Source organism: Aedes aegypti, chromosome 1 (genome assembly GCF_002204515.2).
Source record: "Aedes aegypti strain LVP_AGWG chromosome 1, AaegL5.0 Primary Assembly, whole genome shotgun sequence".
NCBI lineage: Eukaryota > Metazoa > Arthropoda > Insecta > Diptera > Culicidae > Aedes > Aedes aegypti.
In genome coordinates, this window is record NC_035107.1 from 145519570 (window position 1) to 145591658 (window position 72089).

The 72089-nt window shown below is 36.6% G+C and overlaps 2 protein-coding genes across 3 annotated transcripts; both read left to right on the top strand.

The window, feature by feature from the left end:
• Window positions 1-24034: 24034 nt before the first annotated feature.
• LOC5565262 (doublesex- and mab-3-related transcription factor A2) lies at window positions 24035-53867 on the top strand. The gene is made up of 4 exons (XM_001649562.2): window positions 24035-24438; window positions 46530-46764; window positions 53388-53593; window positions 53647-53867. Exons 1-4 carry the CDS (start codon window positions 24127-24129, stop codon window positions 53809-53811), a joined length of 918 nt encoding a protein of 305 aa, XP_001649612.2. The 5' UTR covers window positions 24035-24126; the 3' UTR covers window positions 53812-53867.
• A 3650-nt stretch (window positions 53868-57517) lies between these two features.
• LOC110677927 lies at window positions 57518-59188 on the top strand. 2 transcript variants are annotated; one of them, XM_021849957.1, is made up of 3 exons: window positions 57518-57968; window positions 58026-58524; window positions 58599-59188. In XM_021849957.1, exons 1-3 carry the CDS (start codon window positions 57963-57965, stop codon window positions 58949-58951), a joined length of 858 nt encoding a protein of 285 aa, XP_021705649.1. In that variant the 5' UTR covers window positions 57518-57962; the 3' UTR covers window positions 58952-59188. The 2 variants fall into 2 exon arrangements, with proteins under 2 accessions (XP_021705649.1, XP_021705639.1); XM_021849947.1 differs by having other exon boundaries at window positions 57518-58524.
• Window positions 59189-72089: the final 12901 nt, after the last annotated feature.

Sequence of the window (72089 nt, forward strand, 5' to 3'; positions counted from 1 at the left end):
AATTTTAAAAGTTAAAAACAACTAAAATAATTAACCAGAGGACGTTTGATAAAAGTTTAACAATTATCGTTTAAAACAAAAATTCGAAAAAATAACTTTTTTTTCGTTTTTATTTTTTTGTTCCTTATTTATTTTTATCCCCCCCCCCCTCGTACCTTCCAAGTGGTCTCGGACATAAAAGAAATTTAATATATGTATCAGCCTTATTTTAAAATTAAAAACACCTCAAACAGCGGAATACACCTAAACGTAGGCAATTTCCTATGGAAATTCTACATTCTTAACAGTAATTCGTTAAGGGGGCAGGATCCGTAATTGATTTCAAAATTTGCAAGAGCAGTTTCTTCGTTCAAAATCAAGAAAATTAACAGGAAAATGTGTTCACTGTGTTCGATTCTCCAACCTAAAAACAGTGAACACATTTTCATAGAATAATTTTCAGTTTTGAACAGAAAAACTGCTTTTCAAGTTTCGATGATGACGATGATTACGATGACGGAGCGTTGAACGTTAATGTTGCCTAATTGAACATACTTCACGGTGTGTTTCGTAGAACAACTTTATTACAAAAAAATAGGTAAGTCTGAAACTTCGCCACAATAAAATTTAGGTCTCTCGCGTTCATTTGCTGCAAAAACCAAAATAATCGGTCGGGGGGTCTAGAGTAATTTTTTTTGTTTGATTTCGAGAGACTTGCACATATGTTTGTATTTGCGTATCCGTGTGTTTATGTACATTAGGGTGGTTCAAAATTTAAAAATGTTTGATAATCCAATCTTTCATATGTTCCTTGTCATCTTTACTATATAAATAGTGTTCTGTGAAATTTTCAGCTTTCTAAGTGGTGATTGAAAGGTGGCCCAAAGACAATGCAGGTTTACACTAAAGTCTTTTTTTACACGGTTTTTTTTGCACGCTTTATTTTTACACGGCTTTTTTTACACGCCTTGCGGAATTAACACGGTACTGTTTTTGCACAAAATTCGGAAATAACACGGTTTTTTTACTTATTTACACGGATTTCGGAATTAACACGGCCTTTTTTCCTATTCACACGGATTTCAGAATTAACACGGTACTTTTTCCACGGATTCTAGAATTACCACGGTTTATTTTAACACAAATTCCAGAATTAGCACGGTTTTTTTTTTGCACGGATTTTTTTTGCACGGTACGGGGGACCGTGTAAAAAAAAACCTTAGTGTATATGGAAATTACTATGAAGAAATTTTGAGATATGTTCCAAACACGCTTGTACTGTAATATAAGTACAAACTTATTATCCCATTATATTATAAAACTCATTCTTCTACCATAACAAAGAAATTTGCTCAAGAGAGAAATTCAATCCAACGGATAGCAGAAGAGATATTCATGAGTTTGTTTGCTATTATTTAGCTTAATATGGGATTAGAGCCCTGCAAACATGTACAAAAATCCCAAACAAAATTAGCCCAAAAGGGATTTGTTTGGGCCCAGATAGCCGTAGCGGTAAACGCGCAGCTATTCAGCAAGACTAAGCTGAGGGTCGTGGGTTCGAATCCCACCGGTCGAGGATCTTTTCGGGTTGGAAATTTTCTCGACTTCCCAGGGCATAGAGTATCTTCGTACCTGCCACACGATATACACATGCAAAAATGGTCAATTGGCATAGAAAGCTCTCAGTTAATAACTGTGGAAGTGCTCATAAGAACACTAAGCTGAGAAGCAGGCTTTGTCCCAGTTGGGACGTACCGCCAGAAAGAAGAAGGATTTGTTTCTTCAGCAACATCCTTCGTTAAGATTTGAAGAATGAGTTTTCAATATGGGATGATAGGTTTTTCCTTACATTACAATAATAGCGTGTTGAAATGTTTCTCTCAAAAAATCTCCATAGTAATTTCCATATAGACCTACATTGTCTTTGGGCCACCTTTAAATCATCACCCAGAAAGCTGAAAATTTCACAGAACACTATTTTTATGGTAACGATGCTAAGGAGCATATGGGAGATTGGATTTTCAAACAGTTTTCAAATTTGTAGATGTATATTAAAATGAATGTACGAATGTATATATGTAAGTAAATATTCACGTATACTAGGATTACTAGAAAATGGGTATTAGTAAAGATTTTAGCGCTTTTTTTCGAATACGACCGGTCATTTTATAAAACTGTTATCCATCTATAAGTATTCACCTATTAGAATAACAAATAAAGCAACTATTTTCAATAAAAAAAATTAAATTATCAAGATTTGAAATTTATGTGCAAGTATGTAATACATTTAAAAAGATTCCGGTATTTCACTTTTGTATGTACGAGTAAAAAGAGAAAATTCGCATAATGTATGAACTCGTCCTAAAAGCCATAGGTGACCAAATGTGTAGCTTGTTATTACTGAGCAAACGAATGGATTTACACTTTATTTCACAATGCTACGATGAAGAGAAGATCCTCCTCTGTCTCCCAGCGGTGACAGTTTTTATTTTGGTCCGTTTATCTGCTTAATAACAACGAGCTACATACTCAGTTACCAATGGTTTTAAGAGTGAAGATACATAGAGGCCAAACCTCGAATTTTCAAAACCACAAGTCTAGAGAAGCAGACAACCGGTAACTCACTGGTCACTCGCTGGTGACGACCAATCAATAAAATGTTCGACGTAAAAGGTTGTCTGCTTCTCTAGATTTGTGCTCTTGAAAATTCGAGGTTTGACTTCGATGCATCTTCACTAGGGCGATTCAAGTTTTGAAAATGTTTGAAAATCCAATCTCCCATATGCTCCTTACCATGCTTACCATAAAAATAGTGTTCTGTGAAATTTTCAGCTTTCTGAGTGGTGATTTAAAGGTGGCCCAAAGACAATGTAGGTCTATATGGAAATTGCTATGGAGAATTTTTGAGAAATGTTCCAAACACGCTATTACTGTAATGTAAGAAAAAACCTATCATCCCATATTGAAAACTCATTCTTCAAATCCTAATGAAGGATGTTGCTGAAGAAACAAATTCCTTTTGAGCTAATTTTGTTTGGGATTTTTGTACATGTTTGCAGGGCTATAATCCCATATTAAAAGAAATAATAGCAAACAAACTCATGAATATCTCTTCTGCTCTCCGCCAGATTGAATTTCTCTCTTCAGCAAGTCTCTTTATTAAGGTTTGAAGAATGAGTTTTTACTATGGGATAACAAGTTTGTACAAACATTACAGTATTAGCGTGTTTGGCTCAAAATTTCTTCGTAGTAATTTCCATATAAACCTACATTTTCTTTGGGCCACCTAGAAAGCTGAAAATTTCACAGAACACTATTTTTATGGTAAAGATGGTAAGGATCATATGGGAGATTGGATTCTCAAACATTTTTAAATGTTGAACTGCCCTAATCTTCACCTTAAGACGAGATAATAAGTTATGCGAGAAATATTTCCTAATAAATTCTTACATCATTATGATCAATTGAGGTACGATTTTCAAGGGTTTTCGTGGAAAATAATTAAAATGATGCTTGAGACAGTTTTGCGATTATGCGTATATCATATGTCATTTGTGCTTATTACAGCTCTTTTGACCAAGAACAACTTTAATTTCCATGCCAAGGTATTCAAATGGTTTGATCTTGCAGTTTGTCCCGTACCTCCATACGTTCCACGCAATGTGCGTCGGTACAACAACACATATCCATAAACACTTTACACAAAATTTAAAAAAATGTTCTGGACCCCCCGACATATTATTTTGATTTTGGTCGCAAATGAAAGAGAAAAATCTAATTGTTTTTAGTATGAAATTTCAGACTTACCTATTTTTTTGTAATAAAGTTGCTCCACAAAGACACCGTGATAGGGTTTACGCAATTTTTGCAAAAATCTTAATTTTTATTAGCTTATAAATATAAGAAAGAGAAGCAACATTCATGCTTTGGAAATGTTTCATCAATAAATGATGATACGAGATGATAACGAGATGAGTCATTCTGATCAATGTTACCCCGCTGATCAATGATACCCCGGATTACGGTACTTGTTACTCAAAAACGGTTGTACTCTTATCAAAGTGTTGTTTTGAAAAACGAACATGAGAAAAATTCTGTTGCTTGAGATTTTTACGATGATTATGATTACGCGTCGGTTCCCCAAGGAAGTTCGGAATAACTCCTAATCTAGGTAACTATAGATTGAAATTGACAAATATTTTAAAAATAGCAGAGTTTTTTGAAAACTTGTGGAAAAAATGGTGCAACAATATCTAAAAATAAGAGAAGAAATATTTCGCTACAGAAACTCGCCCAGTTCTAGCACCAAAACTCGGAAAATTGTTGAACCAAAGCAATTTTCCACGCAATTATCCAAGAATTTTTCAAAACATTTCACCAAAATTCCACCAAAATCCAAATTTTACCAAAATCAACACATACAGGGGATAGGCAAAATGATTGAGATAGGCAAAATTTTGCCCAAATTCAAATGCTTATAACTTTATGAAAAATGAATGAAATTGGATGCATCTGGAAGCAGTCGACGGCAAATTTGGTCCAGTTTTAGGAACTTCCTTGGCCATGCATATTGGCCACTGGACACCGGAGATGTTCCGGATTTTCTGAGGTCATGTCCAAATGTCATTTTTTCTGTCGCTTGTATTTTTGTGCGGTGTAAAGTTAGATAGATGTTTGCAATTTTCCTAGAAACTAGAACTAATAGGAAGTTGAATGCCACTGGACGCATTAAGATTGGTTGGAAATCTTCAGAAATATGACCATTTCCGTAAAACTGGTTCCGGAAAGCATGGTCAGTCATGTTTGTATTTCCAATCATGTAAATATTATCCGGAGCTATATCCAAGTGGACATCAACCATAAAAATGATGTTTCCTGCAGCGTATTCAGAACCATTAGATGCACAGACCACTCTATAGAAGGTTCCAGGTGCCCTGGGGGAAGTGGTCAATTAGGAACATATCTGGAACCATATCAATATGGGCATCAAACTTCATGATTTTCAAAGGTTATGCTTTCCGAAGCATTTCCAGCACCACCGGCTGCCATGACCACTTTATAGTAGATTCCAGGTGCCCCGGGGATGTGGCTATTTCAAAACATGTCCGGCATGTCCTGTGTTGGCATGTTTTTTATTGAAGAAAAAATACTTTTGCACGATGACTTGAATGACTGTTTCATTGATTTTGAATAGTTTTCAGATTTTCCCGCCAAAATTTCATGCTCTTCAAAGAATATGAGATATTCAAATGACACAACTGTGTGAGTCTATTATCACTGGTGGCAAAAACCTTATTTTGAGTAAATCAACTTTGATTTTTTTTTTAGCAATCTAAGATTAATTTGCTACACATTTTTGGTTTTCTTAAGCGTTTTATTTTATTTTGCGAGATTCTTGAAAAATTCCTGGGGAGTTTCTGGCTAAAAAAAGCAAGTTGAAAAGATGACACTTATCGGATGCTCAACAAGTCTTTGAAAACTTTCCTGGAATTTTTTTGTTCGTAGATTTTTCTAAACTTTAAGCTAGTTCCTTGATAGATTTGTTTTCAATGTCTGATAAAATCATCATTGGCGTAGGAACAGCCCCCTCCCCCCCAGATTTATTTTTTAAGATAATAATAAAAAAATAACATGAAACAAAATCTTCGCTTTCAAAGTACATGACCCTTGCGGGATTTTTTTAATGAAATATAAGCTTAACTGTCAAGGAATTTCGGCATGGCCGAAATGATGAATGGCACAAATTTAACCTGATGTAAAGTAGGGTAAAAGCACCGGTTTTTATCCAGCCTAAGAAAACATGTCAATAAAAATTAAATGGGAAGCCGTATTCATACTACAAATATGTGAAATGCAAGCTTTCAATCCATATTATGTATATAAAATATCAAAACTGAGCTAAAACCATGTTTTCGCTTTGAAAATCCCGTTGGTCAATATAGGCAATCGGAACCAGTTTCGGCCAGAGATTTAACTTCGGTTCCTAAATTGGCCAATTGCATTGATTTCTCATGAGAGTGGCCAAATTATGAGTGCTCTGGCCAAATTAGGTGTATGGGAGTTAAAATTATAAGGAAATGAATTGTTTTCTTGTGTTTTGAATCAATTTGGATGAGTAAATGAATGTAGCTCTATCATGTGAATGTGATCTGTTGAACACAAAAGGTTTCATGCTGATTGGCTATGTAAAACGGTGTATAATCCACTATGGCTACAACTGGCGTATGGCCAAAACCGGTGCTTCTACCCTAATGGAACAAAATCGATCGTAATGTTTTATTCCAGCAAAAAATTCTCTCTTGTTTTTTTTTTAGTATTTTCGCATGAATAAATTTAATGCTTAGACTTTATTTTTCCAAGAAAATTTATCATTTCATAAATTATTTGATTAATTTCCAACAGATTTGTAGCAGTTTTGTTCAAAAAACATTTTAATATTCCTTAAAGAATTTTGTTTTAATCAAATTCCTCATGGAATATTTAAGAAGGCTTCCGAAATTTTGCAAACCTCTTGAAAATTGGTCAAACAATATTGTGGAGCTTGTTCATACTTTCGAAGCCATTCCTTCTATGTCTACTTTTTATAAGTAAATTGAATCCGTAAAATGTTCCCAGATTTATCTAAAAAATGTTACTTAACCATTCAAAAGTTAAATTTTCCCTCGCAATTCCTTCAAAAAAATCATTGATACTGTCAAATCTAATAACTAATACATAGAATACGGAGAACAGTTTTCCAGAACACTTCATCAAAAGCCTTCAAGAAATATTTCCAAAATACTTTATAAATTGCGTCAAAAATTCTTCCATGCTTTTTTAGAAATTTTGCTTCAAATCCCCGATTCAATTCTTGAATAAGAATTGGGAAGAAATTTGTTTTTGCAATGTTTCTTTGATTATAACCCCCAGGAAAACTTGTGTTTCCGATATTATCATAGTGATAAACAAATTTGTAGAGAAATATGTAGTAAAATAACTGGGAAGAGGGAAAACATTTATTAGAATGTTCATAAATAAATTTTTATCGATTTTCCTTCAAACGCTTCTTTAGAAATAATTTTTACTCTTGGTTTGAAATTTTCTCATACGTATGGTTCTTGATTCCTGAAAGTCTATCAAAAATTATTCAACAAATTTTCAAAGTAATGCAAAAGTTTCCCCTAAGATTTAAATTTCTTACATTACGAATTTTATCACAATACATCTTCGGTAATGTTCTTAAAAATACCGGCATTATTTTCGCGTTAAACTTCTACAATACTACAAAATAGTTGATGATAGACCCTTCAAAAAGTTTGTTTGGAATTTCTGAAAGTGGGAAAAAATGGGTTTTATATCAAAATGTTAACCATAGTATCATGAAAGATTGGAGTACATATACCCAAGTAACACAATTGGTCATAAATATGTTCAAAATACACCTTTCATACATAACCGCTGTTTTTGTTCGAATGTCCAATACCAGATTTCATGCACATTTATAACCGAAAAAGCGCAAATCTGAAGGCTTTTAAAACATCTTCCTCGTCTCAATAGATGTTTTACAATACATATTTCATACTTTTGGAAGCATTCTGATTAGTTATATCAAAGTTACGTAATACATAATAGACATCAGTATGTTATAACCAAGTTATCTAGACGTAATCTAGAATGAGGGAATACAAGCACACATTGTGTTTTGCTTGAAATATTTTGACAGCTCAATTAATCGAAAACAAAACAAAAATAAACAGTGATTTCAATTGCAAGTACCTTGATCAAATGAAATCATGAAACATATTATTTTTTCTAACTAGTTTCAAATAAGCAAATATAAGACGACTTTTGTGTACATAGTGTATGATATTTCATGTGCCGGCTTAGATTTGGAGTGAAACCGAGTGTTGTACTCATTGATAATTAACGCGCCGTTCATTAGATGCGCAATTGCAATTCGTGTTCCGTGAAATCAATCAAATAGTGTTAAATTTTTGTCTCAAATGCAGGCGAGAAGCATGGTGACTTCTACCAGAAGTGTACAGTGCAGGTGAAAAGTGTTTGTAATGGTTAGTTATAATATACCTATGGCAATTCGATGTGTTTTCTTATTAATACAAATGTGATGCTAAAAGTATACTAAACTTAAGGATGGTGTCGAACGAATACTTGGTTTCCGTGCTGGAAATCGTCATTGTATTGGGGTTAATTTGTGAATTGCTTGGTTTTAAAATTGTACATTTATTATTATTTTGAACGGCAATGTATAACGTTATTGCTATGGAGAGATAGAAAAAAAAATGTTGTGTTCTGAATAATGTTTTAATTACGTATAAAATACGTGTTCACAGCAGCAAATTCACAAGCTCGAAGCATGCTGTTTCATTCATCTATGATGTCAAATATCGTCGTTGAAACTGTTCATTCACCATTGATAGCACCTGGCGGGTTTTATTGGATCAACTATTTTTGTGAGTATTTTCTGTAATTACATTTTTCGCTTTCGTGAATTATAATTTTGTTTGAATGTTCGCAACAGATTTTCATTGGCTTCAAAATACAATTAACTGCAAATTTGAAGAGCTACTGTTGACATTCAACCAATGCTAAATATGTTCTACAACTGACAGAAAAAATCATCATTATAACATCTTCATCAAAACAGATCAATACGGGATGTGCTAAATATGTTTTATATTTGTTGAATCAAATTATCATGCTTTCGGGAGCATCTTTATAACTTAAATTACTTCGATGGATTTTTGGTTGGCTGGAAAGATTTAGTCAAGTGATTTTTACATTAACTGGCCGGGAATATAACACGAATGGCATTTCTAGTTTGCCAGATTAATATGTTTTGCGTAAACATTGCCTGGACGGGATTAAAACCTAAGATGTATTGGATTCCAACTTTAAGACCTGAATAGAACTTCATCTTCAGATATCTGCTCAATATGATGTTTTCTGTGTTGCTTGGGTACAAAATATTAAATAAGATTTTAATTACAAATACTTTCAATAAAATTACCATCTAATTTAACACCATTAGTTTTCTATTATTGGAAGATTATGGACGAGAACGGTTTTTCCGGGAAACTGACTAGACTGATCAAAGCAACGATGGATAGTGTACAGTGCTGTGTGAAGATATCGGGTGCTTTATCGGACCCGTTTGAAACACGCAAAGGACTTCGACAAGGCGATGGTCTTTCCTGCCTCCTGTTCAATATTGCGCTAGCAGGTGTTATGAAACGGGCGGGCTTCAACATGCGGGGCACGATCTTCAATAAATCCAGCCAGTTCATTTGTTTCGCTGACGACGTGGACATTGTCGGAAGAACGTTCCAGGTGGTTGCTGAACAGTATACCAGGCTGAAACGTGAAGCAGATCGGGTTGGATTGAAGGAAAATACGTCGAAGACGCAATATCTGCTGGCTGGAGGAACCGAGCGCGATAGAGCTCGCATAGGCAGACGCGTGACGATCGACGGGGATGAGTTCGCCGGAAGTCGTGCTTACTATGGACTCCACAAGACCTTGCGGTCTGGTAAACTTCACTTCCGTACTAAGTGTACCATGTACAAGACGCTAATAAGACCGGTAGTCCTCTACGGGCATGAGACGTGGACAATGCTCGAAGAGGACCTGCAAGCGCTAGGAGTTTTTGAACGACGTGTGCTTAGGACGATCTTCGGCGGAGTATGTGAGAACGGCGTATGGAGGAGAAGAATGAACCACGAGCTTGCGCAACTCTACGGTGAACCCAGTATCACGAAAGTCGCCAAAGCTGGAAGGGTACGATGGGCGGGACACGTTGTGAGAATGCCGGACAACAATCCCGCAAAAATGGTGTTCAACTCAAATCCGGCCGGTACAAGACGAAGGGGAGCGCAACGAGCTAGGTGGTTTGACCAAGTGGAGCAGGATCTTGGAAGTGTGGGGCGATCGAGGAATTGGAGGTTAGCAGCCATGGACCGAGTTAGTTGGCGTAACATTGTGGCTCAGGTCATGTCTTGAAGGACGTAGAGCCAGCAAAAGTAAAGTAAGTAAGTTTTCTATTATAAATGACGAAGAAGAAAGAAAATAAATAAATGTAGTAAATTGAGCGAGATGGATCAACTAGGTCCGAGCTCTAAAGACAGCAAAGAAAAAAAAATTCTACGGTTTAATTCTTGAATATTACGACATTTATTTAGTAAATTTTTCTTAATCATATTTAAGCGCTGCAATTATTCAAAAGATTTTAAAACATAGTTCTATCAACCCTTTTTTGGTATGTGTTTTGCTAGAAATCTGATATGGAGTGATTCGGAGTTGTGTTTGATCCTTCGACCTTGACGCTTGCTCCTGCGGGGGCGGGCGATGAGGGCAAGATCAAACATGTCGCGCGTCGGTCGAGTGAAAGTTAAAAAGTGCCGCGTTCGATTAGTTCTTTTGATCTTTCGACGTTGACGCTTGCTCCTGCGCAGTGCGTCAAGAAAGCCCGAGCAGTCGTCAGTTGTTTTCCCTCTCGGGTTGCGCGCCTATTTTCTCCGAGTGCTTTTATATTGCCGAGCAAACGAGTGAAGCTGAAAGTGGATTGTTGCTGCTCAAGGATGACGGATCAATAGGGTAACGACTGTTTATTTTGTTCTCAAACGCTAACAGTTGGCGCCAGCGGCAAAAATTACAGACAACAACCTTTCGAACAATCAGTTTCTATTACCGGCCGCCGAGCGGCGACAATGATGTTTGTATTCCGCTCACCGATCACGCTACGCTGGATTCTCAAATTTTCAACACAAGCGCATGGAAGAATGGTGGTCGGAGAACTGTCAAAACGTATGGAAAATAATTAAAATCGTAAATTGCTTGCAATTATTAAACTGAATCAAAAAAGCAGTGATTAGAAATCAAGTGTAAAGTGAATACATAACTGTTTGTGTTTAGTTCATCTTCCGTGGTGCTTTCTTTGCTTCAGGATTTCGTTTTTACTACCATTGAAAAAGAGCCATCTATTGCCTTTTGAGTTTTGAATATCGCCCTATTGGTGAGTTCGCTTCATGCTACTATTTCTAATCAATAAAATATGTATGACTGCACCTTTAATCGTTACAACGGTGAGACGTAAATATGATTTTTCAACAAACTTTGAAAGGTTCGTCACTGTGAGTGTCGACATAAATTCTGATTCATAAATTATTTATGTCTATTTTTTTTCAAAGCTCCTCTTTTTACCTTTTTTGTAATTTAAAAAAAAAAGTGTAGACTTGTGAAAGGTTCACTTTATTCAACAAATTTTGAAAGGTTCGTCACCTCAAGTGTCGGCATAATTTTTCTCTACATAGATATTGTTCATATCATATGAAAATATTATATTTACATATAAGCATGTTTATATCTCACAAATAATTATTTATCATGGTCTAATCGCTTATCAATGTGAATCCTGGGACCCAACGATCCTCCTCATTAACAAACATCCCTCCCAGTAACCTTTGTGGAGATGCAGAGGCAAAGACGGTCTCCAAATAGCAAAGGTTACACACTAACATTCCTTCCCCCAATCCCACCTGACTGCAAGGACGTGGCCAGCGCCGTTATTGAACATGTAAAAATAGAGGCACTGAATTATGCACACTGAAGAAGATTATGGCAAATTCCAGTCAAACTTCTAGTTGATTCTTTGTGCATTTTCACTGACTTTGGTCAATCACGGAATAGCAACCATTGATATGTGTAGTCAGTCTAAGATAAGCTAAGCTAAGCTAAATCTGATATGGAGTGATTCGAAGAGGAATTTGTAAAGCAATCCTTAAAAAATATTGAGATATATCTGGAGAAGTTTTAAGCCAAAAAATGGAGAGTGGATATTTTTTTTTGTTATTTATGGAAGAATCCTGAGATTACCATTACCAAAAAAAATGGAGTTATTTCTAGAGCCTGAAAGTATACTTGATGGAAGTTCTAGAGAACTTGTTTGAGAAGTTCGAGAATAAATTACAAAATCTTAGTAAATCTGGTAAAACATTTCTAAAATAAATCCCTGAATAATTGTAAGTAAGATTTAAAGCAACAAATCTCTGGTATTTTTTCCTAAAAAATCTTAGAGAAACAATTATATAATACTCTAAGAGTCTAAGAAATCTTTGAACATATTACTCAGGAAATCTTTGAGCATTTTCGCGGAAGAGTTTTTGAAAGAACAGTTGAACGCATTCCGCTAGGAAATTTATTCTTTAAACATTTCTTAGTTGAGCATTTATGAAAAAAAAATAAAAAAAAAACTAAGAGAGTTTTGAAGGAATGTGAGATGTTACTCCAAGATTATAGATAAATCTTAAATATAATTTTCTGTGAACAACTATAGATAAATCTGCGGAGAACTTCTGTGAGAAACCATGAATAACATTTTACAAATTGAATTATTTTTAATTGCTCATGAAATTCTTGTGGAATATTACGAGGAATCCTTACAGTTTATGCAGGAATTCTGGATATTTTTGCTGCGATTTTTTTAAACAATACTGTAGAGAAACTTTAGGAACAACTTCAAAAACAAAGTTTAAAAAACTGATGGTGAACTCTCTGAAAAAATCGTGAAATCAATCCTTGCTTGGTGATATTGAAGACTTGGTGAGACTCCTAGAATTTGTTGTACTATTTTTTGGAGAAATCCTCAGTAATTCCTAAAATCCTAAACATATTATTAAAGGACAACTGGAAAATACTTGACACTAACAATTGGAATTTATATGTATTAAGTTCGTAGATAACCTTCCAGGAAAAATAATTGAAACAATTGCCAACGCGTTTTCTGGCAGAATTCTTGAAGAGGTTTTTTAAGCAATTTGATAGAGATTCTTCGAGAAATTTTCTGGTGAGATCATAATACCTGGGAATGATTTTCCGTGGGAATCCCAGGACGAACTCAGTGAAAACTGGAAAAGGAGTTCTTGGAGAAAGCACTTGAATGCACGAAAAAAAAAATCATGGAGAAATTCCCGTATGAATATCACTGATGTGCCGCAATATGAGACAAAATTTAAAAAAAAAAATGAAATCAATACAAATCTATTGAAACTACGAAATTTGTGAAAATCATGATTATTGCGACCAACATTACTTATGTAAAACAAGTATATGCTAGGCCCCCTCCAGAAAAAAAAATCCTAGCTACGCCAATGAAAATCATTGGCAAATCCTACAATAGATCCTTTTGAAAGATTTAATGAATTTGAAAAATATCTTTTAAGATTGTGTAGCAATTGCAGTTATATAATATTTTTGTATCTTTTGCACCAGTATACATTGATTTTTCACAAACCACATCGATCATGGTATCAAACACGCAATAAATATAAGAAGAAACAACCTTCAGAACAACATCGTAAAATGTGTTATTTATCAACATATATGAAAAAAATTTTTGATGGACATCTTGCAAACTAAGTAAAACTCAAATTGTTCTTCTTGGCTTTGCTTTGTAGCCGTTGATTTTACAGCTATTCTAAGTAAGGCCCTAAACTTTCTGTAACTGTTGCTGTCAAAAAATAAAAAAGTGTCGCAAAAAAATTAAAAAAGTGTGTCAAAAATTTCAATAAATGTGACAATAACAAAATCTGGCAGGTTTTTTCTTCCACATTGTTCAATCTATAAGACCACCAACGTGGAAAACCGATATGATATCTCATGACACCTTTTTTGTTGACACAGTGTCCCTCCAGTTACGCAGCAGAGCTACACACATATAATATTCTCAATGCACATGTTGCGCTGGCTGCTGGGACTTCGTTTCCAACTGGATCGGTTGCTTTATGTTGAGCAAGTATCCGGTCTCCGCACGACATAAGTTAATCAATTGTCGGTTCGCTGCAAAGTGCCTGACTAAAGAAAACAAACCGAAAGCGACCACAAGTTAATAAATATCGAATTTCATAAATACATTATCCCTCACGTATAGATACCACCGGAGTATCACTGCTGTAGCGTTCGTAAATGTAGCGATAAATGTACAATGCGAGACTTCATTCGGTGGCACCAAATAGCAATCTGATCAAACATAATCAATCTGCTGTGGAAATATTTAGATAAACCAAATCACACATTTTATCTTTCGAGTGGAATATTGAACTGCTGGTGTGTGACACCAGGCAGATAATATCATATAAACTCAATACATGGGTATCTATCAGGGCCAGATCAAGTCACATTCATGATATTATCTACCTTCTTGTTTTTGGATGTCTTTTTTAAATAATTTTATGTTACAATCTGTCATGACATAACAATCAGAAGACGACATTGCAGGGTTTGTATTTCCCCTCATATTATCTGCCAGCATCTTTCCGTGAAATCAGAACCGGCCCTGATTGCAACGAGCCGTTTATGATCCATGATGATGTGTATCGACTCCCGACCGGGAAACACAAAATCTCCGTCCGTGTTTCTCTTTCTCGTGTCTTGCCACACTCGCTGCTGTGATTGGTCGTTGAGTGGTACCAATCGTGGCGCTTGTCCACGCCCATTTACATCCGCACCATATGTATACAACGAGCGAATCGCCTACTGCGATGCGATGCGAAGATGGTGATTGCCCAAGCACTTGACTCGAGTCGATTGTTCGAGCAGTATCGAAGCACTCTTATCAGCAAATTTCGGCGAATCAGATGAATGCGCCGTTTCTCCTCCATCAGTTTTGCTTGATAACGCTGTTTGCTAGCCAACGACTGTATAAATCGATGCTCGGTTACGGTGTGTGTGAATCATTCGTTCGTTCCATAAATAATCCGCTAATCCATCGAGCTATGACGAAATTGCATGAGTCCGAAAATAACCCAAAATGGGATTAAAAAGTGCTTTAGCCAAACTCAGGTTGAATCACGTGTTGTAATGATTGATCAGAGCGATGAGTGAGGCAGTTTTCAAAATATAACAGTATATAACACTTGAAAAGTACCTTTATCCGGGGTAACATTGGTCAGTTTTTCAGATATTACATTTTTACATTTGAAAATGTGAATGTTTATATTTTTCAAACAGGTATTATAAAACGGTGTACCGTAATCCGGGGTAACATTGATCATTTTTATGAACATTTCCTAAAAAAACATTTGAAAATGCATATGTTACAAGTTTCATATTTTTAAAACAAGAACCAACACCCATTGCTCGTGTCTATATATATTTTGTTTCTGTTTTCTGATAGTTTAAAGCATGTTTAAAAAATATTTCAAGTGATGTTTTTATTAAGCTGATATGGGGTAACATTGATCACCTATGAAATCAACGTTCGGTAATATTAAAAATGTAATTACTTACTAAAACCATGGTCCCTGAAGCCGAATATGAAGGCCAAATTCTTACAAGTCATATACTTTTTGATTTATCTTATCTTATAATTAAAAACACCTTGAAATGTGAAATATGCCTAAAGGTAGGCAATTTGCTAAGAAAATTTTGCAATATTTATAGAAATTTGTGAATTATACTGAATTATACTGAAACTGGAAGTTTCGACAGCGGTATCGTTTTCAGCGATGTCAATTTTAGGAACAATTGCATTTATCTTGTTTTCAGAACTCACGTGAGACATGGTTCTTTGATAGTGTCAAGCTCAATCATAAAAAGCAATGTTTCCAAAGTTGAAAAATTCCTGCAGGAACACAACTTGATTTTTGCAAAACCCAAATTGTTTATTAGCTCATGAAAAGAAGAAAGATAATCACCATTCATGCATTGAAAATATTTCATCGATAAATGTTGATACGAGCTTTTTACGAAGAGGGTCATTGTGATCAATTTTATCCCGCTGATCAGTGTTACCTCGGATTACGGTATCTTTGATAATGCGGGTAACACAACATATTAAGTTAAAAAACATAGTTTCTGTTAATCAGGTAAGCAAAATAAAGGCAAAAGTAAAAAGTGATAGTATCACATTTCATGTTGGAGCTAATTTTGTTCGAATTGAAAACATAAAATATATATGAGAATTAAGTATGTTTAAAACGTTTACAAACAATTTGTTCTACGCTCACTAGTTAATAATGCTTTAAAGAGTTCGTCATTTATCCTTGACAGCCTATTATACCGAAAAGTGTTTTACAAGTTGAGGCCATTTATGTATTCAATATCAGAAATTTCAAAATAACGTTCAACGTCTAAAAGTATGCAACTCCCTACATACTTTATGATTGATTTATGTTGAATTGAATGTCGAAATTTTTATTTCTTTTAGTACAAAGTCACGGCCTGCACGGCCTTCCTGATAATTGCGATGTCCTTATCGATATCATTATCGTTGACCTCAATATGAACCCATTTCCTCATAATTTGAGGAGAACAAACCGAATTAAAAGGAACATTTGATACTTGTAATCCATTAATATATGTTACAGAAAATCTATCATGTGGCAAAACTAGCAATTATTTTAATATTCGATATTTTTTTAGAGCCCACCTACTAATTCTCGGATTTGTACAAGAGCAATACAATCGGTATTTTTTTTTATTGAATTCCCGCCAAATAAACATGAACTCTTTCAATAACATAAACAATGTTTAATGTCTAATGTTTCTGATTCAAAATTATGAAGTTTCGATTCAAGCTCATCTATTTTCAAATTGAAGAAACTGATTGGAGTAAGTTTATTTATTTTGAAGTAACCTGGCTCCAATCCCATATGAGCTGGCATCACAATGGAACTAAGTTTCAGCATGTGGATTTAAAATTACTGAAAAAGGAAAAGCTACTAGTTTCTGTTTTAGAAGATAGACAGATCCATTTTGCTCTTTATCAAAATAAAATACCGCATTTTTTTTTTTTTTTTTTTGATAAACTATTCAGAAGTCTAGCCAAAAATTGCAAAATTTTCGATAAACTTTCTAAAATAACTTGTTAAGCCAAGAGAACGTTGTGCATCTTAGCAATATAAAGGTTCAGGAAAATGATTCCTCAATGACTTTTGTTCGGTCAACTCCTCTACTAGCAGCTTAAATTATTTTACCGCAAATCCTGATTACTTTTTTGTTTCTTGATATTTTAACACCATTTTTTCACAAGTTCTCAAAAAAGTTTTCTAGTTTTAGAGTCTGTGTCGATATTGACCATTTGTCTTCTTGACGATATTCCGGAATTCTTTGAGTGACCGACGCGTTGCCATAACCCACGTATATATCTCAGGCTTCATAATCCTTCGAGCCGGATCAATGATCGAGCGTGGAGCTCAAGATTGCCGGCCACCGGAGGTTTTTCTATCCGCTATCGCTAATAGCGATGCACCAAATCACGGGAACGTGAACTTCACTATCACAGCACTTCACCGCGTAGTAAAAGTGGTGGTTATTCACCGAAATCGGTTCCACAATTTGCACTTGAACTTGATTTTAAAACTATTTATAAATATTTACAATTATATACATTTGATCAGCAAACTGATCAGTTGAATGTTTAACGTTAAACTTGCGACGATCGACGCGCCACCATATTTCATACAACGGAGGTTATTAGAACTAACTTGGAGGTGATGTTTTGGAGGTTATTTGGCAATTTGGAGGTTAAAATCACCTCCAAACACTAGCGATTTTGCGGTGAGATGTTGACGTTTGATCTCGAATAAGAATAAAATAAAATATCTCTTAAGCACCGAGGAGCAAAACTTCAGGCTGTAGGATTGACTTGAAATTCCATTATTCATAAATCTTTGGAAATTATTGTCGCATTGGAAAGAACCATATGTTCGCCACGCAAAAAAAAAAATGATTTTCAATACTAAACTGCAGCGTTTCTATAATAAATTGTACAAGGATTTGTGTTAAAATTGGAAATAATACTAGGTTGAGAGCTATGTTATCAAAAGGATGAAAACTCCAGTCGTCCATCACAACACCAAACTGTTTGACGTTTTTCGCGATGCTGTACCATACAAACGCAAGCGTCTAAATCTAGCACCCAAACTGCCGTGGTGGTCACCTGAGCTCCGGTATCTCCGAAACGTTTTGCGTAAGGCCCGAAAGCGCTTTTTCCGTTCAAGATCCAACGAAGATCGTGAAAATCTCAAGTCTCTTGAAGCGCACTATAACGAGTGTCAAATCTTGTCTTTTCAAAACTACATAAATCGAGTGGAATCAAATTTGAAACACAACCCATCCAATCGCGCAATCATCTATCCGAACAAATGTGTTACTGTGGATCGTCGCTGCAAATGGCAATGAATCGGCTGACCTTTTCGCGAACTTTTTCAGCAGCGTATACAGTACCAATTCCCCAACACTCTCTGCAGCGACTCGACAATGTATTCGTACACATGATGTGAACTTACCTCTCCATAGTGTAACGGAACAAGATGTCAAGGCTGAGCTCATAAAGCTTGATGCTGACAAAGGCGCTGGGACAGACCGTCTACCTTCTAAAGTCTCGAAAGAATGTGCAGAGTCTCTGAAAACACCCATCAGCATAATCTTCAATCGATCTCTCGATGAGAAGAAATTCCCTACTGTTTGGAAAACTTCATCGATAACTCCCATCCACAAATCTGGAAACTACAGCTCCTTGGAAAACTATCGCGGTATCTCCATATTATGCTGTGTCACCAAGGTATTTGAGAAGATAATACATTCCGTTCTGTACAACGCTACATCAAGTACCGGTTTCGGACCGACAACACGGGTTCATGAAGAAGCGTGCAACAGTGTCCAACTTGATGTGTTACACCAACTTCCTTTCAAGAGAAATCGAAAACCGCAATACGTGTCAATACGATTAACGACTTGGGTGTCATCATTGATAGTAAGCTGAAATTCTACGAACATATCAACATCATAACAGCCAAAGCGTTCTCAGTTCTTGGGTTTGTACGACGTAATACCAGGCATCACAATCTCATCTGATCACTTTGATCATCTTCGGATGGTGAAAGATATTATCAGCAATCCAAGAGCGCTCTGATATGATTCCATCTCTCTATCAGATGATGATCTTGAAGCTTGTTTGGTGACATATGTAGGTATGGGTATATTTCTGATTTAAATTTGATTACACTGATATGCTGCCATAGCTATTGTATGGATATATTACTCCGTTGAGATGTCTTAAATTAGTAAATCCTACATGGTGAGCATTTTCTGAATAAGTTAGATCCGTAGATGAACCGCTGAGTTTGGAAATGAAAAAATATGAAAAATAGTGCTTAAACTGATTGAACATTGATTTAGTTCTGATTTCAAACACTTCCAATGAGCCCTTGCGTGTCGCAAATTCAGGATTTTTCTACCAATGAGGTGTGTTTGGAACAAAATAGTAAAAAATCGTTTGCATGTTATGATTGAGACAGCCGATAAACAAAAAATTATGTTTAAGCTTCCAGTCGCAACCTTCAGTAAAATAAATTGTATTACGGAACAATTAGTAACTCTGAAATATTATGAATGTATCACAAAGGGAACTTTTATTCAATTTTATATGATGGATATTATTTTGCACGATCCAAAGTCGTCCTATTCTATGTTTCATTATTTAAGAAGGATTTCCGCTCAAGCGCTCCATTTCCTAATCTTAATGCTTGAGATTTACGTTTGTGGTCTTCGAGTTTTGTAAAAGAAAATACACATTATATGCGTGGCCGCAATAGAATGCATCCAAACCTATAAACATATAAAATGTTAAATTTTATTTCTTCAAGGAACGAATCATCTACTGACTTCCATTGATTGGTGTCTAGCAGATAATGTTCAATTAGGTCAGAGAGTACCCGGACCCGGACGTGACAGCTGGACTGATTAGAATCTCTCTGTTATGGCTTTTTGATACAAGGATTGCTCAGATGATGAGATTTCATCTTGAAACAAGAGAGTCAAAGATGAAGTTCAAAAATCGATCAAAGAGCTCCAAGATAATATTTTAATATTTGATCCGTATCTAGCTCAGAAGATCGAAAGATGAGATAAAATGCAATGCCTGCGTAATACACAATTATTTCACGACGTGTACAAGTTGAAAACTTTGTATTGCTCTTTGGTGCGTAGCATTCTGGAACATGCTGCTTGTGTTTAGTCGCCTTACCATACAACACTGGAAATTCACATTGAGAAAGTACAGTGTTAAGTTACGCCCTCAAGTCGCTTCCATGGAATGATCCGCAAAATCTTCCTCATTATGAGAGCCGCTGCAAACTGATCGATCTTTCACGAAGACGAACTAAGCTGAAACAAAAATGTTCGTATTTGACCTCATAACCGGAAACATTGACTGCTTTGTTCTTCTCAACGATGTAATGTTCTTTGCACCGAGCCGAAATTTACGTGGAAGATGTCTCTTAACGACGGGTGCACACCGCACCAGTTACGGACAAAACAGTCCCTCCACTAGTTGCATCTAGTGCTTCAATGTTGTGAACGATCAATTTGATTACAACAGGTCGAAGACGATTTTTAAACGTAAAATTAAGATTAAGATAATAAGAACAGTATGTGGGATATTAAAGGAATCCAAGACGGTGTCAAATAAATAAATAAATAAATATAAATAAATAAATATATGTTAAATAAATAAATAAATAAATAAATAAATATAAATATAAAACTTCAGTGCAGTCTGTCTTTAACGCTTTGAAATATCTTACAAACAACTTTAAAGCTTGAGGATACAACATTACGACGGCATCAGTATTGTCAAAGTAACATAGTTAATCAGGTAAACTGTACAAAGCAGTGTTTTTTCGCAATAGGGTGATATTCAAAACTGAAAAAAAAAGATGGCTCTTTTTCAGTGGTAGTAAAATCTAAATCTCGAAGCAAAAAAAGCACCACGGAAAATGAACTAAACACAAAAAGTTATGTATTCACTTTACACTTGATTTCTAATCACTACTTTTTTGATCCAGTTTCCTAATTACAAGTAATTTACGTATTTCATTATTTTCCATACGTTTTGACAGTTCTCCGACTACCATTCTTCCATGCGCTTGTGTTGAAAGTTTGAGAAATTTGAGAATCCAGCGTAGTGCGATCAGTCAGTAGAATACAAACAACAGTGTCGCCGCTCGGCGGCCAGTGAAGGAAACTGAATGTTCAAAAGGTTGTTGCCTGAACTTTTTGCCGCTGGCGCCAACAGTTAGCGTTTAAGAACGAAATAAACAGTCGTTACCCTATTGATCAGATGAAGTTAAGTACATATCTAGGGCTCATGCTATATAAGAATTTAACCTTTAAAATCGCATGCATGAGGGCGATATTCAAGCCAAATGTATAGTAAAACAATATGTAAGAAATGTCTCTAGTCCACTTACACTGTTAAAAAAAATCGATTCTTTGCAAGCATTAAGATTAAGCTTTTGATCTTCAAACAAATATTTCAGGCCAGCCATGTTGTATACTGTACCATATGGACTAGCTGTTGTAATACCAGGAATAAGTAAATTTAAAGCGTTTTTTTCTCTTATAAGCAGGTAAAATCCTCACCTGTAAAAATCTGAACTGCTACGGCAAATGAAATGTAAAATGTTGTTGACAAAATTTTAGTAAAATCTTAAATTTGATTTATGAAATAAGCCTAATTCGCTGCTGACAAGTAATTTCTCGGCCTATCTTGACGCATGGGAAATTTCTTCAAGGAATCGATCAAGCATACGCCTTTTTTCTGATCGCAGTACGCAGTTGAAAAGAACTGTCACTTCAAATGGGAGTCGCTGTAGAAAATTTCTGCAAGGAATCGGCGAGAAATGTCTTCAGCGATTCCTTTTCAGTAGCAAATCAGGCTATAAGGATGATAGTGTTGTCTAACATAGAACATCTAGATTGTAAATCATCGTGTGTAACAAATTTTAATAGTAGTAACTTCATTAAATCAAAAACATTTAATCTCAACCGTTCTGCAGTTTATCTAACACTACCCTCGTTCGTTTGCCTTCCCATGATAAATCGTCTATCTTTTTTTTAATTTCTTTATTAGTATCATTTCAAACATTAATTCATTTCTTATATCTAGGTGTTCTGTGTTATTAGAAAACACTATCATCCTAATTTGGTAAAACAAATTTAAGATTTTATTAACATATTGTTAACAATATATTGCATTTCATTTGCCGTAGCAGTTCAGATTTTTTACAGGTGTGTTGATTTCACCTGCTTATAAGAGAAAAAAAAGTTTTTAACTACTTAACCTAAACATATAACGCATAAATCGTGGCAATAGAAGATTGTAACGATTTTTGCCTGAAATCATTATTTATTTTATTTGACATTTGTTCCAATGTTTTAACATTGGATATTCTATGTAACTCATTGGTACTATACCAGGGAGGAAGTTCCAGAATCATTTTCAAAATTTTATTTTGAATTCTCTGCAGAGCTTTCTTCCTGGTATTACAACAGCTAGTCCATATTGGTACAGTATACAACATGGCTGGCCTGAAAATTTGTTTGAAGATCAAAAGCTTATTCTTAAGACAAAGTTTTGATTTTTTATTAAATAAGAGGATAGAGACATTTTACATATTTATTACATTTTGCTTGAATGCTCTCAATGTGATTGTTGGTAGTTAAATTCTTATCTACCATGAGCCCTAGATACTTAACTTTATCTGACCAATTTATTGGAACCCCTCTCATTGTGACAACATGTCTACTTGAAGGTTTCAAATAATAAGCTTTTGGTTTATGTGGGAATATTATACGTTGAGTTTTGGAAGCATTAGGAGAAATCTTCCATTTTTGCAAGTATAAAGAAATTGCAATCGACTACAGATGACACGCAGGCTTTGTCCTTTGGCGGAGAGGCCTGTATCATCCGCAAACAAGGATTTTTGACATGCCTGAGGTAACTCAGGTAAGTCAATTGTGAAAATATTGTATAATATTGGTCCCAAAACACCAGCTCTTACAGAAAGTATTTCAGATCTGGATTTCTGATAATTAACCTGAAGTGTACGATTTGACAGATAACTTTGAATTATTCTAACAATGTATGTTGGAAAATTTGAGTTTTTTAATTTTACGATCAAACTTTCATGCCAAACACTGTCGAATGATTTTTCTATGTCTAGAAGAGCAAGATCAGTAGAATAGCCTTCAGATTTGTTGGAACTGATCAAATTTGTTACACGGAAAGGTTGATGAGTGGTGGAATGTCCATGGCGATTTTTGTTTCTTAATTGTGCAAAACGTTTCTTGATTTCTTTCTGCAAATCCTGCCATGTAATTTTTATAGCAGGATCGCGAGTGCGTTGAAATTGCCTTCTCCTTACGTTTTTAAGACGGATCAAGAGTTTAAGATCATCGTCTATGATCACGGATTCAAATTTTGGAATTGCAATGCTCCTGGCTTCAACAATGGAATTTGTTAAGTTTCAAGATCATTGTCAATATCAAGATTTGTTTGTAAAGAAATGTTATCATCAAGATTAGAGACAAAATATGTGTCATATATATTCCAGTCGGCTCGAAAATAATTGAAAGTGGAGCTGATAGGATTGAGAATCGCTTGGGATATTTGAAATGTAACAGGGACATGATCAGAATCAAAATCAGCATGAGTAATCAGTTGGCTACAAAGATGAATAGAGTCGGTTAAGACCAAATCAATCGTAGATGGGTTTCTGAAAGAGGAAAAACATGTAGGGCTATCAGGGTATTGAATAGAGAAATATTCTGAAGAGCACTCATCAAATAAAATTCTGCATATTCCTGTTCATTTTGTTACTTGGGACGTGTGTTCAGCAACCATATCATTAACTGAGTCCTCAGAGGTTGCCCTGCTTACCACATTGCATATTATCACAAAAGAAACAAGCTTGGAACCAATCACCGCTCTCACTACTGGCGTGTTTCAGAACATTTTTTGTCTTTGTAAAAACTTTAGCCACCCACCTAAGAGAACGGGTATCGCTGTCATACACTTTTCCATTACGCTGTGATTTTCCCCTCGATCATTCTCCGCACCGCAACGAAACATGTGCAACAAAATACAGATGTCAATATTGGTACAAACCAAGGAAAATGGATATTTATTTTAGGGATGCTACACGAAGATGGATTTTCCGAGCGCGTTCTGCGGCCAAATCGAGGCGAGCTGCCATGCTCTGGATGCTGCTGACCGCCACATTCTTCAGTAGCATTTCAGCGTCGAACGGTTTCGGAAGTTGCTAGGAGAAACACGTGACGCGTTTCAATCCTCGTTCGGTTGTGGGTGAAATGTTATCCGTTAGCAATCTACTCAAGTGTGACGACGGCAATGGCAGAAAACGAACTAACAGTGCTGGAGAGGTCGTAGAAGGAAGTGTCGGTGCAATTGCCAAATCCGGTGTCGTTAGTTCCAGTTCCGTGGCGAAAGCGAGTTCTTTTTGCAACAGTGTTCAAACGTCAAGGATACCGAAATGTGCACGCTGTCGAAATCACGGAGTGATATCAGGATTACGTGGTCACAAGAAAAATTGCACCTACCGAAATTGTAGGTGTCCGAAATGTGAGCTGATTCTGTCCCGACAGAAAATCATGGCAGCACAGGTTAGTTTTGGACTTGGTAGCAACAATCGAAAAGGCTGAAGGTCAACTGTAACTCATTGGTACTATACCAGGGAGGAAGCTTCAGAATCATTTTCAAAATTTTATTTTGAATTCTCTGCAGAGCTTTCTTCCAGGTATTACAACAGCTAGTCCATATTGGTACAGCACACAACATGGCAGGCCTGAAAATCTGGTTGAAGATCAAAAGCTTATTCTTAAGGCAAAGTTTTGATTTTCTGTTAATAAGGGGATAGATACATTTTACATATTTGTTACATTTGGCTTGAATGCCCTCAATGTGATTTTTGGTAGTTAAATTCTTATCTAGCATAAGCCCTAGATACTTAACTTTACCTGACCAATTTATTGGAACCCCTCTCATCGTGACAACATGTCTGAAGACATGTCGTGAAGGTTTCAAATGGTTTATGTGGGAATATTATTAGTTGAGTTTTGGAAGCATTAGGAGAAATCTTCCATTTTTGCAAGTATGAAGAAAAAATATCCAAACTTTTTTGCAATCGACTACAGATAACACTCGGGCTTCGTCCTTTGGCGCTAACGAGGATTTTTTGACATCCCTGAGGTAACTCAGGTAAATCAGTTGTGAACATATTGTATAATATTGGTCTCAAAATGCTGCCTATAGAGGAACACCAGCTCTTACAGGAAGTCTTTCAGACCAGGAGTTCTGACAATTAACCTGAAGTGTACGATTTGATAGATAACTTTGAATTATTCTAACAATGTATGTTAGAAAATTAAAGTTTTTTAATTTTACAATCAAGCCTTCAGCCAAACACTGTCGAATGCTTTTTCTATGTCCAGAGGACCAAGACCAGTAGAATAGCCTTCAGATTTTTTGGAACGGATCAAATTTGTTACACGTAAATGGACATTCGCCATGGCGGAATCCGAACTGTTCATTGGCAAAAATTTAATTTTCGTTGATGTGGGCCATCATTCTGTTCAAAATAACCTTTTCAAAAAGTTTACTGATGGAGGAAAGCAAACTGATTGGACGATGGCTAGAAGCTTCTGAAGTTTTTTTATCTGGTTTTAAAATTGGTATAACCTTAGCATTTTTCCATTTGTCAGGAAACTATGCTAATTGAAAACATTTATTAAATGTATCAACCAAGAATGATAAGCTACTTTCTGGAAGTTTCTTGATGAGGATGTAGAAAATTTCATCATCGCCAGGAGCTTTCATATTATCGATTTTTTTAACCCGTATAGGCCTGAGTGAAAGTAAAAATTCTAAAACCCTCACCGCTCAGCGAATTCTTAATGGATTCAAATGATTTTTTGTCAGTATACTGGCACATATATCTTATTTCTAGAAGTGGACAGAAGAACGCGGAAATATTCCTGTGGTCAAAGTTATTCCGGTGGATCACTGGGTCAGGTCGGGTGAGAAGGGTACTGTGCGTATATGCCCCTTGAGGTAGGCAAATTTCAAGTCACAGATTTTTTTCCGGAATCCGCTATAATGTGGCCACTACATGACGGAATTTTAAGAAAATTGCATCAGTGTAAACCTTTTGAGAAACGATTGAATTGAATAACTATGAGTATTGCATTTGATTTATCCTACAAATGACCATTTTTGGGTCCAGAGACGCCTCAAACTTACGATAAAGTGGCCAATTTGTATCTGAACATCTGTGACAAGCTTATGGGAATGCAATAAAGTGCACAATTATGTTTGATTTCTTCTTTTCGAGAATTGAAACGAATTAGTATCCAACAAATCTATAGCCGGTACTTCCAGGCACTACGTCCGAAGGACCACATCCGGTATATTTTAAACGGTGCAAAACTCTTCATTTATAATGTTGAATGTCAATTCTTAATGATTTATGCAAATTAAAATGATTGCCATTGCAAATAAATGAAGGTAACTTTGCATGTCCTAAAAAATAGCCCTTTTTTACTCGACTTGACCCAGTGACCCACCGGAATAACTCCGGCTACAGGAATATTTCCGAGTTCCTCTGGCCACTTCTAGAAACTAGATATGTGGGCCAATGAACTGACAAAAAATCATTTGAATCCGTTAAGAATTCTCTGAGCCGTGAGGGTTTCAGTATTTTTGCTTCCACTCAGGCCTATACGGGTTAAGACGGATCAAGAGTTTGAGATCATCGTCTATAATCACGGATTCAAATTTTGGAATTGCAATGCTCCTGGCTTCAACAATGGAATTTGTTAAAGTTTCAAGAGCATTGTCAATATCAAGTTTTGTTTGTAAAGAAATGCCAACATCAAGATTAGAGTCAATATATTTCAGTCGGCTCGAAAATAATTGAAAGTGGAGCTGATAGGATTGAGAATCGCTTCATGGGATATTTGTAATGTAACAGGGACATGATCAGAATCAAAATCAGCATGAGTAACTAATTGGCTACAAAGATCACTAGAGTCGGTTAAGACCAAATCAATCGTAGATGGATTTTTAGAAGAGGAAATACCTGTAGGGCTATCAGGGTATTGAATTGAGAAATATCCTGAAGAGCACTCATCAAATAAAATTCTGCCGTTGGAATTACTTTGAGAATTATTTCATGACCGATGTTTGGCAAGTCACTTTGGAGCAAATTAAATTGCTATCCAGAGCATTGAAAAGGCAAATAGGCAGCTATGAAAGTATATTTACCAAGCTGTGTTTCAACTGAAACACCTAAAGTTTCAAAAACTTTAGTTTGAAATGACGAAAACAGTTGATGTTTTATACGCCTATGAATGATGATTGCAACTCCCCCACATGCCCCATCAAGTAGAATTGCGATAAACAAAAAAGTTAGGATCTTATTTTAGTTTAGATCCAGGTTTTAAATATGTTTCAGTAATAACTGCTATATGCACAAATTAAGCAGCTCGTGCTCTTTACCATTCAAAGAACGAGCATTCCAATTTAAAATATTTAAATTATTATTTATTTATATTATTTAACAATTTGATTAGTAAATTTTACACCAACTTGGACTGCTTCAGTCATAGTGGTGGCTCTGAACATTGCATCAATCATTTGATTCAATTGTTCAATTAGCAAAAAATTTAGAGGGAGACATAACACTTGAAGTGATGATTTTCCGTTAGAATTTTCGGTAGACGAAGAGGCGGAGTAGATGTTACCTGTGGCGGTAGGGTTTTTTTTTTCATTTGATTTGAAACAAGTAGAATGGGTACTCATAGCATGAATGGGGGAGGCGTTGAAATTACCTGCTACGATATCGACGAAGGATTTTCCTTGGGTAAATACATTCGAAATTTAAAGATTCGAACGGCTACCCGACGGATTAAAATTAGTTTGTGAATGCGCATGATTATAATCTTCCTGATGGGTATGATTCTTAATCAAGCGATCGTTGACTGAAAAATGAGCATTGTTCGATACTCTACCAGGGAAATTCCGGAAACGACCGTTATCGTAACGGATATTACTGTTCTTCTGCCTGGCACGAGCCTCGACGACTTGCCTACGCGAAGGACAAGCCCACAAATTTTACTTATGATTGCCCCCGCAATTAGCGCATATGAACTTATCGGTATCTTCCTTCACCGGACAGACGTCCTTAGCATGAGAAGAACCTCCGCAAATCATGCATTTATCATTCATGCGGCAATGTTTTGTTTCATGACCCCACTTTTGGCACCGACGGCACTGAGTGGGGTGCTGGTTTTTGGAAATATTCCCATGTCAAACAGTATTGCTTTTTCTAAAGCTTTAATATGATTTAGATCACTTCTATTGAAGTGAACTAAATAATATTCTTGAGAAAGCCCTTTCCGAACAATGCCAGATTCTCTTTTTCATAATGATTACTTGGACTGGGTAAAATCCAAGTAAAGCATTTATTCCTTTTTCGATTTTTTCAGGTGACTTATAGTCACTTGAGAGACCTTTCAAAACAACTTTGAACAAACGTTCAGTTTTGTCGTTATAAGTAAAATAAATATGCGCATCTTCTCTTCAAGATGTTTGAGAAGAAGTTCGCGGTCTTTAAGATCCGGCAAAACGCGACAGTCTCCTTTGCAATTTGGAAAAAGACCTTGATTCTCATAATGGAGTTCAAGATCTCCTGCCTAAATCCCCCAAATTCGGAACAACTGACCACGATAGGCGGCACTCTTTGTTTCCTCACTTGAATCAAAGAGCCTGGACTAGGGGATGCTTCGATTTTATGTGCGAAAAATTTGTCTAATGCATCGAATTAATTGCTCATTTCGATGCAATTATCAACATTAACCATTTCACCCTTGGATGGAAGCGCGCATTCTGGATAAACGTCTTTTCTTCCATTTTTACCACGTTTAGTGCCAGTTTTTAAACACAGCTTTTTATAAGGAAGTTGTGAATTCAGAGATTCACCCTTGCTTTTTTCGTGGTTGCATCCATGTTCAATGTTCAGTGAATAAACGGAAGAAGAAGTAACCTTCTAAGAGGTTTATTTTCCCTAGACGGTGTCCAAGAAGGATTACCACCGCTAGCTTCCACTAACGGGTCCAAGGAAAAATCGATGGCTCGAGTTCAAACAAGGATCGAAAAGGGACCAATAGTAGAAAAAATGGTAATGAAATGTACTGTTTTAGGAATACTAAAAAGTACCGTTTTTTCTACTCACTGAGAAGTACCGTAAAACGGGGTGTCTTTGATAATGCGGGTAACTTTGATAGTGTGGGACCCACCACATACTAAACGAAATAAGATAATATCTGTTAATCAGTTAAGCAAAACAAATGCAAATGTAAAGAATATTAGTAAGACACTTCATGTCATCTTTTTTCATTTGAATCGAGAACATTTGAGACTAAATGTACGAATTTTAAAAATTGATGCAACTTTAGCAATTTCGAAACGTTTACGAACAATCTGTTCTACAATCACTATTTGATGTAGTTTTGAAAAGTTCGTCACTTATATTTAAAAGCCTAGTTATAATAGAACTTGAATATGGTCTCAAATCTCTTAGTGAACAAACTGGGACAATTTTTGTAATCTGAGTCAGAAATTTCCATATTACGTTAAACGCCTAGAGATATGCAACGCCCTATAAATGTTACGTAATTCACTCAATTTTGTTCCATTATCAAAGTAACCCCAGAACAGAAAACCGACTTTCGATTATACTAAAAAATTATATATCCATTCAAAATAAATCTCTGCAATCGATAGCGAATTTGTTTTAAAAATATAAATTGTAATTTTTTGAAACAGCATACATGAATATTCAAGTTTTCTTGGAAAAAAAACTATCAAAGTTACATCGTTTTACGGTTCTGTCCCAGACAACCAAAATGTACGTATAACGAAATCAAAATTTCACTTATGAGATGTCGATAAAAGGCCATCTACGTAAAAAAGTGGAATATACGGGACAAACAAAATGTTCAAATGAACTAAAAAACGCGTTTTATGCGAGCATCTCATCAATCTGACGATTTTATCCACCGTGTTTTGCGGGTTTGATGTAATTTGTACGAGTTATTATGTGAACATTTTTGCGACTTCTGGTTGTCTGGGGTTTTATTGTTTTAGGTATTTTTAAAAACTTCCGAAACTTGTAACCTTCTGAGTGACTGGGTCACCAAGTGGCTCGGTAGCTTAGTTGGTGAGGCGCGCTTCTAGTATAGAAGAGTCCTTTGTTCGAATCCCTGGTCGAGCACGTGGATTTTTTTTTCATAATTTCACCAATAATTTATTCACCTTTTTCTACGCGTAATGGGTTAATTAATTTAATTACTACGAGGATTGGAATACCGAAAATCTCAATATATGCGTCAATATATCTTGATTAAGTCTGCTGTGTCCAGGGCTTTATCTGGAAGTTTACCTGTTATTTGTGTATTTATTTTTTTTTTTACAAAAAAATTGAAAGAGGGAAAAACCCCTTTGAGTTATTTTCATTGGAAATCATTGGAAGCCGTAATCTTGAAACACAACAATCGGCGTTAAGTAAGGAGTGTCATCGAAAGCTAGTGAGGGAGAGAACCAACATCGAATCCAACGTAACATCTGAAAATAAACGTAAAAAAAGCACAAAGGGTATCAAACCAAACATGAGATCTCATTTATATACTGAAACAAAAGTTTCATTACATGATACCATTTTGGAATAGGTTGATCCAAATTTACTATATTGTTGATTAATTTATTTCTTGGAGTAATGAATTTGTCACACTGAAATACTATATGATCGATGTCTTCATAAAATTCCCCAGAATCGCATAAATTAGAATCTTTTATGTTGATGCGAAACAAATGGCTGTTACAAATATAATGGTTTGACATCAATCTCGAAAAAGAGCAAATAAAATTTCTACTTGCTGGCATATTTCTGAACCATGGAAAATAATTTACTTTCGGACAAATAGAATGATAACGTCCAAAGTCCTATATCGCACGAATTTCAACACGTTTGCCAATCCAAAAGAGATTGAACTTTAAATTTTGGATAAAATTCAGAAGGAAATATGTTACGGCTGTAAATTATTCCATTATGAACACAAAATTTAGCAAGCGTATCTTCCTGTTCATTCCCATAAATGTTACAATGAACAGGAATCCAAACAAATTTAATGATAAATCCTCGAGAACAAAGTTCTAGTAATAATTTTTTCATGATCAATATAATATGGTGAATTGTGAAGTTGAAATTTAAAAAGTATTTAAAGCTTGGAATCAACTCAAACTATCCCAACAAACAATATAAATATTTGGTGTACAATCTTTAATAAAGTTGCACGCAAAGTAAATAGCAATTAATTCAGTTGAAAAACAGAACAAGGAGATATCAATTTAAAAAAATGTCCAGAAAATAAATTATACACACCAAAACCTGCGATGCCGTCAATTAATGAACCATCAGTATAAAAACATTGTGCGGGAGTAATTCCATTGAATTTGCGTTCGAATAAAATGTTAGCAAAATGAGAATAGCGAAATTTTGGAATTTGTTTCATTTCATAGAATAGAGACAAGTCAATTAATGGTTTGTATGAATAAATAGAAATTTTTGAATTATTAAAGGCATACGTAGGAATTGGTTCAATATTTTCTGTTGAGCAATGAATGAATGAATCTAACATTTTACTCGTAGGATTAATATCAAATAAAGATTTCGAAATATCAATAAGAGGATGATCGTTCGAAAAACATCAAAACATCACAAATTTGCAATTTAATTCTTGAAAACGAATTTTCAGTGGTAATATGCCAGCAAGAACTTCTAGTGATTGAGTATGTGTTGAACTCATAAGTTTCAAACAAATTCTCAAGCAACGAAACTGTGGTTTTTCAAGTTTGACAAAATATGTACGTGCAGCGCTCCCAAATGTATAACAACCATTACTGAACGAATAGTAGTTTTGTAAAGTGTAATTAAATCAGAAGGATTTGCGCCCCACTAAGTCCCTGTAATTGTACGAAAAAAGTTTATTCTTTTTGAACAAACTTTTTGAATATATTTAATATGAGCATTCCAGTTCAGTTTAAAATCAAATCAAATACCAAGATATTTATATTCATCATCTTGTTAAATTTCCATACCACTTAAATATAAATGAATTAAATAAGTCGGATATTTTCTCGAAACTATTATATATTTTGGTTTTTGAACAGAAAAAGAAAAACCATTTTCTTGACGGGGTTGGTGGTCTAATGGCTACCTCTTCTGCTTCATAAGCAGAAGGTCATGGGTTCAATCCCAGGCCCGTCCCTTTTCTCGTACTTTGTAGTTGTATCTTTCACTTGCTTCTATCTACCACACTTAGTTGATGTTATCTATCACAGTTCATAGCATTTGCTAGAACCCGAGACGGACAGAAATAAACCGTTTCCCTACGCTTCCATTCGTTCATCATAAAAGCATGCTTTCCTTTACGCCTGATACATTGGCAGTCTGCTAACCAAACCAGCAAGCCTCTCTGCCCTAAAAATTATCCCACCCTTTCACCCTTCCCGCATGAACTGGCGTTGACGCAGTGATATATACGGTCAACCGTGGGAGCCAGTTAAATGTATCATCAATTCCTTCCCCTTCCCCTCATTGGTCTGCATTCTGGCGTGGCAGGCACCATTGTTGCCTAAAAATAAAAAGATCACCAGCACTTATACACTGAGGGTGTCTGTTAGTCCCAAGCAGTCATCTGGTTGGTTCCTTGTGTAAGTGCAGCTGATCTGGCGATACTGGAGTAGCAACCACGGGCGGCCCAAGCTCAAGCTCAAGAAAAAGAAAAACCATTTTCATGAGCCCACATATCAATATTGCTCAGGGCACGTTGCATAAAATGTCTTATAATTTCTCTATTTTTGCCACTGATAGAAATGGCATTATCCATATTATACAAAAAAGGACTTAAACAAGATCCCTGTGGTAGGCCGAAATAACTATAACGAATTATTTTCTATTTACCATTATGATAAAAATTCATGATTTGCATACAAAATTTGATCGAAGCGTGCTGTGCTTAACAAAGGACGCGAAAAAAAATCCGTCCGTCAAATTCAATAATTTTCTATTTTTTGTAATTTTTATTATTTGGTTGTTTGTTGCATTTATTACCTTATGAAGTCTAATATTAAAGTGTGTGCATCAAGCAGTGATACAAATTGTTCTTAGTGAGAAGATTTTTCAAGCGCTGCTGTTTTTCCTGCTGCCGAACTTTCATCAATGTGTGAGCCCGAGTTCAGTCGAAGGAAGTTGCGTTGGCTTGTGGATCAACAAGAAGCAAAATTTATTGTGAATCTTGGCGTCCGAGTACACTCAAAGCAGACGACAATAAGCACCAATAGACAAGGCCCCTAGAAGTGAAAAATGCTGTTTTTGCTGACTTTTCCGCAACAGATGGTAACAGCGGGATCCACAATCCAGGAGTACAAACACACAAGACGGCGGTATACTACTGAAATTCGGTGAGATCGTTTTTAATACTCAACTTTTGTTCAAATTGCACACATGGTCTCATATTTGGTCAGATGAATCAAGATTTATATTTGGTTTCTTTATTGCGGGAAAGGGGCAACATAAGTTTTAATCAAGTTTCAGAGAGCGAGCAAAGGCGCTTAAACCAAGGCTCTTGAGCCAGGACATGAGGAACAAATGCCTATGTCCCAACCCAGGAGAACAACAATGCTCCATTGTTGCTCCATTGTGCATTAACTTTCTTAGCAACGCCACCCCCAACGATATTAACACTAACCCTGAATTGAAACGGTTGGTACGGTTGTCCCCGTTTCTTCTTTTCTTGAATTGAATTTTTTTGTCTATTAGTTTATTCATGCGTAAATAACCTAATTGTCATGATTGTTTCAATTGTCTTCAACCCCAAAGTGTGCACAGTGGGCCTGGCCATTTTAATTTTTGTATCATATCGCTGATATTCTGCAAATATTAATACTGACAAGATGCTTTTCAATATTGGCTGTGCAAGCGCTTAGATTAGATTAGATTAGATTAGAAAATGAATTGCACACAAAATTTGATATTAAATTTGGAATTTTCAAATTATGCATTTTATTGTATGATAAATCAATCAAAACAGAATTATAAGCTCGAGAAACCACCAGGAATGTTGACACAATATACTGCTTTTGATTGAATGAAAGCTGGATTTGCGAAGTTAAAAGTGCGATACAACCCGAGTACCTCGACCTCTTCTAAATCCAAATTGAGAAGATGAAAAAATATAATTGTCCTCAGGCCATAATTCAAGGCAATTTAAAATCATACGTTCTAATCATTTACGCAAACATGCCTTTGGAGCCGGCCCTCTGACCAGCAAATGCTGGATCTCTACCAGGTTTGAAACGCCTTTCAAAAGGAATAATATTTTGACAAAAGAAAGCATTAGCATTACTTTCGATATAAAAGATGAAGTTTTCCTTCGTATGGTAAATTATTTAATACGATAAATTTAATTTAGTCAATACTTGGAGCGGTATTTTTGGTTATTGATAAAGCCGTGTCAAATTCAGCTATTGAAAATGGATGACAAAGTTCAGGAAAGTAGTTAATTGAATCAGTTTTGTAATCAATGGACGGAGGAACTTATTGAATTCCAATTAAAACTCCACCAAATGATGAATCTCTATCTTTTCGAATAATATTATATTTAGGGATACGGAAAAATCTAGCTGTACCTAACCACGTTTCATTTAAACAAAACACATCTACATCGAAATTACTCAAAACAACTTTTAATCTATCAATTTTAGGAATAATACTACGACAATTCCATTGTAAAAAGTGTAATTTCTTGGAATTGATTAAGCCATTAGAACGATAATAGAGAAGAAATGAGGGAAACAAATGAATTCAATTTATGTAAAAGAGAGGCCAATAATGGTAAAATCAATTTGATTTTTTTTTTTCTAAAATCTCTTAATCCCAAGAAATCTACAATTTCTTCAAAAATATTCAAATTGATTGATTAGAGCTTTCATTGCTTTGTCACTTGAAGTATTGTTCGAATATTGATCATTTTTGTTAATTGAATAAGTAGCATCAATTCTTTGAAATCCAGGAATATTATTGAAGGGAACGGATGCACTAAGGGGAGGGAAATTCATATCAAAAAAAGTAGATGGTTGAGGTTCATAAAACAAATTATGGTTGTTTAAAGATTTATTAGAAATTCTTTTCCTTTTACTAGGAGGTTTGTAAACATAATTATTCAAATTTTGTTATGGTTCATTCTCAACATCATCGTGCAAAATATCAAATGAATTGGGAGATGAAAAATTATCAGTGGATTTTGATATTTCAGCGTAGGACAATAGACTTTTATACCTATTTTTTTGATTGAATTTAGATTGATGGTGAATATAAACAACACATTCTTTCAAAGAGTTGTGCTTTTGTTTACAATAAAAACAAAGATCCGAGATTTTATTACGCTCGGATGACTGATGAGGTTCTCCACATTTAGAACACATCTGTTTGTTTGAATAAAACTTTGAAGTGTGTCCAAAAAGAAGACATTTATCACAATGCATGAGCTTTGGATAATGAAGTCTCACGCGAAATTTACATTTTTGATCAAAAAAATCACGCAATTCGTCCAGAGATTTTTTTTAATTTCTTCAACGGACGTGTACAATTTGTATATCTCAGAAGAGATCAATAAAACATGGATAGGCTTCTCTTTCTTACGAAAGTAACCTACAAAAGATCCAGGAAAACTAGACGGATAAACTTTTACCGAAAGGATTTATTCCATGAAGAGGGATCATTAAGTAGAAAGTTTTCTTTTGACCCCATCATCAGTTTCCATGATGGAAATTCAACAATTAGTATAAAATATTAGTATAATAATTTAAAACAATAGAAAAATATAAAAATAAAATTAAAAAAAAACTCAACAAACTTTAGCTGAACCAAACTGCAACCAAGGGGGCTTCAATTTTCAATGATTCAAAGCGAACACTCCTTCCGCGCCACACAGGAATTATATCCCCCGACAAAGAGTCCTTCCACGGGCCAAACTAACGGGCAGTTTCACAACGGCTTCAAGCTTGCAAACCGCTCTCGAATTCCTCCTACCGCACCACACAGAGAATCGTCTACTACCGCACCACACAGGCAAAACACACCAAATCCAATTTTCATGGGTCTTGAAAATTTTCTCACCTAGAAAAGAGAAAAAAAATGTCAGTCGTTAGGAAAATAACGTCCTGCCAGTTCAAGGCCTACTACACAAATGAAAAAAAGAAGTAAGTAAGTAAAGTAATTAAAAAAAGAAGTTTACCTTTTCAAGCATAATGACGCATGCCGACTGCACACGATTCGCTGATAGTTTGGCTGATAAAGCAACATTCATTGATGTAAATGGCGGGAGGTCGATACATTTTTTCTGTAGTTTTGAAACAAGTCGCAACGTCGAGGATATGTCCACGCCGTACAGATTTCGAATAGATTTACAGGCAGCGATATTCTTCTCGAACACAGCATTGTGTTTGAAAATGCAGTGCCGATCTTGATGTTCGTGAACCATTTTTACATTTCTACTGCATTGGTCCATGGTTATAATAAGTGGATTCAACCTCAACAACAGCTTCAACGACCTCCTTCAATAACTTGTATAATCCAATGCTCCTTATACTGTTATGGGCTATGTAATATCCGATTGGCTACAATAAGCAATTTTTGTAATTTTAAAACAACAAATACAATTTAGCTTGCCTGTTTGAAGTTCATGTACATTGCCGACGCTATTCGTGATGACGGAGGCAATTACCACAGTTGACCCTATGCGTGAATCTCCGATTTCTTTACATGGCAAAGCATAAGAAGTCAATTTTCAAATGCTTCTAAAAAATTCAAAACTAAATTATAAAAATCAAAATAATGTGTCTATAATGTAGCCCATCAATAGTCTATCAACATGAACTGGCGCCAACTGTTAGCGTTTAAGAACGAAATAAACAGTCGTTACCCTATTGCCGTTATTAGCAAGAAAAAATATACCATCCAAACGGCAGTCGGCAGTTGATTCTTGACGTTGTTCTGCACCTTCTTAGTCAGAATTTTCAGTTACCGTAAAACGGGGTAACTTTGATAATGCGGGTAACTTTGATAGTGCGTAACCCACCACATATTAATCGAAATATCATAATTTCTGTTAATCAGTTGAGCAAAACGAATGCAAAACTAAAGAATATTAGTATGACACTTCATGTAAGAGCGGTTTTCATTTGAATCAAGAACATTTTAGGCTTTTTATACGAATTTAAAAAAATTACACAATTTCAGCATTTTTGAAACGCTTACAAACAATCTGTTCTACGATCACTATTTGATGTAGTTTTGAATAGTTGGCCATTTATCTTTGACAGCCTAGTTATCATAGAACTTGAATACGGTCTCAAATCTCTTAGCGAAAAGTGTATTCACAAACTGGGACCATTTTTGTAATCTAAGTCAGAAATTTCCATATAACGTTAAACGCCTAGAGATATGCAATGCCCTACAAATGTTCGTTATTCATTCAATTTTGTTCGAATCACACTCCATTATCGAAGTTACCCCGAAACAGAAAACCAACTTTCGATTATATGAAAAATTATAAATCCATTCAAAATAAATCTTTTGCCAATCTATCGACTGTAATCGATAGCTAGGATGTCAGTACTTGTTTTAAAAATATAAATTGTAAATCTTTGAAACAGCATGCATAAATATTCAAGTTTTCTCCGAAAAAACTATCAAAGTTACCCACTTTTACGGTACACCCTTTTGATGTTTATATAATAGAAATCACATGTATGCCACTTTAACTTGTTTGAACAGTCATCAAGAGTTATGAGTAGCGCACAGTATGGATCAAAGTTGGATTAAAAGGAGAATATCTTATCAAATAGTGGTGCATTCATGCAGAAAACATTTTTTGCAATTTCTCATCGTAATAGGCTGTTTTTAATCACGCCAATCTGTCATGAAACGGCCTACTTTCCTGCACTGAAGTATGCAGTGCGGGAATTGTCATTACGCAACTGAAACCAGTGCTGTAATGATTCATTACGCAACGCTTTTTTCATTACGCAACTGTTTTGAGTTGCGTAATGAATCATTACACAACAATTTTTCAGAAATTGTAAAATAATGGTGTATGCAACTTCTGATACCCTCAAGTAGTCTTCTACGAAATTGCAAAAAATGTTATACGTAACTCGTTGCAGAACTTGACTTTTACAGCACTCGTCGTAATTATCCTACTCGGCAAGCCTCGTAGGATAAATTTACGACTCGTGCTGTAAAAATCATTATTCTGCAACTTGTTCAGTAAACTACTATTACCGACGTGCATCATAGTCCTATAAAGCATCGCAATCAATTATAATATGCTCAAGCATATTTTTTTCCGTTTGTAGAAAATAAAATATCTACCATATTCCTAGAAGCCTTGATTCACAACTGTGAGTCAATGAAAACCATACCACAGTTATGAATCAAAATTAAGACGTTTCCGAAAGAAACACTAAAACGTATGCTTTCACTAATGCACCATTCGTTTACCTCGTAGATAAATTGCTGTTATAGTGTCCTGATCCATAATATGAGTCGATTTGATCCATAATAAGGATCATCCTCTTCAACTGATCTACATCAGTGGGATGGACAACGTTTGAAATTTCTATAGAAATTGACACTTTTTCGTAAAAAAAACACGTATCTGAAGCTGTAGACAATCATATTATGCAGTGCCAGGGAGGTGATTTGTTTTGTAAAGCGTAACTGTAATAAAATTTTTGAAAGTTTTATTTTTTAACTATTTTTTTAAGTCATATATCAATGTACATAGTTATTCCTAATCAGCCAATACACAAAAAATGATATCTGGCAATCTGACGCCTGATAGTCATTTTAGGAAACACTACAAAGCATTTGAATGTATGAATAATTCTTGAATATGATTATTAGCTAAGAGAGAAGAGACAGCTCACTGACAGTTGGCATGTTTTCTTATCTTCTGTGACTTTTTATTTGATTTTTGGGAACGGTCAGATGAACTTATTTTGGTCAAAATCATATTAACTTTTTCTTATTCACAATGAAAAAGGATATGAATATAAAAAAATCAAACCAGTTTTCGAACACACAACTATATTTAAGTATTCAACTTTTTAAAACGTGAAATCATCGAAAATCATCTAGACATGTTGACAGTTCTAATCTAAGTTCAATCTAAGCCAGCTGTCTCCTCTCTCTCAGATTATTAGGTACGCCCTTTTGAAGTGTATGGAAAGAATTCCGTTCCATCTATAATCAACGGTTATGTGCATACATAATCATTACACCTTTGCGGTTGTTCTTATTTCATTCAATTTAACAAGTTGCATAACATTTACACGTACACATATTGTACAGACTGACATTAAAAACGGGTCAAAGTATAGTTGTAATCAGAGTCTATGAATGGAGAGTTGCGCGAAGAGACTTCTTTGAATGGTTGCTCTTCTTCATCTTCGAAAACAGCCCCTATCTGTTTTGCTGGTCTTCTCGATAGGTAGACGGTTTGACAGTTCGATAGGTAGATTTGGTTTTACTCTTCGCGCAACTCTCCATTCATAGACTCTGGTTGTAATATAAACAAATCAATATAGCTGAACAATGACTGTATCAAAGTTGATCGAAACACTCTAACATCACATAGCTTATCTATGCTGTGTTTATCATGTTATGGAAACAATTCATTAGTATTTAATATATCGGCTATCCTGTCATATTCTATTCCATTCGACTTTATTTAATTCTGTGCTATTCTATTCTATTCTATTCCACTCTACTTAAATTTATTCTATTCAGATCCACCCTACTTGTTCTTATGCATATTTTTACAAATGGCTACTGTTTTAATCAACAACTGCTCGCAAAAGATTTGATGAATGAATGAGATGAAGATATTCCCAGTTCTCGATAAACTTGTTGAGATCATCTTCAAAACTGGGATCCAGCTCGAATGGCTTAATTTTCCAATCTCATGTTTTCAGCGGAATAAATGATATTTAGCAGTTTATTTTTCAAAACTATTTACCACTATTTAACTTTATGCACTTTTCCAAGTTCTGTGATACTGAAAAGACCACTCAGTTGTGAATTTAATGTCGAAAGCTTTTCGACATTTCGTTCCAGATTCAATCTTAACAACGGATCTTTTCAGACCCTTCATGGTGCCTGTGAAAAGCTGCTATGAAACTAAAAGAATCATTTAACTGATATGAACATTACAACTACGTCTGTAGCCAGAACGCTGGGGTCATCCTTCTCGATGTGCCTTTCGATTCCATCATCAGGGAATCCATGGAAAATATCTGCCTTTGCGCTGTATGAAAGATCCTTTTCAAAGGAGATGCCATCGCACGTTATCGTTACAAGTTTATTCTTTTCATACTTTATTTCTAGAACTATTTTCTAAACGGCACTAAGAAGTGATGAATCTATTTCATGCTGTATACGCACATGCTTGTTATGCTTGTATACCGAACTTTTGTGTGGAAGTGTGATATGTTCGAATTTCGGACATACCTGTAGGCCTGTTATGGTAAACTAAGTTTTACGTTTTTCCGATAATCATTGAACTCTTTTGAGTAAAGGCCTACAGATCATTCTGACGTTAAAGAATAAGTTTTACAACCAAACCGGCTCAATAAGATTTGCCCATCAAGTTTCGAAATAATTTATTTTTTAACGGTTATCCAAAAACTTCTGTGAGTGAAGGCCTTCGTATCTACAAACGTAAGCAGAGATCTTTCGAAGGTTCACACCCAAGCAGACTCAAACAAAAGTATTTGGAGTCCAACAGCTATCTACGGTTATCCATGAACTCCGCTGAGCCTTGGCCGTATGAACAACAAACGTAACCAGTAATCTATTGACGATAAAACAACACGGTTCACACTCACGTGATTTTCTTTGAGTTAATGCCTTCAGAATCTTCAGAAGTTCAGATCTCCATGTGTAACTTGTGTCGAACAGGCTCAATAAAATACGTCCTATCGAATTTTGAAATCAACGATTATTTACGGTTATCCAAAAACTTCTTTAAGTGAAGGCCTTTATTATCCCGTATAGGCCTGAGTGAAAGCAAAAATTCTAAAACCCTCACCGCTCAGCGAATTCTTAATGGATTCAAATGATTTTTTGTCAGTATACTGGCACACATATCTAGTTTCTAGAAGTGGACAGAGGAACACGGAAATATTCATATGGCCGGAGTTATTCCGGTGGATCACTTGGTCAGGTCGGGTGAGAAGGGTACTGTGCGTTTGTGCCCCTGAAGGTAGGGAAATTTCATGTCACAGATAATTTCCGGAATCGGCTATAATGTGGCCACTACATGGCGTAATTTTAAGAAAATTGCATCAGTGTAAACCTTTTGAGAAACGATTGGATAACTATCAGTTTTGCATTAGATTAATCCTACAAATGACCATTTTAGGGTCTCGGTACGCCTCAAACTTACGATAAAGTTACCAATTTGTATCTGAACATCTGTGCAAAGCTTATGGGAAGGCATTTTAGTGCACAATGTTTGATTTCTACTGTTCAAGAATTGAAACGGTTTAGTATCCAACAAATCTATAGCCGGTTCTTCTGGGCATTACATCCGAATGGCCACATCCGGTAAATTTTGAACGGTGCAAAACTCTTAATTTATAACGTTGAATATCAAATCTTAATGATTTATGCAAATTAACACCGGAATAACTCCGGCCACAGGTATATTTCCGAGTTCCTCTGCCCACTTCTAGAAACTAGATATGTGGGCCAGTGAACTGACAAAAAATTTTGAATCCGTTAAGAATTCGCTGAGCTGTGAGGGTTTCAGTTCTTTTTTTTTTTTTTTTTTTTTTTTTTTTTTTTTTTTTTTTTTTTTTTTTTTTTTTTTTTTTTTTTTTTTTTTTTTAATTTCTTTATTAGTATCATTCCAAACATTACATTCATTTCTTATATCTAGGTGTTCTGTGTTATTTGACAACACTATCATCCTAATTTGGTAAAACAAATTTAAGATTTAATTAACATTTTGTTAACAACATATTACATTTCATTTGCCGTAGCAGTTCAGTTTTTTTTTACAGGTGAGTTAATTTCACCTGCTTATAAGAGAAAAAAAAAACGTTTTTAATATACTTAACCTAACTTAACCTAAACATATAAGGCATTAATCGTGGGAATAGAAGATTGTAACGATTTTTGCCTGAAATTATTAATGATTGTATTTGACATTTGTTCCAATGTTTCAACATTGGATATTCTATGTAACTCATTGGTACTATACCAGGGAGGAAGCCTCAGAATCATTTTCAAAATTTTATTTTGAATTCTCTGCAGAGCTTTCTTCCTGGTTTTACAACAGCTAGTCCAAATTGGTACAGCATACAACATGGCTGGCCTGAAAATTTGTTTGAATATCAACAGCTTGTTCTTAAGACAAAGTTTTGATTTTCTATTAATAAGGGGATAGAGACATTTTACATATTTAATACATTTGGCTTGAATGCCCTCAATGCGATTTTTGAAAGTTAAATTCTTATCTACCATGAGCCCTAGATACTTAACTTCATCTGACCAATTTATTGGAACCCCTCTCATCGTGACAACATGTCTACTTGAAGGTTTCAAATAAAGAGCTTTTGGTTTATGTGGGAATATTATTAGTTGAGTTTTGGAAGCATTAGGAGAAATCTTCCATTTTTGCAAGTATGAAGAAAAAATATCCAAACTTTTTTGCAATCGACTACAGATGACACGCAGGCTTCGTCCTTTGGCGGAGAGGCCTGTGTCATCCGCAAACAAAGATTTTTGACATCCCTGAGGTAGCTCAGGTAAGTCAGATGTGAAAATATTGTATAATATTGGTCCCAAAATGCTGCCTTGAGGAACACCAGCTCTTACAGGAAGTCTTTCAGATCTGGAGTTCTGATAATTAACCTGAAGTGTACGATTTGACAGATAACTTTGAATTATTCTAACAATGTATGTTGGAAAATTAAAGTTTTTTAATTTTACAATCAAACCTTCATGCCAAACACTGTCGAATGCTTTTTCTATGTCTAGAAGAGCAAGACCAGTAGAATAGCCTTCAGATTTGTTGGAACGGATCAAATTTGTTACACGTAAAAGTTGATGAGTGGTCGAATGTCCATGGCGGAATCCGAACTGTTCATTGGCAAAAATTTAATTTTCGTTGATGTGGGCCATCATTCTGTTCAAAATAACCTTTTCAAAAAGTTTACTGATGGAGGAAAGCAAACTGATTGGACGATAGCTAGAAGCTTCTGCAGGATTTTTGTCTGGTTTTAAAATTGGAACAACCTTAGCATTTTTCCATTTGTCAGGAAAATATGCTAATTGAAAACATTTGTTAAATATATTAACTAAAAATGATAAGCTACTTTCTGGAAGTTTCTTGATGAGGATGTAGAAAATTCCATCATCGCCAGGAGCTTTCATGTTTTTGAATTTTTTAATAATAGTTCTCACTTCTTCCAAATCAGTCTCCCAGGCATTTTCGAAAACGTTCTCTTGATTGAGAATATTTTCGAACTCCTGAGTAACTTCATTTTCAATTGGACTAGTAAGTCCTAAATTAAAATTGTGCGCACTTTCAAACTGCATAGCAAGTTTTTGAGCTTTTTCGCAATTAGTTAGTAATAATTTGTTTTCCTCTTTCAATGCCGGTATTGGCTTCTGAGGATTTTTCAAGATTTTAGATAATTTCCAAAAGGGCTTAGAGCCGGGGTCCAATTGAGAAATTTTATTTTCAAAATTTTTGTTTCTTAAATCTGCAAAACGTTTCTTGATTTCTTTCTGCAAATCCTGCCATATAATTTTCATAGCAGGATCACGAGTGCGTTGAAATTGCCTTCTCCTCACGTTTTTAAGACGGATCAAGAGTTTAAGATCATCGTCTATAATCACGGATTCAAATTTTACTTCACATTTTGGAATTGCAATGCTCCGGGCTTCAACAATGGAATTTGTTAAAGTTTCAAGAGCATTGTCAATATCAAGTTTAGTTTCTAAAGAAGTGTTAACATCAAGATTGGAGTCAACATACGTTTTATATATATTCCAGTCGGCTCGTAAATAATTGAAAGTGGAGCTGATAGGATTGAGAATCGCTTCTTGGGATATTTGAAATGTAACAGGGACATGATCAGAATCAAAATCAGCATGAGTAATCAGTTGGCTACAAAGATGACTAGAGTCGGTTAAGACCAAATCAATCGTAGATGGATTTCTAGAAGAGGAAAAACATGTAGGGCCATCAGGGTATTGAATTGAGAAATATCCTGAAGAGCACTCATCAAATAAAATTCTGCCGTTGGAATTACTTTGAGAATTATTCCATGACCGATGTTTGGCATTAAAGTCACCAATGACAAAAAATTTTGACTTATTGCGAGTCAATTTTCGCAAGTCAGTTTGGAGCAAATTAACTTGCTGCCCAGAGCATTGAAAAGGCAAATAGGCAGCTATGAAAGTATATTTACCAAACTGTGTTTCAACAGAAATACCTAAAGTTTCAAATGATGAAAACAGTTGATGTTTTATACGCCTATGAATGATGATTGCAACTCCTCCACATGCCCCATCAAGTCGATCATTACGATAAACAAAAAAGTTAGGATCTCTTTTGAGTTTAGATCCAGGTTTAAAATACGTTTCGGTAATAACTGCTATATGCACGTTATTAACCGTAAGAAAATTAAACAGCTCGTCCCCTTTCCCATTCAGAGAACGAGCATTCCAATTTAAAATATTTAAATTATTATTTGGATCCATTAGAAAAACGTAATCCAATAACAATTTGATTTGTAAATTTTACACCTACTTGGACTGCTTCAGTCATAGTGGTGGCTTTGAACATTGCATCAATCATTAGATTCAATTGTTCAGTTAGAAAATTAAAATCAGAGGCAGACATGTCATGTGATTTCCCATTGGAATTTCCGGTAGACGAAGAAGCGGAGTTATCTGTGGCGGTAGGGTTTTTTCCATTTGATTTGAAACAAGTAGAAGGGGGACCCATGGATCGAACAGGGGAGGAGTTCGAATTTCCTGCTACGATATCGGCTAAGGATTTACCGTGGGTAGATACATTCGAAATAGAAAGATTCGAACGGCTACCCGACGGATTAAAATTAGTTTGTGAATGAGCATGATTATGATCTTCCTGATGGGTATGATTCATGATCAAGCGATCGTTAACTGAAAAATGAGCATTGTTCGATACTCTAGCAGGCAAATTCCGGAAACGACCGTTATATTATTATCTTTCATCTGCCTGGCACGAGCCTCAATGACCTTTTTGCGTGAAGGACAATTCCAAAAATTGGACTTATGGTTAGCCCCGCAATTACAACATATGAATTTGGTGGTATCTTCCTTCACTGGACAGACGTCTTTGGCGTGAGAAGAACCTCCGCAAATCATGCATTTAGCATCCATGCGACAATTTATAGTCACTTGAGAGACCTTTCAAGTCAACTTTGAACAAACGTTCAGTTTTGTCGTTATAAGTGAAAAATTTGTGCTTCTTCTCTTCAAGATGTTTGAGAAGAAGCTCACGATCTTTAAGAGTTTCCGGCAAAACGCGACAGTCTCCTTTCTTTGCGATTTGGAAGGAAACCTTGATTCCCCTAATGGAGTTCAAGATCTCCTGCCTAAATCCCCCAAATTCGGAACAACTGACCGGCGGCACTCTTTGCTTCCTCACTTGGATCAGAGAGCCTGGGCTAGAGGCTGCTTCGATTTGGTGTTCGGAAAATTTGTCTAGAGCATCGAACTGATTGCTCATTTCGATACAATTATTCATTTCACCCTTGGAAGAAAGTTCGCATTCCGGGGAAGCGTCCTTTCTTCCATTCTTGCCACGTGTAGTGACAGTTTTAAAACCCACTTTTTTGGAAGGAAGTAGTGAATTCAGAGATTCACCCTTCCTTTTGTTTGTTGTTGATACCATGTTTAATTAATAAACGAAAGAAGACGTGACCTTCGAAAGGTTTTTTCCCAAGACGGTGTCCAAGAAGGATTACCACCGCTAGCTTTCGCCAACGGGTCCAACGAAAAATCGAAGGCACGGGTCCAAACAAGGATCGTAAAGGGATCAATAGTAGAAAAAGTAGTACTGAAAAGTACTGTTTTAGTAGCACTGAAAAGTACCGTTTTTAATTTTAGCACTGAAAAGTACTGTTTTTGTAGCACTGAAAAGTACTGTTTTATTGCTTTAGGTAGTTTTTGAGAAAACTTCCAAGAGCAGAGAGAATTCGTGTACGCACAGCACGAAGGTACGATGCGCACTGTGAGGGTTTCAGTATTTTTGCTTTTACTCAGGCCTATACGGCTTAAAAAGAACAGTTGGAATTATCGTTGTTCTTCCATAAACCACAATAAAAAAGCTTCAAAAGTTCATTCATCGAATAACCCGAGGCAGTATATTTAATTGTTTTCACTAGCTTGTTTCTTATGAGGATAAGCAACTTTCTGTAAAAAAAACCTGATGTACATGAAAGATGCATAAAGAACATAGTGTGTACCACTCGAGAACTCATTGAGACATTTTTCTTTCCCTCCCTATAGGTTGCATTGAAGAGGCAGCAAGCCGTTGAAGACGCTATAGCACTGCGACTGGCGTCAACGGAAATGGGAACCCAGCTGGAAACACTTCCTCCGGGGAAGATCTACGGTATGACCGTAACCGAACCCTGCGCATCGCCAGGGATTGGATCCCCCTCATCGATGGACATTTCATCATCTACCTCTCCCGCTTGCAGTGACAAAGAACCGGATCCAGTGGGAACCAGCAAACCAAATAGTATGAAATTTAAACATTTAAGCAATGATGGATTTTTCATTAGAAAATTCAAGTGTGTTAGAACATGAGATGAACCAACATTTCTTCTTCTTGGCATTGACGTCCACACTGGGACAGAGCCGGCTTCTCAGCGTAGTGTTCTAAGAGCACTTCCACAGTTACTGACTGAGAGCTTTTTTTTTGCTCTAGTTGCTATTTTCGCATTCGTATATCGTGTGGCAGATACGATGATACTCTATGCCCAGGGAAGTCAAGAAAATTTCCATTACATGAAGATCCTGGACCGACCGGGAATCGAACCCAGACACCTTCAGCATGGCTTTGCTTTGAAGTCGCGGACTCTAACCAATCGGCTAAGGAAGGTCCACTTTTATCTATACTAAATCAGTATTGCTGATTTGCCTTAATCATCATGTCATGTCATCATGTCATGTGTTTACCTATTTCTTATGGTAATTCATCATTCACTACATGATCTGAAATATTTCACAGTAAACAAAACACTAGACAAACATTTTAAATTCGGGAATACTACAACAGCTTTTAAAGGTGTACAACGTTCTATAAAATAGAACATGACGACAGCATAGTCCATTCTGAACAGTAAAATGACATTTCGCAGTCTTCATAAAAGTTGTCAGTCTGCCAGTAACGCTTTGAAATGTTTCTCCAAAATGTTGCATTGAATGTCAGAACATTACAACTATCATTTCGAAAAACGACCACATAGAGAACCACATCAGCTATTCATTCGAGAGTTAATAAATCTTCGAGCTGTTTAGTGGAATACCTATAAGTAGATAAAAACCGGAATTAATTACTATAATTTGTTATTTTTTATCTACTTATTCGAGAGTTTTTCGATAAACATTCTTCTCTTATTTGTAGAACGTTCTGGAGCATTTGAAAAGCTTCACAGCATAAGAACATTGCAACAGCAACGTTCTCAATGGAATATAGTTGAAGCATAAATTTAGGCGATTTAGCAGTACCAAGTGTGCATCGATGTCAATAAAATTATCAGCATTATCCGCTACAGTCACCCCACAGTTATGGATTAACAAAGGGTCGTTTTTCAGAATAAAATATGATTACAACGTTGTTCATCCCACAGACGTGGATCAGCGGGAAAGGAGATTCCCTATTACACGCAAACAAATTTTGTTGTATAATCTACCGAATCCATGGTAGAATTAAGAACTGCACCAACGATTTTCAACCGACTACAAAAATCTGTTAAGTTTACTATAATCTGGTGAAAATCACTGAGCAGTGCAGTAAATTTGACTATGTCCATAGTAGCATCCACTACAAAGCATTGTATTTCAATCCGTGACACCCACACACAACACAGTGTGGTCAAAAGTATGATGCTAAACTTCTCAAATCAAGAATGTTTCTAGTCAAAAATACTACAACTCTGGTTAAATCAACAGAAAAAAATTTCTTGTGTAGTGATGTTGACTATGTTTTAAAGTTAACTATGTGGTAAAGTTAACAGATTAATGTAGTCGGTTGAAAATTGTTGGTGCAGTTCTTAATTTTACCATGGATTCAGTAGTTTCTACAATAAAATTCATTTCAGTGTATGGATTCATGGGATTCATCGATTCATGTTATGGATCAGAACATTATAAATGCAATTTATCTGTGAGATAAACGAATGGTGTGTTAGTGAAAGCATATGTTTTGGCGTTTCTTTAGGAATCGTCTTATCGCTGATTCATAACTGTGGTATGGTTTTCAATGCTCCACAGTTATGAATCAACGATTCTTGGGATATGGATGACATTTTATTTTATATGGACTGGAAAAATGTGCTAGACGCTAGAGCATATTATAATAGGGCGATATTCAAAACTGAAAAGGCAATAGATGGCTCTTTTTCAGTGGTAGTAAAAACGAAATCCTGAAGCAAAGAAAGCTCTACGGAAGATAAACTAAATCCAGTTCCAAATTGCAAGTAATGAAAAGTTTTTCATTATTTTCCATACGTTTTGACAGTTCTCCGACTACCATTCTTCCATGCGCTTGTGTTGAAAGTTTGAGAAATTTGAGAATCCAGCGTAGCGCGATCAGTGGGAGGAATACAAACAACAGTGTCGTCGCTCGGCGGCCGGTGAGAGAAACTGAATGTTCGAAAGGTTGTTGACTGTACTTTTTGCCGCTGGCGCCAAATGTTAGCGATCAAGAACGAAATAAACAGTCGTTACCCTATTGATGCTGTACAGCAGGCCTGCCCAATCTTTTTGTCTTATTTTTGACATAAAATGGTTAGTGCGTTCGCAGTAATAGTTCGATATGGGAAATTCTTACCTCAAATGAAAGCTCTGTTGTATGTCTATCAAACCCATAAAGTAAGGTTAAAATTTAACTTATATTTTAGGCTACTGATGAAATTTTGCAGAAAAAATCGAGGAGTATTGCCAGCTGGATTCACCTCAAGCGACAAATGTTATCAATGCGGTTCGATGGTGGTAAGCTGCAGCAGTATTTTTTGCAGTTCGATAAGCTGGTCCGGGAGTATCGTGCGATCGGTGCGGCTTTAGACGATTTGGATGTTGTGTGCCATCTGCTACTCACGCTGGGATCGTCGTATTCCGGTGTGGTGATGGAACTGTAAACCGGAGAAGAAAACCAAGCAAGTACGCAAGCAGAAGCAGAATGCGAAGGTGAATGTGGCAGAATCTGGCGAACGAAAAAGTGTTTGCTTCGTTAGTGTGAGCGGACTAGCCCTGCCGGAAAAGAATCGCACTCAGTGGTTCATCGACTCGGGAGCCACGGACCATCTTGTGCGCGACAAGGAATACTCCGGAACGGTAAAGGTGGTATCCATTGTGCAAGGTAAGCAAACTGATTGCACAATAAAGAGTGCTCTTTACGTTCCGCAGCTTCGTTGCAATTTGTTTTCGGTGCTGCGTGTTAAGCAAGGCGGAATGCACGTTGTATTTGAAGCGAGTAAAGTTAGCATCTACAGTGGTTCCGAAATCGTCGCGTGCGGTTCGTTGCAGAATAAGTTGTACGGACTGAACTTTTATTCTGAAAGGCATAGTGCGGATAATGCCTCGTTGATGTCGTGTGGCCGAATGCGAAAAAGTTTTGAACTTTGGCACCGTAGGTATGGACATTTGAACGAGCAAGGCCTTAAGTGTCTAGTGCGGAACGAAATGGTAACGGGACTGAAACTGAACGCCACCGGTACGGCTAATGATAGCGTCGTTTGCGAGTTTTGCGTCGTGGGAAGCAATCTCGAAAGCCTTTCCCGTCGCATGAAGGGCGGAGATCGTCACGAGTGCTCGAACTGGTGCACACGGATGTGTGTGGTCCGGTTACGCCGGTCGGAATTGATGGCAAGAAATGTTTCGTGATGTTCATCGACGACTGGAGCCACTTCACCGTGGTTTACCTGTTGGGGTCGAAAGACGAAGAAACGGAGTGTTTTGAGGAGTACGAGACGTTCGTTACCGCAAAGTTTGAGCGGCCGATTTCTCTATTGAAGTGCGAAAACGGCGGTGAATATTGTGGAAAGCGCTTCAAGAAGTTTAGCAAACGCAAGGGAATCCAGATTGAGTGGACGGTTCCATATACGCCAGAGCAAAACGGGCTGAGTGAGCGTATGAACCGTACGCTTGTTGAGAAGACAAGGGCGATGCTTGATGATTCTGCTGTTGATCGCAAATTCTGGGGACAAGCTGTACTGACGGCGGCCTATTTGGTGAATAGGAGTTCAACTGCGGCGCTCGAGACGAAGCAAACTCCTTACGAGCTATGGGAATCGAAAAAGCCGGATTTATCGAATATTCGTGTTTTCGGCTGCGATGTGTTTGTCCATGTTTCGAAGGAGCGTTATTTTTTCAGTTTCGGATATGCGCGCAATGGGTATCGCGGGTAAAGAAGACGATTGTTACAGCAAGAGATGTCGATTTTGTGGAGATCGAAAATCAGAAGCGAGGACAACACATACCTGAGTACAGCGAGCAGTTGTTGGAAGTGCCATCGAGCATCAGGCAGCCGGAAGAAGAGGAAAGCTGTGAGGAAGATTCGGCCGGAGAAGATGTGTCGGATGACGAATTCAATAGCTTCATCGAGGAAGAAACTGACGTTCAGGTTCCGACGGGTACACAATACGGAGATGGAAGACCGTAGCGTATACGGTCAGCACCAGAATGGCATAAGGATTTCGATGTGGAGTATGTCAGTTTCGCTCTCAATGCCATGAATTTTATTGAGGATATTCCGGACTCGGTTGCCGAGTTGAAGAAACGCGATGACTGGCAGAAATCGAAGACCGCGATGAACGATGAGATGAGTTCCATGGCGCGGAATAATACTTGGACGCTGGTTAAAATTCCTCCTGGGCGGAAAGCGATTACCTGTGAGTGGGTCTTCAAGGTGAAGCGCGGTGGTGCGGAGAAGGAAGATCGATTCAAGGCGCGGCTTGTTGCAAAAGGATTCACCCAGAAGCAAGGTTTTGATTAAACCGATACGTACTCTCCAGTGGCGAAGCTGGATATGCTACGGGCGGTGCTAGCGTTGGCCAACGAGAGCAAGTTGTTCGTTCATACCATGGACGTGAAGAGCGCATTTTTGAACGGTTAATTAGCTGAGGAGATCTATATGACCCAGCCGGAGGAGTTTCAGCAGGGGAATGGATTGGTCTGCAAGCTGAACCTGTCAAATTACGGCTTGCGTCACGGGCGTGGAATGATAGATTCCACCGTTTCATCAGCAAGCTGGGATTCGTCCGAAGTGCCAACAATATGTGCCTCTACACGCGAGGAGCTGGAAAGGAGAAAATTATTCTGGTGATCTATGTTGACGATATTTTGCTGGCCTGTTCGTCCTTGCAGTTGTTGGAAGCGGTGAAGCGGAAATTAACGAGGCGACGAAGGCGAGATCAAACAATTCCTCGGAATGCGTATCGATCGTGACAGGAACGCAGGTGTTTTGAAAATTAGTCAGCGCGACTACTTTCAAGGACTACTGAGACTTTTCGGAATGATGGATTGCAAGCCAATTTCGACGCCGTTAGAAAATCGACTGAAACGTGCTGAAACTGCAGAAGGGAGATGAGAAGCAAAGGACATCCAAACCTTACCGTGAGCTGGTTGGATGTTTGACATATGCGTCGATTGCCACGAGACCAGATCTAGCTGCGGCTGTGATTTTTTCAGTCATTCCAGTCGTGCCCCAATGAAGAGCACTGGATTCATCTGAAACGCTACATCAAGGGGACATTAGACGTGAGTCTGGTGTATAAGTTGAAGGAGAATGAACCGATGCTGCAAGTTTTCTGTGATGTGGACTGGGCGAACGATCCGACTGATCGTCGTTCGGTTTCTGGCTACGTGGTGAAGTTGTATGGATGCACCGTCGGTTGGCTGACAAGAAAGCTGTTCCGATATATGAGGACAACCAGTCTACTATCAGAATAGCTGAGGATTCGCGAGACTTTAAGAGGCTGAAGCATGTTGATACCAAGTTCCACTTCCTTCGAGAGCTTGTGCAACAAGGTAAGGTGGAGATAAAGTTTTTGCGTTCAGCTGAGCAACAAGCGGATCTTATGACCAAGGGCTTACCGGCAGCCGTTTTCAAGGGCCTTCGCTCCATGTTAGGATTGGAGACGTGCTGTGTTTGAGTAAGGGTGTTAAGATGGCAACCACTGCACTATAATTGCCCCCACTATGTTCAACCCTACTGTAGTAACCGAATGATGCAATAATAAAATTCGCATCTGTTCGCTTCTACGATGGTTATCAGAATGATTTCATCCGATGGAAATCAAATTTACGAACCCCGACAGCTAAGCCAATTTCGCTTCGGTTTGATTTCGGAGCTTTTTGCTTCGACACGCTACACGCAACATCTCCCGACATCAACACGATTGCGTTCATTTTAAGGCGCCGCAAAGCTTCGTTCAGTTTCCACATTTCGACCCGTTTACACACTGCTTCGGCTAGGGGTGTTCAAACTGTACGTTCAATTATCATATGATACACGCATGACAAATTCTAGCGAACGAATAAACTTTCGAGCCATAACCACCACACCTACTACACTGAGTACGGCTCTGACCGTTTTTGAAATTTCTATTTTCCGTTTTTGGTTTTGTTATTATAAAGAAAAACACCGTGAAGTGAATAAATCGTGTCTGTTCTGTCTCTGACTCATCCGAAAACCTCTTCACATTTATGTCAAAAAAGAGCTTAAAAAGTTGGGCAGGCCTGCTGTACATCTTTATGGTTTGCGTGGGTAAAATTCTGCATAATTGCATTTCCATTTGATGAGATAGTCTCCCTTTTTTCAACTTTGATCCATATTTGTGTGCTATCCATAACTGTGGAGCGACTGTACTGTTTGATTTTATATCTCCATTATGACGGATTCTGCTACTATGCAGTATTCTTAGAGTACTTTTTCAGTTATCAACAGCGAAATTTTCAAATTTCATTGGAACGTGGCTAAATTAATGTGTAATAAAAAGGTTTATTTGCGAAGATAAAGATAAAGTAGCTCAGGGAAATCAAGCACATTATCAAAAAGAGAAGATCTTGGATCATGCCACGTTGGGTGGGCTAGTTTTCTCATAATTCTCAAACAACCCTTTCCTTTTCTTTATTCAGATTCCAACACAAATGTACCAGTGTCGCAAAATGCACTGGACATGTTGTCGCAGCTATTTCCACACCGGAAGCGATCCGTGCTTGAGTTGATACTGAAGCGTTGCGATTCGGACCTCCTGAAAGCCATCGAGCAGTGCAGTAAGACTCCGCCAACCAGTGCGTTCAAGCCTCCGGTTTCCTCGGCATCAGTCCTCGCTCACCATCAGGTTTGACTGTCACATAAGTTCAGTTCACTGTCTAATGCATTCGTCAATTTCAGATTCCAATGGCGCCACCCAGTCCACCGAGTTATGCATCGTTGATCGCCTACCCAAAATGGTTGCTTCCGATGTCGATTCCTGTTCCGATGGGCCACATTGCTCCCAATTTGGCGCCAAGATGCACACTTCCCAACTGCGTAATGTGTGTACATCATCCGGTGTAAGCGACGATTGTAATCTACACTTGTTATAATTTTTATCATATAAGTGAAATACATTGTACTTGAAGTTAAAAGACGAATATCCTTTCAACCCGAATGTTCACCTGATACCGTAATACAAAGTGTTGTCTACTCTACTTCTTCCATCGTTTCGCCACGGACCAATGAACAATCTTAAATTTTCTTACAGGTTCGACGTAGATGCTGAAAAAGTGTATTTCTTTTTTTGTTCTTATTATTTTAGATTCGTAAAATATGTTGTCTAATGTATTCCATTTTTGTAACGGTTCTGTTTTTATCAAATTGCACATCGTGTTACCAAAAACGGAACATACCTGTATAGAGTCATAGGAAAAAATATTTGTAGGCGCTGACTGGAAACCTTTCGAAGTGTTTTTGTCGAAGAAACTCCCATAGGGAGCAGTGTTCTCGTTATTTTTTCAGTGAAATCGTGCCACCTGGTGTCCGTTTAAAACTATGAATGTGCACGCTAAAAGATTTCAACTGAAATATCCACATTTTTTTATTTTTTGTTTATTTTGATGTGTGATCGTGATTCGTGATCGAACGCAAACTCGCTAGTGTTTGGATTTTTCAAAAATAGAAATCATCACCTTTAACACCGTTATTCGTCATCAAACGTCAACATCCCACCGCAAAATCGCTAGTGCTTGGAGGTGATTTTAATGTGAAACAGTTTGGAATCAACTTCTAAGATTGCACTAAAACTTCAAAGGCACAAATCTCGCGAAGATAGCATCCCACAACAGTGCACTTTTTATTTTGGCTTTGTGCACTAGCAGATCAGGAAAATTTGCCAACTTTTCCTCCAGTTTTGTGCCTTTGAAAACGTGAGTAGGTGGAGAAGTCGGCCATTGTGCCGGCCATCTTTGCATTCCGAGATGTTTACCCTTAACCCCCTTTAGACCTTAACCCCCAAACTGCCAAATAACCTCCGAATCATCACCTCCAAGTTAGTTCTAATACCCTCCGTTATATAAAATATGGTGGCGCGTTGATCGTCGCAAGTTTATCGTTAAACAGTCAATAGCAATATGGGAATATGGCGGCGCGTCGATCGCTGCAACTTGAATCGTGATCAAACGTCAACATCTCACCGCAAAATCGCTAGTGTTTGGAGGGGATTTCAACCTCCAAATTGCCAAATAACCTCCAAATCATCACCTCCAAGTTAGTTCTAATAACCTCCGTTATATGGAATATGGTGGCGCGTCGATCGTCGCAAGTTTCTCGTTAAACAGTCAAACACAGTCAGTATGAAAAACGAGAAAATTAGAAATATTTGAAGGTGCATGGCCTACTCACAGCACCTAAATTTCTCCGTGTCTAATAATAATGCTGTCATTGTAAAAACTCCCATAGATGACGCTGCACTAGAACAGTGCCATCTGGTGTTCGTTTCAAAATGTATTATTATTCCAAGCCTTTCAATAGGGTAACGACTGTTTATTTTGATCGCTAACAGTTGGCGTCAGAGGCAAAAAGTGCAGACAACAACCCTTCGAATATTCAGTTTATCTGTGCTGGCCGCCTAGCGGCGACACTGATGTGTGATCGTGATTCTCAAATTTCAAACTCAAGCGCATGGAAGAATGGTAGTCGGTGAACTGTCAAAACGTATGGGAAATAATGAAAAACGGAGTATTTTTCACCCATTAAAGGGTATTCGCAAACAACCGTGATAGGAATATTATTTATTGAGTTTTGGAAGCATTAGGAGAAATCTTCCAATAGGGCGATATTCAAAACTGAAAAGGCAATAGATGGCTCTTTTTCAGTGGTAGTAAAAACGAAATCCTGATGCAAAGAAAGCACCACGGAAGATGAACCAAACACAAAAAGTTATGTATTCACTTTACACTTGATTTCTAATCACTATTTTTTTGATCCAGTTTCCTAATTGCAAGCAATTTACGATTTTCATTATTTTCCATACGTTTTGACAGTTCTCCGACTACCATTCTTCCATGCGCTTGTGTTGAAAGTTTGAGAAATTTGAGAATCCAGCGTAGCGCGATCAGTGAGTGGCATACAAACATCAGTGTCGACGCTCGGCGGCCGGTAAGAGAAACTGAATGTTCGAAAGGTTATTGTCTGTACTTTTTGCTTCTGGCGCCAACTGTTAGCGGTTATGAACGAAATAAACAGTCGTTACCCTATAAATAGGGTAACGACTGTTTATTTCGTTCATAACCGCTAACAGTTGGCGCCAGAAGCAAAAAGTACAGACAATAATTAAAATATGTGTAGTTAAAACACAACAGCTGACTGAGATCATCATCGCATTGTTGAGCAATGCATTCATATGCTCAGAAACAACACGTGGTTACGTGCAAAAAAGTCTTGGTCCCCTTTCCATAAGTTATGCGAGAGATGTGCTTTTAAAGTACTAGTCTTTTTACGGTCCTTGCAATCGTGCATGTTTGCTGAGTAGCAACAATGCAGTGTGCTGATGATGAAAAATCTTTAAAAGATGGCGGTGCCGAATTCCTTTTGTTAAAGCAAACAGTGTCATCTAGTGGCTGTTGTAAAGTGCACGATAAAACAATTTTAATCAAAATTGAGTTGAATGGACTTGTGCGAAAAACATCGCAAAATGGAAATGTGAAATGCGCATGTGATTCAGCCGTGAAAGCTGAAAATTCTAAAAATTTGTCAAGCAAAATATTTGCACAATTTGCAAAGTGCTATAGTTACTGTTAGAAAGCACTTAAATAACAAGGTCTCATTGTCCTTGCTCGTACTGAATATGAAAAATATAGAGAAAATTGCGTAGAGAAAATGTGTTTCAGTTTGAATATTTTCAAAAGGTTCTAGCATCTGTTATCTATGCTAGCGATTTTGCTGTGGTATGATGACGTTTGGTCACGAATATTTTCGACACCGCCCCCCACAAACCGGTTACATAGAATAAAATTAATATTTGTATCAGCCCTAATGAAAAAAATATATATCTCGCGTTGAGTATCATACAGGCGTATCTGCAGTGATCGATTTCTCTTCGTTGATTTTCTGTTTGCATTTTTACACAAAATTTAATCGATTTTCGAAACATTTTACGGTTCAGTAGGATTAGCTGAAGAGAATGTCGATGAACAGAAAACGATCACTGTAGTTACGCCCTTATGATACTGAATGCGAGAATCATTCAATCATGAGCCTTTGTATGCTATAAAACGTTTGACTTTTACTGTGCGCCCTGTTTTCAAGTTGCCCGTAAGAGAGAGCGAGACAGCACCAACACACGGCGCACAGTAAAAGTCACGAGAACAAAAGAATTTATGGCACGTACAGAGGCTCATTGACAAAATCCGATGGCTCTACATTTTTTTCGTGTACACGTGCTCGATCCAGCTAATCAATCAGGTTCAAACTGGCAATTTTTCAATGTGTTGTTTTTCAAGAAACTCCCATAGGTGGCAGTGTTCTACTATATTTTATTCATGGTCTAATCCACCGGTGTACTAAATTCGCTCGGTCTGAAAATTGTGACACTAGAGCGGGGCACGCTCCCGCATGATCCCCACGTGATCTGGACTGGACCCGCTCTAGTGTCGAACATCTTCGACCGAGTTAGTTTAGTACACCAGTGGATAGGACCATTGTGACACCTACAATGAAATGAATTTTGTTTGTATATGCTAGGTATGCTGTTCCGCTCAAGAAAATTAAAAATTTCTGCCCAAGAAATCTGGAGCTCGATTTGAAAAGGTCGTAAGTAACAAAAGTAAATAATTCATGCTTATTTCACCATTCGATAGATTCTACTCAGCTTAATATGTGGTTAAAAAATCATTTTGATACGATATTTCTTAAAAAATAAAATAAAAGTTATCACTTCGACGAAATTAACAAAAACTAAGAACAGTGAAAATTTGTTCATTCGTCCTATTGCGTATTAGGTCGAAAGTCGCAAAAATACCTAATTCCGAAAAAACGTGTATTCGACCTTTTGTCGCCAAAAGGTCCCATGAGCGACAGCTGTCAAAATAAATGAAAAAAGTGGATACGACGCTCGTGTAATATTGATTTTATTTCATTAAACATATTGTTTATCAATATTTTAACGTCTACACCAAGCCACACAATCAACAAGACAAAAACAGCTTTGGTTCCGAATAAGCTACTACACGATGAACGTAAGCGTAAGACTGTCTGTACATATAACATATTTGTATAACTATTTGCATTTACAGATCACGAAGCCTTCGCATCCATTATACCTTCTAGTAATCCATATTTCATTTTCAAACACATCCGGAGATATGGTTCAAGATGTGTCTTTCATCAATATCGTCACTTCAACACCGAGCTCAACACCTCTTCCGGAACCTCGCCCGGAATATCAACAGACTACTTTCTCTGCTCTGGCCAACGAATCAGCGACAACAAACAAAGAGTTTATATCGAAAAAACGATTATTTGATTGTGAAGACAGTAAGCGATTGTTCAAGGAAAATGATCTGGAAGAGAGAAGGCTGTACGATTCGAGTAGCGATTGTGACGATTTTGATTGGAATTTGGATAACGTATCCGATACAACAGACGGAAGCCACCAGGAAGGTGATGCATCTGATTTAGCTGACCTTTCTATTTACGAGTATTTCCAAAAGTATCATACTCTTGATGATCTCGGCTCGGAGTATTGCTTGGAGAATGCCAATAACGAATCCACTGAACAAGTTATCGTTGAAGGTGAGTTGGTTTTCTTTTTATATATAACAAAGCATATAAGAATTCAAGTAATATATTCCATGCAAACCATAAAGGAGAGACAGCAACGCTTCCAGAACATACGGGAAACACTCGGAGGATCAACATAAGTATCCAAGTCGTCGACGATAAGGTCAAAGAATGTTTGGAACCAATCATCAGCAAGGCCGAAATGCGAGCAACAAACAAAAGACGAAAGGAAAGAGGCTTGGAATACACTCGGCCAGATGGCGTAATCGTACGAGCGAGAGAACTAAGACCTCCTTGTAATTGTAAGCGTAAATGCAGCGAAAAGTATCCCGACTCCATCCGCTCAAGGCTTTTAGAACAGTTATCGAGTGTGAAGCTATCCGGACAGAACCAGTTCTTGGCCAACCATATGGTGGTGTCCAAAACAGCAATTCCATAAAAAAAGCAGGGCTGGTAGCAGGTCTCTTCGAAGAGACATTGTCTCTATTTTAATGCAAGTCTCCTTAAAGTATTTAATTTTTAATGAGAGCTTTAATTTTAGAGAGTTTAGAGAGTTGACTGTTGTAATAAACTTTGTTTTCGTTTACTTATGGGTGGATATTCTACTTAACAGCTCGAAGATTTATTATCAAAAACGTGTTTTCAAATATGTTAACTTTTTTGAAAGGGCCTACTACTCTCTGTTTACTTTCTGTTTTATATTCCGAAAGCTTGTGGTATTTTTGTACAGTCAAACTTCTGTGAGTCGGTATTGATAGTATAATCGACTCATGGAACAGTGATATTCTAAGGAAAGCTGAGATAATCATCATAGTAACCATGATTTATTTTGCTCCATGAGTCGGTATCGAGTTATGGAACAACGACACATGGAGGTTTGACTGTACGGTCTCTTCGTTCATGTGTGATTCATTTTTCGGTGTCTAATACAACGGCTATCAACGCAGCAGTACTTGTGATGTTCTCCAAAAGATCCGTCCTAGACGGATCCACAACTACTCCATGGAGTTGATGCACCAACTGGGAGACTTCGATGTATGATACGCGAATTCGACATGGTATTGTTCCACAAGGCTAACAGCAAACGTTTAACATGGCAAAAGCGAAATGCGTTCTGCTAACTGCAAATCAATCCGAGAAATTCACTATTATTGAGATGATAATACAACGGTGGGTCGTATGTGCTTCGCTGACCATCAATCAGTCCGATCGTATTTTGACGTATGGACATTTTCAGATGTCAAACGTCTGAACGTGCCCGTTCGATGTGCAGCGGTGACTAGCGTTAGGTCGCATCGATTAGGTCGAATGAACCTCGAACAATCTCAGATCGACGGAAAACTTGTTTATGCTCGTAAATAAAAAAATTGAGTGTTTTTTTGTCATTTTGTTCAATGGTTTACTGGAAGCGTTCTCGTTTTGTGTCTTGATATGTATATTATGTACTTCTTAGGTATTAGCTTGAAATAGGAATTGAATTTCATTTGAAAAACTTCGTGGCGAGTTATCTCAGATAGTCAAAAATGTCACATTCGACCTTTTCAAATCGAGCTCCAGAAATGGTCAAGAAATTTCCTACAGTGAGCTCCATTTGAATTAACATTTCTTTTCAACTGCGACTGCGATCCAAGAAAAATGCTTTTCTTGAGCATTTCTTACAAGAAATTTCCCACGCATCGAGATAGGCGATTACTTTTCTGTCGAAGTGCATACTTTTGCTACTTTGCTTTAAGCTAAGTATGCTGTTTCGCTCAAGAAAAGTAATGAAATTCCTTGACTGAATGGGTCAAGAAATTTCCTACAGAGAGTCCCATTTGAAATGACATTTCTTTTCAACTGCGTACTGCGATCAGAATAATGTGATTTTCTGGACCATTTCTGGGAAGAAATTTTCCACGCAACGAGATAGGCGATTCCTTTTCTTGTCAGTAGCAAACTGGGCTTTAGGGTCAAATGACCCAAGAAACATTTGCCTATTTTATAATCATTTATTAAGCAATTTTTCACAACTACATACTGAATAGTTGCTTTATTATATTACTTTGCAGCTGCAACGCACATATTGTTCAAGCAAATCTGGCGAAATTATTAGTCTACCTATCATTTAGTGACTGTAATAATATATTGAAATGATGTTTATTCAGGTTTCACTTAGCCTAATAAGGATTGATGATTTAACAACGCTAATTTAACAAACAACATTATTGCAGTTTAATTCAGCATCATGCTTAACAACATTTTAATTATTTCCACGTGAAGCCTTTGTTCAGGCTTTGTTGATATTGCTAATTATGATATTATGGGTTTTTCTAAAGTATGCTAGTATGCTACAGTTGTTCACACACATTTGGAGAAGTTATAAAGCGTGTCGTTGAATATTGACTTTATTCTACAACTTAAAAATCACTTTATTAGCATTTATCTCAGCTTTTATTCAACTGCCACAAAATTAATTGAAAACAAATAAATTACTAAAAATTGCTAACACCGTATACATCAAATGCAGTGTAATCTTTTACCATGAATTAATAACCATTTTCAGTAATTACCTGGATACTGGATTCAAACTCGAGACCTTCCCATCGTCAGCGGTATACCTTGCCATCTGTGCCATCCTTGAATTCATATATCAGCCTTCCAGTGCTCAATATAAACCTCTTGTAGCTGAACATCGATCATGCTTGAGCTTCTGTTCAACAATGTTTAATCAACACGTGCTATGCTGATCAACAACTGAACCAGCGCATTACTTCTGCTGCTGTTCAGTACTGATGCGAGCTGAATTCAGTCGGCTATTTATAGCACAGTGAGAAAATTTATGTCAATGCTGGTCAAAAATAAAGTTTATTCACAAAGTAAAAACAGTCTGAAATCATTAATCGAATTTCATAATAAGTTTTAACTTGTTAAAACTTTAATTAAATTGTTCATCTAACTATATAAAATTTACTTATTTCATATATAATATTTTTATTTGATTAATATTTTAAGCACAGACAAACAGACGTAACACTTAGAACAAATCTCGATCAAAATCATAGTCACGAGGACATGTACGCCCAATGCTAAAATCGGTGCTTTTGGCCGACAGGCCAACAGATGGCGGTAGTGTGTAAACGTCAAACACGAACAAAAACGATGCGAGCGCCGCGGGTGGCGGATTGGCCACCTACCATATTTTTGAATCGACCGTTAAAAAGGTGGTCGATGGACAATGATGAGAGTGTGACGTCTGTTTGTCTGTGTTTTAAGTATTTGTCGTACTTTCCCATATATTAAGCATTATAGAAATATAAAGTATATATCAACCATTTGTATGTTAAATGTGCTCTTTTTGTTTTTCAAAATAATCCTATATCAGAAGACTGATTCAAAATATTTTTTAAACATAATAGGGTAACAACTGTTTATTTTGTTCTCAAACGCTAACAGTTGGCGCCAGCGGCAAAAATTACAGACAACAACCTTTCGAACATTCAGTTTCGGCCGCCGAGCGGCGACACTGATGTTTGTATTCCGCCCACTGATCGCGCTACGCTGGTTTCTCAAATTTCTCAAACTTTCAACACAAGCGCATGGAAGAATGGTAGTCGGAGAACTGTCAAAACGCATGGAAAATAATTAAAATCGTAAATTGCTTGCAATTAGGAAACTGAATCAAAAAAGTAGTGATTAGAAATCAAGTGTAAAGTGAATACATAACTTTTTGTGTTTAGTTCATCTTCCGTGGTGCTTTCTTTGCTTCAGGGTTTCGATTTTACTACCATTGAAAAAGAGCCATCTGTTGCCTTTTGAGTTTTGAATATCGCCCTATTGAATAATAGGGTAACGACTGTTTATTTTGATCTTAATCGCTAACAGTTGGCGCCAGTGGTAAAAAGTACATACAACAACCCTTCGAACATTCAGTTTATCTGTGATGGCCGCCTAGCGGCGACACTGATGTGTGTATTCCTTTCACTGATCGCGCTACGCTGGATTCTCAAATTTCTCAAATTTCAAACACAAGCGCATGGAAGAATGGTAGTCGGTGAACTGTCAAAACGTATGGAAAATAATGAAAAACGTAAATTACTTGCAATTAGGAAACTGGATCGAAAAAGTAGTGATTAGAAATCAAGCGTAATATGAATACATAACTTTTTGCGTTTAGTTCATGTTCCATTGTGCTTTCTTTGCTTCAGGATTTCGTTTTTACTACCACTGAGAAAGAGTCATCTATAGGGCGATATTCAAAATTGAAATGGCAATAGATGACTCTTTTTCAATGGTAGTAAAAACGAAATCCTGAAGCAAAGAAAGCCTCATGGAAGCTGAACTAAACACAAATGTTATGCATTCACATTACGCTTGATTTCTAATCACTACTTTTTCAATCCAGTTTCCTAATTGCTAGTAATTTAAGTTTTTCATTATTTTCCATACGTTTTGACAGTTCTTAACTACCATTCTTCCATGCGCTTGTGTTGGAACTTTGAGAAATTTGAGAATCCAGCGTAGCGAGATCAATGAGTGAAATACAAACATCAGTGTCGCCGCTCGGCGGCCGGTAAGAGAAACTGAATGTTCGAAAGGTTGTTGTCTGTAATTTTTGCCGCTGGCGCCAACTGTTAGCGGTTAAGAACAAAATAAACAGTCATTACCCTATTGCCTTTTTAGTTTTGAATATCGCCCTATTGTATTGAGAAAGCATCAGTTATTATTGTATCCAATATGTTTTTATATATTAGTAAGTAAGTGACGAATTCACCAATGGTAAAAAGCCACTCAAATAGAGATAAATAATAATAATATTAATAAGTTGAACATTCTAATACATTAGGAATGCAACGCTTTTTTTTCTCTTATAGGCAGGTGAAATCAACTCACGTGTAAAAAATCTGAACTGCTACGGCAAATGAAATGTAATATGTTGTTAACAAAATGTTAATAAAATCTTAAATTTGTTTTACCAAATTAGGATGATAGTGTTGTCTAATAACACAGAACACCTAGATATAAGAAATAAATGTAATGTTTGGCAGTGCGCATCGTACCTTCGTGCTGTGCGTACATAAATTCTCTCTGCTCTTGGAAGTTTTCTTAAAAACTACCTAAAGCAATAAAACAGTACTTTTCAGTGCTACAAAAACAGTACTTTTCAGTGCTAAAATTAAAAACGGTACTTTTCAGTGCTACTAAAACAGTACTTTTCAGTACTATTTTTTCTACTATTGATCCCTTTACGATCCTTGTTTGGACCCGTGCCTTCGATTTTTCGTTGGACCCGTTGGCGAAAGCTAGCGGTGGTAATCCTTCTTGGACACCGTCTTTGGAAAAAACCTCTCGAAGGTCACGTCTTCTTTCGTTTATTAACTAAACATGGTATCAACAACAAACAAAAGGAAGGGTGAATCTCTGAATTCACTACTTCCTTCCAAAAAAGTGGGTTTTAAAACTGTCACTACACGCGGCAAGAATGGAAGAAAGGACGTTTCCCCGGAATGCGAACTTTCTTCCAAGGGTGAAATGAATAATTGTATCGAAATGAGCAATCAGTTCGATGCTCTAGACAAATTTTCCGAACACCAAATCGAAGCAGCCTCTAGCCCAGGCTCTTTGATCCAAGTGAGGAAGCAAAGAGTGCCGCCTATCGTGGTCAGTTGTTCCGAATTTGGGGGATTTAGGCAGGAGATCTTGAACTCCATTAGGGGAATCAAGGTTTCCTTCCAAATCGCAAAGAAAGGAGACTGTCGCGTTTTGCCGGAAACTCTTAAAGATCGTGAACTTCTTCTCAAACATCTTGAAGAGAAGAAGCACAAATGTTTTACTTATGACGACAAAACTGAACGTTTGTTCAAAGCAGTGTTGCCACATTTTTTTCGGTTTCCATCTGTGATTTTGACTGAAAAAATCTTTTTCATCTGTAGTCCATCCCAAAAAATCTTTGAAAAAATCTGTATTGCACCAAGTTTTGAATTTTATTGATCTATTTTAAAAAAAACGTCAATACTGTTTTTTTTCTCGTCAGAGATGTAGTTACACTCATTTACACTGAGAACAGCGTTGCGGTTGAAAATACTATATCATAGGGTTAAATTAAATACACAACGCCACTTGATTTGTGCAGACTAAATTCGCATTTATTTAGAATATTTTGTGCATTCAATTTTACCATGACACCATTTGTATAGTAAAAATTACTATATCATGGTTAAAAACTTGCAGCAGACCAGAATCGAACCGAGGATCTGGCGATTGTCAAGCGCGAACGCTAGCCGCTCGGCTATCGACGCGGTTGGATTGAGAGGGAACAAAACGCAAATAAAAAGCGTTCATGATAGCTCAATCGTGGTTGGAATAGTAAATTTAAAAACACGTTCATGGTTCTCATTACTGCAACGCTTGTTTCAGTGTAAGCAAACTTGAAACCCAACCCAAAAAAAAGTACATATTGTATGGATAACTACATAGTTAGAATGAAAGCATTTATTTACTAGATGCGACCGTTTTTACAATCAATTAATATTAAGAATATTAAAATTGGGAAGACCTACGTGTTTTGTAAATTTAAGTTTCATCATGAAAATAAAAGGCTAATTTGCATTTGAATTCAGAACAGTACACATTTGCACTTTATTATTAAATCGATCACATCAGTTTACCAGTTAGATTATGTATGATGTTTATACATTGATTTGTTAAACTTTGAGTTCAATTCCGGTGTCAATGTAAGATTTACAACCCCTCCCTTTCCTTTTAAATAACATTTTGACCGCAAAATGGCGTCCATGGTGCTCGTATTCAGGCGATTCCGAACTTTCGTCTTGTTGAGATTATACTGAGAGAAAACGCGTTCCACCGTCGCAGATGAATGAGGAATCAGTAGAAAATTCGAGATGAATTTTCTCAGCAAGGGAAAAGCCAGCTTTCCAGTTGCTCGCTTCCAGCTCAGTAATTTTTGCCAACTTGTTGCCATGTCATCAGTTTCTTCAAGCTGTATGGTGTTGCAAAGTAGTGACGCTTTCAGCTCCCGAAACTCATTTTCGATTGATTGTTCTGTGCCCGTACCGTAAAAGGTGGGAAACTGCTTCAAAATTGAATTGAAGTCTGTTAATTTATCCAGATTCTTGGGATCTATCTTCGACGCAAGTTTAAGTATCGGGTCATTCAGGTTAAATCGCTTGGTAATTTGCTTGATCAATTCAATATAGAAGTTACAGCAAATAGAATAGAAAGCCTCCTTTCTGGGTTCATCCAGGATTCCGGTTTTGAGCAGTTCGTCTGCTGCTAAGCCAATGTAAATCTCCGATTTTTTTTTTGCAGATTTTGTTCAAAATCCAAAGCAGAAAAATCGTTAATTTTCTTCAGATATTGACTATCACATATGTTGGATAGAAGAATCACCAAGAGTGATTTTATCTCATTGTACATGTTGGGGAATTCCGGGCTTTCGGACTGGAATATACGATTGACCCTGTTTATCACCGGTAATACGTATTCCAGGAAGAGCAGAAGTGGCTTGGTCATTGGATCGTTGAGATGACAAAGAATACGCTTAGCCGTTTGATTGTTATCGCTATTGGCTTGAAAAGAAAAAAACATTACCAGTTCCGCAAAGCGTTCATTGTTCCTTTTAATCACTGATTCTAAGGAAAGCCACCTGGTTGCAGATGGGTGTAAAATCTTTAACGGCTGAACTTCTAGGATACTTTGTATCATGGCAAATTCTTTAGACCGCTTTGGACTGCAGGATAAGTAACTGTAAATATCGCGCATCAGCTGTTCCAGATACGATGGCAGCTTTTCGCATGCGTAACTAGCGCACAGTGCCAAAGAATGACAACTGCACTTTATAACTATCAACTCAGGACAGTCATTTTTTAACAGTCGCATGACTGATCTTTCTGAACCTATCATGACCGACGCTCCATCAGATCCAAACCCCACGAGTCGCTGCTTATAATCGATTCCATCATCAACAAACTGCTTCACAATAGCAGCGTAGATGGTTTGATGGTCAGCTAGGTGAAGTTCGACAGCTTTGTAGAAAAATCTCTGACCTAGAAGAATAACAGAAAGCGTATTAAATAAATTAGTCTTGCTGAGATCAATAACTGTATAGAATTGTACAATTAACTGCGTCTTCAGATAATCTTTGAAAAATATTGAACAGTATTCTTAAAATTTATAGTTTCTAAACAAAAGTATGCGTATATTGAATCAAATAAACTATCATAAAAATGTTTGTTCATAACAATCCGTATGGCTTTTAGGATGGATTGAAAATTAAAGAATTTAGAGGTACAAATGCTCAATCAGATCTTACACCAAAAAATGTCTCAAGGCAGAGGGAACAAAATGAGTAAGGAATTAAAAAAAAAACAAACAATTTACCCTGTACAACTTATCACCATCATCTTCCACCATTCTTATCACCATCACAAGCGTTTTGACAGCACCGATGTCGGTAGATTCGTGAATAATGAGTGAGAAATTTGATTTTCGCATCATTTCGACCAAATTGTCATGCTGAACCTCCGCCATTACTCCGTTGATTACAGCTGTGGCTTTCGTTCTTCCCAGGGTTATTCTTGAGAGCAGCTCTGAATCCGGATCGATAGTTTTCAATAAATCAGTCAACTTGTCCACTGCGGCGAAAGAAATATTATTCTCTACGGCCCATCCACTGATCTTCAATTCTGCTTCGGTTACGTTGCTGCTTGAAAGTTTTGTATATATTTTTTGATCCGTGGGTTTTAAAATTTTCATTGATGCATCCTTATGTCTTTTGGTGTCAAGGTGTGAAACAAGATTAGATTTTCCTCCTCTTGAAACACAGAGCTTGTCAAGACATATCGTACACCATGCATAATGAACGTCTTTCTCGTACGGCTCGAAGCATTCAAAGCCATCAGTTGAAAGCCATTCAACTTTAAATTTCTGCATCCACATTTTTCTTTCTGTTTTCGTCGGTTTTTCTGTTCCAGAAGCCGATGCGGAACTTTCAGTCACTCCAGCGTCAGATTTATCAGTGGGAGCAATAGCAAATGCTGTATCTAAAAGTCGGAATAATAAATAAATCATTATATTCGCATACAAAGTCATTGGGGTGCGACTTATTTTTCGAAAGTTGTTAAAACCAAAAATTCATAAGCTTTTCTGAATTCAAATCACAAAAAAGAGAAACCTAAAATTTTGAGCAAAAAATATTAAGGTTTAGAAATAGCGCAGGCGACTTGGAGGAGAATTTTCAAGTTATGAAATATGACCTTCAGTTAAGTCTTCATAACTTTGTTATTCTCCAAAGGCTCTTAGCACCACTATCTTCAAATTTAAATTTAAGAAAAGTTTGTATAACTTCAAATTTGTCTAAAATCAAAACCAGACTTACCTAAAAGTAGTTTTCTCACAATTATTCCTCTTTTTACTAAAAAAAATCATCTTTGTTTGACCATAACTTCATGAATACTTACCGATTCCAGATCATTTTTACATTATTTTCAAGCAAACTTAGTTGATTCCTATTTTTTTTTAATTTCAAAAATATTGTTGGTGCGAAGTGTATGAAAAATTGTTTCTTAAAACTTTTTGAAGGTTTAACAATGAAAAAACATAGTTTCAGCTAAATTAAAAAAAAATAAAGTATAGTATTTTCCGTTTTGAGGGTTTGGGCAGTTTTTGTTGAATAACTAGATCAAACCTATTTTTTTAATTATTTTGTTGTAAGCATGGTTTATCATTTATTAAATTAGCTTCAAAAGCATGTAAAAAGATTTTGAATCGGTTAAGTATTCTTGAAATTAAGGTCAAATAGAGATGATGATTTTAGCGAAAAAGAGGATTTTTTTTCGAAATTTACTTTCAACTAAGGTTAGTTTTGATTTTTGACAAATGTTATGTTCTATAAACTTTTCATAAATTTCATTTTAAATAGAATGCAGCTATGGTTAGAAGTTATAAATAATAAGACTTAACTGAAGGTCCTATTTCATAACTTGAAAATTCAAATCGCTTGCGCCACCTCTAAATCTTTTTATGTTTGGCTCAAAATTTGAGGTTTCCCTGTGTTTTTGTGATTTGAATTCAGAAGAGCATACGAATTTTCGGTTTTAACAACTTTCGGAAAATAAGCCGCACCCTAATAGTCATGGCTGTTTCCAATATAAATTTGACCTCATAAGTTATGTTAAAATTACCTAAAACTGAGCCACCTTTAGATGGAGTTAGAGATGCTTGCTTTCCAAGCCTGGGAAAATATTTTTCCATTGTGTTTCCTTTCTTCTTGGACATCACTTGTAAACGTTTCTTTCCAAATCTGCTTTCTGTTTTAATGATTAAAATATCCGGCACTTTTTTCAGATACTACGGCAACAACACGACTGCAAATATAAACAAAGATTATTCTTCATCATAACATTTGAGGTAAATATAGAACGAAGCTATATCTCGAAATATTCAGAAGCACTAATCTAGAGAATCGAATAATTGTTCGAGATGATAATTTGATCATCTGGTTGCTCTCCCTTAGTGGCCAATCGATGTCTCGATCTCCAGATTTGTGCTATTGAAAATTTACGGGTTGACTTTAATTCATATTCACCTTAATAGGTTTTCGTCAGGATTGCAAATTTTGTATATATTTTAGGGACATTGAAACGTTTTATCAACTCACCTGAACTGTTTAGTTTCACGAAAGGTTGACACAACTAGGCATATCACTTTGATATATTTCGAAAAAGCTGGGTTTTTTTCAAAATATCACTGATCCAAAACACACATATCGAAAATAAAACGCGCGATGCGATTATGACAATTGTATGACATTGACAAATATCTTGTCTGCTTTATCGACACATGAAAAACTGCCCAGTTGGCAAAAGCTGAACCAGATGGAATCAAGAATAACAAATGAATAATACCGATTTTTTTCTTTATTCGTTTCAAGGTTGGTTGATGGCTGAAAATCTTAATAATCTTAATTTTTCGTAAAAATCTTTGATCTGTGATCACAGATATCTGTAGGTGAAAACGGAAAAAAATCTGTGTAATTCTAGATAAATCTGTGTATGTGGCATCACTGGTTCAAAGTTGTCTTGAAAGGTCTCTCAAGTGACTATAAATCACCTGAAGAGATCAAAAATGGAATAAATGATTTACTTGGATTTTCCCCAGTCCAAGTAATCATTATGAAAAAGAGAACCCAATCTGGCATTGTTCGGAAAGGGCTTTCTCAAGAATTTTATTTAGTTCACTTTAACAAAAATGAACTAAATAATATTAAAGCTTTAGAAAAAGCAAAACTTTTGTTTGATGTCCGTGTGACATGGGAACATTTCCAGAAACCTGGAGTAAATTACCAGAACCCCACTCAGTGCCGTCGGTGCCAAAAGTGGGTACAAAAAATTGTCGCATGGATGCTAAATGCATGATTTGCGGAGGTTCTTCTCACGCTAAAGACGTCTGTCCAGTGAAGGAAGATACCAGAGTTTATATACACAGAGTTGCGCGAAGAGCCTTCTTTGAATGCTTGTTCTTCTTCGTCTTCGAAAACAGCCCCTATCTGTTTTGCTGGGCTGCTCGATAGGTAGACGGTTTGACAGTTCGATAGGTAGATTTGGTTTCACTCTTCGCGCAACTCTTCATTCATAGACTCTGGAAGATACCACCAAATTCATATGCTGTAGAGTTTCCAAATTTCCCGGGATTTGATTTCCCGGGAAACGGGAAATAAAATTACCATATCCCGGGAATTCCCGGGATCCCGGGAAATTCTAAAAAGCGTGAAAATGAAGCAAATTTGGTTAAATTTTCTTTTTAAATTATTCGTATTTCGTGTAGGGTCGGTGTTCCCTTAGTAGACGGTCCCCTATAGTCGCACTAGTGGCTTTTTGCGTCCGTTTTGCTATAAATCGTTGCAAAATATTTTTTGACATGAAGCTCAGGAACTGTTTATTTAAGTACCATTGACACACTATTCGATTGTGTTAAAAAAAATGATCTAAATATAGTTTTGCTTATTATTTAAGCTCCCTTGTATCTATAGCAAACCTATTGTTCCTATAGTATCAATACCAACAGAAACTCTTTTTTTTCATAAAACAAAATAATTAAATAAATTCGGACTTCTTCTTATATTAATTGAAGGCTTTTGATCCACACTTTTAAGGAAAAATATAATAGTTTTGTAAAAAAATACGGTTTTGATTTGTATTTAACTTTGTACTATAGGTGTTCCTATAGTAGCACAAATGACAATAAATACAAAAATTTGAGTTTTCGTTTTTTTTCACAAAACTGAGATAAATAGCTTTCGGTTGACGTAAAAATAATGCCACTGGCTTTATATTTCGATTTTACTCGAACATTTGTTCTTAGTTATGCGGCTTCAAAATTCAATATGTACATGGTACATCGACCCTATATGTATTTTATACCAGTAAATTTATTGGTAATTTCTTTTCTCTGTGAGTAATTTGTTCATGTTTCTCTAAAAAATGTTAGCACCATTTCAAACGCTAGGCTTCAAAACAACAAAGTTTATATCATTAAGCAAAAATCCACGTGGAGTTTTAAATAAATTATTCTTGATAAATCGTTTAGAATAAAATCCAACTAGAGTCTATATATTAAAAATTGTGGCTGTTACATCCATGAAATCTTTATGAGTATTTATAAGTATGAATTGAGTAGTTCATAGAAAAAGTCCCTCGAAAATTCCTTTATTTTATATAGCATTTTTTTTTCGTCAGAAACGATGTCCATTTTATGAACCACTATTTCATTACGAAAAACAAAAAAAATCAGCCCCGAAATATAACTAGCGACGTAGTGAGTTCATTGGTTAGAATTATATGAAAAGTGAATTGTGCGATAGTTTTTGTTTGGAAATAGATAGTAAATTCTTTTTTTCATAAACCTCCCTGGGAAGTATGGAAATCCCGGGAAATACGGGAATCCCGGGAAAAATAAAATCATTTCCCGGGAAACGGGAATCTCGGGAAATCTCAATTCCCGGGAAATGTTCCCGGGAATGGAAACTCTAATATGCTGTAATTGCGGGGCTAACCATAAGTCCAATTTTTGGAATTGTCCTTCACGCAAAAGGGTCATTGAGGCTCGTGACAGGCAGATGAAAGATAATATCCGTTACGATAACGGTCGTTTCCGGAATTTGCCTGGTAGAGTATCGAACAATGCTCATTTTTCAGTTAACGATCGCTTGATCATGAATCATACCCATCAGGAAGATCATAATCATGCTCATTCACAAACTAATTTTAATCCGTCGGGTAGCCGTTCGAATCTTTCAATTTCGAATGTATCTACCCACGGTAAATCCTTTGCCGATATCGTAGCAGGAAATTTGAACTCCTCCCCTGTTCGATCCATGGGTACCAATTCTACTTGTTTCAAATCAAATGGAAAAAACCCTACCGCCACATTTAATTCCGCTTCTTCGTCTACCGGAAATTCTAACGGGAAATCACATGACATGTCTGCCTCTGATTTTAATTTTCTAACTGAACAATTGAATCTAATGATTGATTCAATGTTCAAAGCCACCACTATGACTGAAGCAGTCCAAGTAGGTGTAA

What these genes read in the sequence shown, in the direction of transcription:
- LOC110677927 (XM_021849947.1), top strand. Translation starts at nt 57,963, where the DNA reads ATGAACGTAAGCGTAAGACTGTCTGTACATATAACATATTTGTATAAC. An exon ending in TGAACAAGTTATCGTTGAAG is followed by an intron (nt 58,525 to 58,598) that starts GTGAGTTGGTTT and finishes CAAACCATAAAG; the next exon opens with GAGAGACAGCAACGCTTCCA.
- LOC5565262 (XM_001649562.2), top strand. Translation starts at nt 24,127, where the DNA reads ATGTTATCCGTTAGCAATCTACTCAAGTGTGACGACGGCAATGGCAGA. An exon ending in AGAAAATCATGGCAGCACAG is followed by an intron (nt 24,439 to 46,529) that starts GTTAGTTTTGGA and finishes CCCTCCCTATAG; the next exon opens with GTTGCATTGAAGAGGCAGCA. An exon ending in GGGAACCAGCAAACCAAATA is followed by an intron (nt 46,765 to 53,387) that starts GTATGAAATTTA and finishes TTCTTTATTCAG; the next exon opens with ATTCCAACACAAATGTACCA.